Source organism: Lactuca saligna, chromosome 6, assembly GCF_052625555.1.
Source record: "Lactuca saligna cultivar CGN05327 chromosome 6, ASM5262555v1, whole genome shotgun sequence".
In the NCBI taxonomy this organism is placed as follows: Eukaryota; Viridiplantae; Streptophyta; class Magnoliopsida; order Asterales; family Asteraceae; genus Lactuca; species Lactuca saligna.
The window spans coordinates 82,710,756-82,782,844 of NC_136422.1; the positions used below are offsets into that span (position 1 = coordinate 82,710,756).

Genomic DNA, 72,089 nt, shown 5'->3' on the forward strand with positions numbered 1-72,089 from the left:
GGATCCGGGTCAGGATTGGGAGCCGAAGAGATCAGTCAGGGTGGATCGGTGCCACCCGAGGTCATCAGTCAAATGAGTACGGATGAGTTGGATGCTAGGATTCGCGAGATCCTGCATGATGAGGTTGCTGCTATGTTCCGGGCCGAGTTGTCGGAACTGTTTGGGTCGATCAAGACCGCCATGGTCGAGTATTTTGATGAGCGCTATGCGGCTCTAGCAAAGACAACGGCCGCGGCAGCCGCAATGGTTGTAACAGCGGCAGGGGGAGGAGCCAGTCGGGGTTTCCAGTATCGGGACTTTGATAACACAAAGCCCCTACCTTTGATGGAGTTCAGGATCCGATCGTTGCTATGAGATGGTTGTCTGATGTGGAGGGATGTTTCTTTACGTGCTCATGCCGTGCTGATCAGGGGGTGAGGTGTGCTCTGAACCTGTTGAGGCTCGGGGCAAAGGATTGGTGGAGATTGACTATGGGATCTTTTTCTGATGCGCAGCGGGCTGCGGTTACTTGGGATCAGTTCCAAGACATGTTCAGTACTCGTTATGTTCCACGGGTTGAGAGAGAGAGAGGTTGGCTCAGGAGTTCCTGGAGCTAAAGCAGGATACAGAGTCGGTGACGGAGATCACCAGGATGTTTACTGAGAGGGTGATGTTTTGCCCGGAGTTTGCTTCGGAGTAGGCTCAGATGTCCTGATATCTTAGTATGCTCAAGAGGGATATCAGGCAGTTTGTGTCTACACAGAGGTGCGAGACCTTGCTGGAGTTGCAGGAGGCTGCTCGACGACGTGAGTTAGAGATTGAGTTACAGATAAGGGAACAAAGGCAGGCCCCGACACAGTCGCAGCCAGCGCCAAAACGGTCCAATACCATTGATACTAGGTTGGGAGATCAGAGCAGCCACACTTGTGGAAAGTGCGGGAAGGGTCACACTGGAGTTTGTAGGTCCGGTGGTGCGTGCCGCAAGTAAGGGAAAGACGGGCACTACGCGAGGGATTTTCGTCAGTCAGTCCCAGTTCAGGATATGAGGATTTGCTATCAGTGTCATCAGGTTGATCACATGAGGGCCAACTATCCACAGCTGGTTGGGAGGTCAGTTCAGGCTCCAACACCAGCCACGTTGAGGATTACTAGCGGGGGCTAAGGTGGAGCGGAGCCTCCTAGGGCTCAGGGGTGCGCTTTTCAGCTTATTGCAGAGGAGATCAGGGCAGAGCCAGATGCAGCTGCGGGTATGTTTTCATTTTGTTATCTTGTTATCTTGTGGTTATTGTGGAGTATTGCATATGCTAGTCTTGTTTGCATGATTTATAGTGTTGTATTGTTCTCCTTTTCGTCTGGGTTATCTTTTTGTAGAGGGTTTTATAGCTAGGAGTTGTAGCTAATTAGTATCCAAGGGATGGATGGGCAGGATTGGTTGTGTGGTCTTGTTGTTGGGTATAGCATTTGTGATGTGAGAAGTGTTCAGCTGGGAGTCGGACTCCCTTGGGATTCAAGATGTGCAATATCGGGAGAGCAGTTTTGTGAAGGTTACTCGTTCAGAGGAAAGCAGTTTATGGATAAGGAAGGTATGGGATAGAGATGATTGTTCTAGGCCGGATGAGTCACCGGTATTTGGAGGTCAGTATTCTAAGTAGGGGAGAATTGGAAAATTCTCAGGAGGATCGACAAGTATTTGAATTTGATTAGCTGTTTGGAAGTCAGCGGTGTTTCAGTCAGCTAAGAGTGTGGGCTGGTATAAGTAAGTGGCAGACTAGTGGGGGTAGGAAGCAGACCATGGATTTAGGGTAGATGGTGTTTGATGTTAGGCTTGGGTTTAGGCCATGGAAAGGATTCCGGGATCGGAATGGAGTTAGAGTTCGGAACCCCTTGAAGGCTAGAATAGTATGTTTGGGAGAGATTCCCAGGAAGGATAGTTCGGGATGATATATGATAGTATGTGCGGTCCGGGGAGACTGAAGGCCTATGGGCGTACCAGTCAGGCCGAAGGCTCGGAGAATGGTCCAGACAGGCTGAAGGCCCAGGAGGGCGGTCCAGACATGCTGAAGGTTCCGAGAGTGGTCCAGATAGGCTGAAGGCCTGGTAAGGCGGTCCAGTCATGCTGAAGACTCTGTAAGTGTTAGTGGATAAGGTATGAGGAGATTGAGGAAATGCATCGCCAAGGGTGATAATTGATATAGTCTGGCCCCAAGTACTGATCATGTTAGTGGGAAGCAGTGCACGGAACCGAGAGTCCTTGCGAGCAGATTCAGAATATATGGAAATTCGAGGGTAGCGGTTGCTCTACATGGATAATGTAAAGTGAAGTGTAGCTTAGTGGCACGTGCCGGTGCGGCAAGGGTGAATGAGTGGATCTCCTGGAAAGGAAGGGTATGTAGCTCCGGAAGGAGCGTGGGTACTTCAAAAAAGGAGGAAGTGGAATAAGTGGATTATTGTCAGTGCTTCAGCTACTGGTAGTAGGTACTGGGTTTGTACCAGTGGTATGGAAACACATCCGGGTTGAGTGTCTGTTGAGGTTGCGGAAGGATTTCCGGTGATTATGAACCAGAGGAGTTCAGAAGGGATGCAAGGGTGGAGTCTTGGATTCTCAGTATGATTGTGATTAGGAGGTTATGTATGTAGTGGAAGTTCATCCTAGGGGATGTCTGGAGGTACCGTCAGTGTGTTGGGTTCCCAACCTGAGGATGCTAGATCAGGGTCAACACATTTATGCGATTGCGGAAGAGAACTCATGAGAGTGCTCGGGAGCTGAAAGATGTATCACCCTATCAGCATGAAAAGAGTAGAGTCGAATTCGGAAAGTAAGAAGGATAAGTCCCAACAGTGAACTTGATAAGGTTGTGTTAATCAAGGCAAGGGATAGCAGTTGGTAGCTGTGAGTACTCGGTCAGAACTTGATGGTTCAGGGTATTATCTAGTCTTGCAAGAGGCAAGTGTATATGGAGATCAAGAGTAACAAGTATCGCTATCAGAGGAAAGAGCTGGTGGCCGGCTTGAGATAGTTGATATGAATCGGTAAGAAAGGAGTTGGATCATATTTTTTTGAGATGATAGCAGTGATTGGAAGGATCTGAGTCAATAGAGATCCGAGGTTGCAGTGTAGGGTTAGGGTTATTGGAATTGTGTGCTGCATCAGGCTTCGAGGACGAAGCCTAATTTAAGTGGGGGAGAATTGTAACACCCCGAGCTCAGAAGAGAAAAGTTCAGGATGCTTTGTGTAAATATGGAAGACCGACTCGACGAGTCAAGGGATAGAATCGGCGAGTCGGAGGAGTGACTCAGCGAGTTGGTGCTGGGTGGAGAGAACCTTAATTTTCGGGGTTGTGCTCTATATAAAGAGCCTAACACCTCTTCCCCAGCCTCTTTACCTTCCCTTTGAGTTCCAGAAGCCCTAGATTCGTGTGAGCTTTCCTTTGTGAGTAATTAGAGCCTTGGAGTAGGAAATCTTGGAGGGGAATTGAAGAGAAAGAAGATTTGGAGCAAGGGGATTTGCAGAGATTTGGTTCATTCTCAAGTGGGAGCTTGCATTGGAGGTAAGAGATTTGTTCTTGAGCTTTTGTGCATCTAGATTTATCAATTATTGGGTTTTTGGAGCATAAATGAGGTCTATTTTGGGTTTGGTGTAAGATCTGAGGTTGCTACCTCAGATCTAGGATTGTAATGGTCCAGGAAGCCATAAAGTTCATGCCCAAGAGTTGTCAGTGAAGCCTTCTTGTCCCAAACCGTAGCCCAAGAGTGTTTTATGCTTAGATCTCTTTGGATTCACGTAAAGTTTGCAACTTTACGTGAGGAATAGCTTGTGGAAGGGTAGATTTATGGATTGGAGCTCTAGAATGGCTTAAAAAGCCACTGTATGGGTTAACAACTAGAGGTACTCGGCGAGTCACATGGGTGTACTCGGCGAGTTGGATGAAGATAGTGAAGAACTCGGCGAGTTGGAAGAACAACTTGACGAGTCTGTTGAAGATTGCCTTGGACTCGACGAGTCTGGTCGTGGAATCCAAACCTTTTTGGTTGAGCTGTAAATCGGTGAGTCGAGGGACGACTCGGTGAGTTGAGCAGGAAGTGACTCAAAGTTTGTGGGACTCAACGATTCTTGGGGCGACTCGGCAAGTAGGGTCGCGATATGGGAGTGTTCAGGGCCTAGGGACTCGACGAGTCAGCGGGCTGACTCAGTGAGTAGTGTCAGTCAGGAAGTTTGACTTTGACTGAGGACTTTGACTTTGACCAAGAGTTGACCAGTTGACTTCCAAGGGTATTTTGGTAATTATTGGTATTTATTGAGTTCAGTCATTTGGTATTGATCAGTGGTGGAGTTCGTGTCGGAGGTTGGAGCAGCATGATCTTATCTTTCCAGTCAATAGTTGCGAGGTGAGTTATCCTCACTATATCGATAGGGTCTAAGGCACCAAGGCCGACCCTTTATCGGATTGTAATCCGAGTAGTAGTCGTGATATGTTATTACTTTGCTATGTTGATATCCTGGTAATTAGGATGGTATATGTTATAGACCTGGCTAAGGTAGGTATCCTGGTATGTAGGATGGTATATGTTAGTGACCGGTTAGGTCGGTATCGTGGTTAGGATGTTGCTATGCTATATGATCTGTTAGATCGGTTGATTAGTTGTGAATGGTTATATGCTATATGTTTATGTGCACATGGTTGTTCGACTGGGTTGGGTTGAGGCGGGTCCTGCTTTGTGCGGTAGGCCAACATACCCAGGGCGGACCGGTTAGACCGAAGGCCCAACGAGCGGTTCGGATAGGCTGAAGGCCCCACGAGGGCAGACCAGACGTGCCGAGGCTCAGAGAGTTGACCAAACAGACTGAAGGCCCGATGAGGGCGGACCAGTCATACTGTAGACTTAGAGAGTGGACCAGGTGGACTGAAGGCCCGGTGCGGGCGGACCCGTCACACTGCAGACTCGGATAGAGAGAGTGGACCGAGTGGAATGAAGGCGTGGTGCAGGCGGACCAGTCACACCGTAGACTCGATATGCATGGCTGTTCTGTTCTATATAATATGTTACGTGTATGGTATATGTGGTTGGTATTTTGGGGTATCTCACTAAGATTTCGGGCTTACAGTTGTGGTTTAATGTTTTTCAGGTACTTTAGGAGACTATGGCAAGGCGAAGGTGTGATCGTACCGCTCCTCATGTTCTTGTTTTACGATATGGTTCTGGGAATACTCTGATAATAAATGTATTGAAAAGCTTTTTGTAATAACTTAATGAAATTGGGTTGTTTTCGAAAAGTTTAAATTGGCTTGAATTTTTAGAGTGTTACATTTTGGGTTAAAGCTTTGGATTAGTGAGTCGGTTGGCAACTCGGTGAGTTGGTCAGGATGGATTTAGAGATCGTTGGACTCGACGAGTCTTGGGGCGACTCGGCGAGTTAAGTTGAGTAATGAGAGTTTTCTAGGTATGGGAACTCGGCGAGTTGACGGGGTGACTTGGCAAGTAGAGTCAACCAGGAAGGTTAACTTTGATCGAGGACTTTGACTTTGACCATGAGTTGACCAGTTTGACTCCCAAGGGTGTTGTGGTAATTCTGGTATTTATGGAATTGGTTCTTTGGTAGTGTTCTGAGGTGAAGTTCGTGTTGGTGGTCAGAACAGCTTGGTCTTATATCTTCACTTGGCTATTGAAGGTTAATTATCCTCAGTATATCGACAAGGTCTTCGGCACCAAGGCCGACCCTTTATGGGATGGAAATCCGGGTATTGTTTGTTATGTTATTGCTTTGCTAGACATGTATCATGGTATTTAGGATGACATTATGTTAGTGACTTGGTTAAGGTCGGTACCCGGTATATAGGGTAATGTTATGCTAGGGACCGGTTAGGTCGGAATCCTGGTTAGGATGTTGATATGCTATGTGATCTGATAGATTGTTATCTGGTTAAGGATGTGTTATGTGATTAATTGTTTTATGTGCACATGGTTGTTTGACGGGGGTTTGGTTGAGGCGGGTCCTGCTTTGTGCTGTAGGCCAACATACCCAGGGTGGACCGGATATTCCAGGCCCAAAGAGCGGTCCGGATAAGTTGAAGGCCCCAAGAGGGCAGACCAGACGTGCCGAGGCTCGGAGAGTGGACCAGGCTGACTGAAGTCCCGGTGCGGGCGGACCAATCATACTGTGGACTTAGAGAATGGACCAGGTGGATTGAAGGCCCAGTGCGGGCGGACCAATCACACTATAGACTCGATATACATGGCTAGACTCGGAAGGTGGACCAGGTGGACTGAAGGCCTGGTGCGGCAGACCAGTCCCATAGTAGACCCGATGTGCATGGCTGTCTATTTGCGATATGTTATGAGTATGTTTATGTGTGGCTGGTATTTTGAGGGTAACTCACTAAGCTTTCGGGCTTACAGTTCAGTGTTTTGTTTCAGGTACTTCAGGAGATCATGGCAAGGCAAAGGCGTGATCGTACCGCTTCTCATGTTTTATGATTTATGTGATATGGGTATGGGGAATACTCTCATGTTTAAACTATTTTGAAAACGAATGTATGAACTTAATGGTTTTTGAATGAATTAAAATGTTTTAATTTGGCTCGAATTTTATGGTCCTTACAAGTTGGTATCAGAGCCTTGGTTTGAGTGAATTGGAGGAACATCCGTGTGAATCTAGTCTCAAATCAAGGAGGGATTTTCGAAATGGTTTTCAAAAGGTTTTTCGAAATAAGTAAAGGAGGATGCAGTGGGTACGATCAGCCAGAGCTAGTAAGTAGACCCCAAAATACCATACAAGTTGTTTGATTTTGTGATATGTTAGAACAACATGTTAGTACTAGGCTAGGGATCTTCAGGAATTGCATGATAGAATTTCCTGATTATATGATGCCTGCTAGCCTAGGGTTTCCTTGTATGAAATTGACATCATTAATGTAGTTGCTTAGTGTATGCATCACAGTTATATATAACTAAGATCTTATAGCCTTAGAATGTTTTATTTGGCCTTATGTTATGCTATTGTTTGATTAGGAGCTTAGGGTAGGATCGGATATTCGAAAGTCTATAGGGTCCAGCGTTATGTATGACTAGCATACACTAGTGCTACAAGGTTAGTGGAAGTTTCATGGACGGGAGGGTTGTGTGAGACCGGTAGGTTGGTTATGGGATAGTGGTGCTCCTCTAGGAGTCGAGTGTTCATTATGTATATACTATTGTTAGGGTGTTGTGGTGATACTTGATATAAATATGGGTAGGTGTGGAAGGTAGTATGGGCCCGTACTACTGAAAGCACAGGACCCATACGCGTGCCAAGGAAGTCACAACCCCTAGGGTTTTGTTGGGAGCTGGTTCTCGGGGTTATTATGAGGAATATCTAATATCTTGTTATGTATTTGCGGTATGGCGATTACGAGACGTCTCGGGGCAGGATCTGGTTCGGCATCGGGATCAGGAGAGGGTGGTCAGGACGGACCAGTACTACCCGAGGTCACTGGTCAGATGAGTATGGATGAGTTGGATGCCAGGATTCGTGAGATCCTGCATGATGAGGTTGCTGCTATGTTCTGGGCTGAATTGCCGAAGATGTTTGGGTTGTTCAAGACCACCATGGTTGAGTACTTTGATGAGCCCTATGCAGCTCTCATAGAGGCGGCTACTGCGGCAGCTACAACGGCTGTAACAATGATAATGGGAGGAGCCGGTCGAGGTTTTCAGTATCGGGACTTCGATAATACGAAGCCCCTACTTTTGATGGAGTTCAGGATCTGATCGTTGCTATGAGGTGGTTATCAGACGTGGAGGGTTGTTTATTCACGTGTTCATGCCCTACGGATTAGAGGGTGACATGTGCTCTGAACCTTTTGAGGCTCGGGGCAAAGGATTGGTGGAGGTTGACTACGGGATCTTATTCTGATGTGCAACAGGCTGCGGTTACTTGGGATCAGTTCCGGGAGATGTTCAACACTCGTTATGTTCCACAGGTTGAGAGAGAAAGGTTGGCTTAGGAGTTCCTGGGGCTGAAGCAGGATTCAGAGTCGGTGACGGAGATCACCAAGATGTTCATTGAGAGGGCTATGGTTTCCCTGGACTTTGCTTCGGAGCGGGCTCAGATGTCCAGATATTTGAGTATGCTAAAAAGGGACATCAGACAGTTTGTGTCCTCGCAGAGGTGTGATACCTTGTTAGAGCTGTAGGAGGCCACCAGGCGGCGGGAGTTAGAGATGGAGTTGCAGTTGCAAGAGTAGAGGCAGGCCCCGGTGCAGTCACAGTCGGTGCCAAAACGGTCCAAAACGGTCCGGTGGTCTGTTTTGCAAGTGTGGGAAAGAAGGGCACTATGTGAGGGATTGCTGTCAGTCGATCTCGGCTCAAGATATGAGGATCTGTTATCACTGTCATTAGGTTGGACACTTGAGGGTCAACTGTCCACAACTTGTTGCAAGACCGGTGCAAGCTCTAGCACCGACCACTTTGAGGATTACGGGTGGAGGTCAGGGTGGAGCGGAGTCTCCGAGGGCTCAGGGGCGCGCTTTCCAGCTTACAACAGAGGAGGTCATGGCAGAGCCGGATGAAACTATGGGTATGTTTCCATTTTGATGTGTTGTTATCTTGTTGATTATGTGGTATTGTAAATCTGTTTGCCTTTTGCGCATGATTCATAGTATGTTTGGGATCTTAGTAGTTAGGAGTTGTAGTTGGTTAGCGTTAAGAAGGATTCTTGGTCGAAAGGTAAGGTATATGATCTCGTTGCTTGTAATAGCAACGACGTTGCGAGAAGTGTTCAGTTGAGATTCGAATTTCCTTGGAGTTTGGGATGTACGGTGTCGGGAGAGTGACTTGTGGATGTTACTCACTCCGGAGGGATTTGGTTCCTGGAGTAGAGAGTGAAACTTTATCAATTTATGCCAATAATTATCAGCGGAAGTTAGTAGTGGGTACACGAAGTGGGGAGAATTGGAGAATTCTCCGGTGAAACAACAAGCATCCAGGGTTGGTTAGATGTTTGAATTTATTAGTGTTGTTAGCCGAGAGTGTGGCATGATTGGGGTAAGGGATAGAAAAGTGGGGCAGGGAACAGACCATGGTTTCAGGGAAGGTAGTTGGTCGATGTGAGGCCTAGGTTTGGGCCACGAAAAGGATTCCGGGAACAAAATAGGAGTTCGGAACCCCTAGAGGGCTAGAACAGACTGCATGGGAGAGACTCTCGGGAAGAATGATTCAGGGCGACGTACATCGGTTTTGAGCGGTCCGGATAGACTGAAGTCCGGGAGGCATACCAGTTAGGCGGAAGGCTCGAGGAATGGTCCAGACAGGCTAAAGGCCCAGGAGGGCGGTCCAAACATGCTGAAGGTTCTGAGAGTGGTCCAGATAGGCTGAAGGCCTGGAAAGGCGGTCCAGTCATGCTGAAGACTCTGTATGTGTTAGTGGATCAGTACGAGGAGAATGAGTGAATATGTTGCCATGAAATGGTAATCGATATGGTCTGGCCCCAAGTATTGATCATGGCGTTGGAGTTGGATGGAGGCCGTGCGTGGGCCTAATTAGCATGTGATCGGATTTGGAGTATATGAGAGTTCGAGAATATCAGTTGCTCTATATGGATAGTGTAAAGTGGAGTTAGCACAGTGGCACTTGCAGGTGTGGCAAGGGTTGTTGAGTAGATTTTCTGGAAAGAAAAGGTATGTAGCTCCGGAAGGAGTGTGGGTCCTCTGAAAGGAAGGCAGTAGGGTAAATGGATGATCGAAAGTGCTTCAATTGCTGGTAGTAAGCATTGGGATTGTACCAGATATATGGAAACACATACGGGTTGGATGCCCATTGCGGACTTGCGGTTATGGCAATGTTGGATGATGCGCATGCATGTTTTTAGTATCATTGGAAGAGGAGGATGATAGTGGTGCCAGATTGGAGATTAGGACGAAGAAGGGTGAGATAGCAGGTTAACAGACTCAAGAGTAGTCTGGACTGGTGCTGAGGACCGTATAAGGATAGTACAGTCAGAGGTCGAGGACCTAGAGAACGTGATAGGGAGGTGTGAGTGGGTTGTACTCCGTTGGGTAGAACCGAAGGGTTTGAGGGTGACGCAAGGACAAGATCCTTGGTTCTGAGTATGGTTGTGGTCATGAGCTATGGACGTAGTGGTGTTCCATCCTAGGGATGGATGGACCATCGTAGGCGTGCCTGGTGTTTTTAGCCCGAGGCTGTTTGGGGGCAGGTACGATGTATATGAACATTATAGCTAGGTGTTTAGGAGGGTTGCTCGGAAGTTGTGAATTCTTTCATCATGTCAGCACGGTAAGGGATTCAATCCAGGGAGGAAACGGGATGAGATTCCATCGGTGCAAATTGATAAAGGTGGCGCTAGTTGGGTGAAAGATAGTGAGCTAATACTTGGTCAAGACCCGATGGTTTAGAATGGTATCCAGTTTTCGCAGGTGGCGAATGAATGCGTAAGTCAAAAGTAAGGTAATGTCTTCTGGCGGCATTTGGTCGATGAGTGTTGTTATCAAGAAAGGGAAGCCGGTGGCCGAATTGAAGCGATTATCAGGACCCTGCAAGGGAAGAGATGAATTTTAAGGATTTGATAGCAGTGTTTGAAGGAATCTGGGTCGGTTGAGACCAGTGGATGCATTGTGGGAGTATCAACCGGAAGTTTGTGTTGCTGCAGGCTTTGAGGATGAAGCCTAATTTAAGTGGGGGAGAATTGTAACATCCCAAGTTCAGAAAAAGAAGTGAAGGGTGCTAAGTGTAAATAAAGGAAGGGAATCGACGAGTAGGTATGCTTACTCGCTGAGTCGGAGCGGGTTTGGATCGCGAATCAAGTGACCAACTCCCCGAGTCGGAAGCTGGACTCGACGAGTTGGTGGTGGAATGAGAAAACCCTAATCTTAGGGTTTGCACCCTATTTAAAGGACTTTATGTCCTTCTCCCAGCCTCCTAACCCCCCTGAGAGTTCCAGAAACCCTAACTTTCGTGTGAGACTTCATTTTTGAGGAGATTGGAGCTTGGAAAAGGAAATTGGTGGGAAAGAGCTTGAGGAATTAAAGGCTTGCTGCAAAGGAGTGGTGTAGATCCAGGATCTACTTCAGTGGAGCATATATTGGAGGTAATAATTTGTTGCTTTGGCTCTTTGGTATCTAGATCTATTATCATTTGAAATTTGGGGCACTTTTGGTATGATTAAGAGCTATTTCGAGTTAGACGCTTAGATCTGAGGTTGCTACTTCAGATGTAGGCTTGTGATGGTCCATAATGTCATAAAGTTTCAGCCATTGAGATGTTGGTGAAGCCCCTTTGTCCAAAACCCAAGCCCTAGTGTGTTTTGGGCCTAAATCGCCATGGGTTCACGTAAAGTTTGCAACTTTATCTGAGGGTTAGATTGTAGAAGGGGGGAATCTATGGATTTGAGCCTTTGCATTGCTCGAATAGCTTTTGAATGGGTTGAGAACTGGAGAGACTTGGCGAGTCACATGGGTGTACTCGACGAGTTGTATGAACATGTGCATGGACTTGATGAGTTGGAAGAACAACTTGGCGGGTCTGTTGAAGATTGCATTGGAACTCGGCGAGTCTATTCTTAGACTCGGCGAGTCTGGTCGCAGAACCTAATCTCTTTTGGGTTAAAGCTTTGGATTAGTGAGTCGGTTGGCGACTCGGTGAATTGGTCAGGATGGGAGAGATTGTTGGACTCAATGAGTCTTAGGGCGACTCGGTGAGTTAAGTTGAGTAATAAGAGTTTTCTGGGTATGGGAACTCGGCGAGTTGACGGGGTGACTCGGCAAGTAGAGTCAACCAGGAAGGTTGACTTTGACTGAGGACTTTGTCTTTGACCAAGAGTTGACCAGTTTGATTCCCAAGGGTGTAGTGGTAATTCTAGTATTTATGGAATTGGTTCTTTGGTAGTGTTCTAAGGTGAAGTTCGTGCTGGTGGTCGGAACAGTTTGGTCTTATCTCTTCACTTGGCAATTGAAGGTTAATTATCCTCACTATATCGACAAGGTCTACGGCACCAAGACCGGCCCTTTATCGGATGGAAATCCAGGTATTGTTTGTTATGTTGTTGCTTTGCTAGACCTATATCCTGGTATTTAGGATGGCGTTATGTTAGTGACTTGGTTAAGGTCGGTACCCGGTATATAGGGTAATGTTATGCTAGTGACCGGTTAGGTCGGAATCCTGATTAGGATGTTGATATGCTATGTGATCTGATAAACTGTTGTCTGGTTAAGGATTTGTTATGTGATTTATTGTTTTATGTGCACATGGTTGTATGACGAGGGGTTGGGTTGAGGCGGGTCCTACTTTGTGTTGTAGGGCAACATACCCAGGGCGGATCGGATATTCCAAAGGCCCAACGAGCGGTACGGATAGGCTGAAGGCCCCAAGAGGGTGGACTAGATGTGCCGAGGCTCGGAGAGTGGACCAGGCCGACTGAAGGCCTGGTGCGGGCGGACCAGTCATACTGTAGACTCAGAGAGTGGACCAGGTGGATTAAAGGTCCGATGCGGGCAGACCAATCACACTGTAGACTCGATATATATGGCTAGACTCGGAAGGTGGACAAGGTGGACTGAAGGCCCGGTGCAGCGGACTAGTCCCACAGTAGACCCGATGTACACAACTGTCTATTTGTGATATGTTATGAGTATGTTTATGTGTGGTTCTTATTTTGGGGGTAACTCACTAAGCTTTCGGGCTTACAGTCCAGTGTTTTGTTTCAGGTACTTTAGGAGATCATGGCAATGTAAAGGCATGATCGTACCGCTCCTCATGTTTTATGATTTATGTGATATGGTTCTGGGGAATACTCTGATGTTTAAACTATTTTGAAAATGAATGTATGAACTTAATGGTTTTTGAATGAATTAAAATGTTTCAATTTGGCTCGAATTTTATAGTTGTTACAAATATAGTCATTTTGCATTATCAGTCAAATGAAAATCAAACATCAAGTTTCAATCAGAAGTTAACTCAGTTAGAACTTCTAACCCAGTTAGCAACTATCAAATGACCCCTAAGATAGTTAGTAGAACAACATGGTTGAGTAGAAGATTGATTATGATGTTATAAACAAATGGTGAAAACAAACATCAGCTTCCTCAAAAAACCATCGAGTGGGATGGATATAACAGTGTGCTCTATGGTCGTAACTATTAGGTCCCCTAATGTAATATATTCCATCTTTTAGCTTTTCCTTTCATTTTAATAGATCAACCTACCATGCACCGTCTCCCTTTGTGAACAGGAGCAGAATGGTTGGAAAAATACATATGAAGACAACAAGTTAGGGGTGATTTACATAATCAACCCCATATATTTAATTATTCTCCTTTTAATCACCAAATTAATTCTAAATTAATTCTTGATCAATACTAATTAAATAGTATTATTAATATATTAGAACTTATAGTATATTAATAAACCTTAAGTGTCCTTCCTCTCATTTTGTATATCCAAGTGTCATGATGCCATGCAACCCAAATGGACCATGCCAACCGGGTCAAGTACGTTATAGAAATAGTTATGAACTTAGACACCTAATCTAACAGTCTGCCACTTGGATAAGTCTAATAAATATAAATGCAAGAATGACTTCAGGAACCGATTAGCAATCGTAGCTCTTTCAAAGTCTCGCGGAACTAAAATGTGATGATATGCCATTTAAGATAACTGATCATATAATCCTCTGCTCTCATGATATCAGCCGGACAAATACATGGAACAATGTCTTACTTATTATCCAGCAGTTTGTTTCCCGATTTCCGATTTGTTTGACATAGAACTTAACCAAACACATCAATTTAGTTCTGACCGGGCCCGATACATATGTCAAAAAAAATCATCGAGGGGCCCAGATATTGCTTCTAATCCAAGAAGAAATAGATAAACTTCGACTCATATGCTTGTTCTACTACTTGTTGAATCTGTCACACCCCCGAACCGGGCGGCGGAAACGTTCGGGGGCTGTCGTGACTCAATTGAATACCATAACATTGAATATATATGAAATGTAACAACATTCGTCACCATGCATTAATATAGTACAACCAGTAAAGTTTACATGAAGTACATTGTTTAAACATTTCATTCCCAAAAATAAATTGTTCAGTTCGTTAATAAATAAACTGCAAGCCATCACTGAGTACGATTTCCTTGAATTCACTGGTTACCTGAGAATACAAGTATTTTGAAAAACGTCAACATATGAAATGTTGGTGAGTTCATAAGCGGTATTTGAAGAAAAACAATGTTTCGTATCGTTTGAAAATCACCAGAAAATCCGATATTTTCTGAAAAGAAAAGCTTTTGAAAACGTTTGTGAAGATCCATACGTATGCTTGTTTGTTTCTATACTTGTAAAAATTGTTCATTGAAGTTGTATGCATTTCAAATCTGTATGTATTGAAAACCCTAGGAAAACCCGATGTTTTCCTAATTCCTTGAATTCCATGAAGTCACATTGAAACCATTGCATAGCGCGTAGTGTCAGTCCCAGGCGACGTTGGATTATTTTTGAGCATGATTATTTGCTACAAACATGCATTACACAAACGACTAGTTTATAGCTATACTAACGATCCCGTAGGCGTCGTCCGTATTAATCACGTTATCCAATCGCCCTGACTATGTGTAGTCCCACATCCGAAGAGAAAGAGGACACGAAGACCTCGATGACTCCATTAACCGGTTGGGGATAAAAATGTACGAGGGGTCCCAGACCCGCCTCGCATGAAATGTAGACTTTACTAGCAATACCAAAGGACCCTTGGGGACCAGTAGTATACAAGCCATTGAAAGTCCTTTTACGCTGTGTCAGGTCGGTAAAACCCAACACTTCGTAAGATAGAGGTCTTCGGGCCTTAAGATCAGGTCATTGGGCTAGCTAGGCCCAACAAACAAGATTTTACACTTTTGGGGCCCAAAGATGGTGCGTAGACATCTGTGCACACTCGCATGTATATTGAATTCCCAAACGTTACTTGTATGAATCGTAGTGTCGTAGTGTCGTAGTGTCGTAGCGTCGTAGTGTCGTCGTGTTAGTAGTTTCGGATTTTATTTGTTCGAGACCGAACCAATTCGTTTAACAACGACTTTTGGTATTGTAGTGTATTGTATTTCGTCGATAGTCGCGGTGCCATTATTTGATCAAATTGCATGTATTGAATAAGCCTTGGAAGTTTTCTGTTTTCAGCCCCTCATTGTTTGTAAAATTTACTTTTTCAACCCCTTAATTAAATAATTTTCCAGTTTGGTCCTTAAATCATTTTTCTTGACATTTTAACACCAAAAATTATTGAAATTGATATTTTTCAGCATATTTTTCAATGAAAACAGTTTAAGTCCCTAAAATTTCAGTTTTCTCGGTTATAACCCTTCTTTTTCGCAATTTTGACAATTTTGGCCCAAATTGTAAAATTTTTGCAACTTTGGTCCTTTTTAAATTTAAAAAAAACATTTTAAACCTTTGAAAAGGACTTGGAACACTTATAGTCCACTGTTTTACAGAAAAACACAGTTTTGGCCCTCCAAAACAGAAAATCTCGCATAATGGGCCTCATTGGGCCGAAAATGTCATTTTTAGCCCATTAAGCTTGAAATTTATGTTTTTAATCCTCTAAATGAGTATATTTCCAGACATTGTTTTATTGAAACTGTTTTGACACACCTCACCCATCAGAATTCGTGATATGTCAATTTGGGCCCTTAATTTTTGTATTTTTCACATTTTTGGTCCAAAAATTGTGTTTTTAGCCCAAAGAAATTGTTACTAAGCCATTTAGCTATTTTTCTAGAAACACTTTGTATGTAGAAATATATTTGATGCTAAAATCATTTAACATAAGGTATATCTCGATTTTTGAGGGGTTTTATGACTAGATCCAACATTATAACACACAAAAGCACACATATAAGCATGGAAATCATACAAGGCATACAAAACACATATAGATCTACACTTTCACTTGTATTCCCCCCCCACAAAACTCATAAAAACAGAAAATAGGGGGTATGAAGCTCACCTTAGTGTGGTTTCGGTTTTGAAGAGAAAATGGAAGGAAAAATGAAGTGATTTTCGGCCTTAGCACCTTTCCTTGGTAGGTCTCGAGTTTGGTGACTTCTAAGATGCATGATCACAAGTTGGAATAGATTTAGGAGAGATTTTTGATGGAATGAAATAGCTAGATCATGTATATAAGTAAATACTTACCTAAGATGATGATTAGCTTGAAAGATCCTCTTGAAAGCTTCTTAGAATCTCGAAATTATGGAGAGGAAAGGAGAGAGTTTCTTTGAGAGAAGAATGAGTAAATTTTTTTGTGTGTGTGTTTGAATGTGGCCGAGAGTGAGAGAGAGGAGAGAAGAGGAGTGATCTTTGAAGTGATATGTGCTTGGAAGTATGAGTTCCATGCATAGATACCCTTTGGTTAATAATGAGGTGGCATGCATTGGGCCGAGAATTTGGAAGGGAAAAGGAAAAATTTGGGCCTTTGCCCCTAAGCTGAATATTAGAGTTAATCTTGGGTATGTTTTAAGTCTAAAGGAATGTGGTAGGATTTTTTTTATATTTTTATTGGACTAGTTTAGGTTATTCATGTATCAAGGCTTTTAATTCATTTCATTCTAGGCCCAACATGGCCCAAAATGTTGAAATAAATTAGTGTGGGTCCAATTAGAGCCCAATTAGGGTTCTAAGCCCATGATAGTCTAATTGGAAGCTTATTGGTCCATTTGGATCCAATAAGGGAGTCCTAGTCCAAAATGGAATTAAACAAGGACTTCTAGGGTCTCCAATTGTTTGATGACTATTTGTAGTACTTGTATGATGTATTTGATTGAAGTTTTGAAGTCATAATCATAGGTGTTACACATGTTCTTAAGTTTTTGATTCACATTAACTTGAGTGTATAGATTACATGACACAAAATTTTCAGTTGTGACAGAATCATACACAACGGCACATTTTATAACATCGAGTTACCAATCCGTTGTTGTGCAATCAATGTATAACAATTCATATCTCTAAGTCTGAAGACTTATATGATATTACCATCACACAATCACTCAAGATAAATTCCATGAAGTGATACAAGTGAGCGTGGGTTGAATCTAATACTCAGAACTTATGAGCACTCATGAATGTTGTAGCAACTCTTGCTATGTCCAACACCTTAGACATCTACAAGCCAACTTCATGAGAGTCTTGATTCATACCTACTTCCAACATATGACTGAATGTGGAGAATTTGAATAATATGATATACCATAACATAGTTATTCTTGGAAGTCAAAACATGAAAAATGAAATGATAGTAAACGATTGACAAAATATAGCAACACTTTATTCATAAATAAACAATAACTTTTATTTATCATCAAATGTCAATTACACTTTATAAATTTCAAAAACTATCTAATTTCTAAAACTAATATCATCCTTTATCCCTATGCGCCTCACATGCTAAATATGCTTAACCCTACTCAGTCCCTTCGTGAGGGGATCTGCTGGGTTCTCATCTGATGATACCCTCTTTTCCACGAGGAGTCCTTCTTCTATTCGATGTATGATGAAATGGTATTTTCTGTCGATGTGTCTGGATCTTCCGTGATCCCTTGGTTCCTTGGCTAAGGTAACTGCACTTTCACTATCACAAAAAGTCTGCATAGGCTCCTTTCTAGCTGGTACAACTCCAAGGTCTCCAATGAAGTTCTTTAGCCATATAGCCTCCTTTGCTGCCTCGCTTGCTGCTATATACTCTGATTCTTAAGTTGAATCAGACACCTTCTCCTACTTGGAACTTTTCCAAATAATTGCTCCTCAGTTTAAGGTAAAGACCCAACCTGACTGAGAGCGGAAATTATCGCTATCAGTGTAGAAACTAGCATCACTATACCCTACTACTCTCAAGTCATCACTCCCACCGAGGGTAAGGACCCAATCCTTAGTCCTCCACAGGTACTTGAGAATGTTCTTTACCACAATCCAATGAGCCTTGTCAAGGTTCCCATGATATCTGCTGACCATGCTCAAGGAAAAGGCCACATCAGGATGACTACAAGTCAGAGCATACATGATTGAGCCTACAGCGGAAGCATACAATACTCGACTCATCTCAGCTATCTCAACCTCTATACTCGGGAACTGAGTCTTACTCAGTTTGGCGATACTCTGGATTGGTAACTCTCCCTTCTTGGAATCCTACATGCTGAACCTCTTCAACACCTTATCAAAGTAGGTACCCTGACTAAGTCTAATTAGTCTCTTACCCTTGTCTCTCAAAGTCCTTATCCCTAGGATATAGGTAGCTTCTCCAAGGTCCTTCATATGAAAACACTTCCCAAGCTAGGACTTCACTTCCTGCAGAGTTGGGATGTCATTTCCTATGAGTAGTATGTCATCCACATACAATACCAAAAAGCTAACTATACTCCCACTAGCCTTTACATATACACAAGATTCATCTTCACTCCTCGAAAAGCCAAACTGTTTCACTTTCTCATCGAAAAAAAGAATCCATCTGCGAGGTGCTTGTTTCAATCCATAGATGGATTTCTCAAACTTACACACTTTATTAAGGTACTCAGTATGGCCAAAACCCTATGGATGACTCATGTAAACATCCTCAGCCAACCTTCCATTAAGGAAAGCGGTTTTGACATCTATTTGCCATATTTCACAATCATGAAATGCAGTAATGGCTAACATAACCCTAATAGACTTAATCTTTGCTACTGGTGAAAAGGTCTCATCATAATCAACTCTCGGAGTTTGAGAAAAGCCCTTTGCATCGACTGTTTTACGACCTGGTACATTCTCAACCAAGTTCCAAACTTGATTGTCATACATGGACTGTATCTTGCTGTCCATAACCTCTTTCCATTTGGCAGCCTCAGGGTCTGCCATGGCTTCCATGTAGCTGTTAGGTTCATCCAAACTTACTAGTGTGTTATCAATGATAAGTGTATCACCTTCCACAGTAATATGGAAACCATAGTAATGCTCAGGTGCATTCCTAACTCTCGTGGAACGCCTCATAGGTACAGACTCGTAGGTACAGACTCGTCAGTCGGATCAATAGGAGTTTCCTCCTCCGGTTGATTGCTAGGGTTTGAGGTTCCTTCACCACTTGACTCTTGAATTTATTCATTTTTCAATTTGCCTCCCACTGTTTCCTTGGCTTATGAACTCTCTCTCTCTCTCTCTCTCTCTCTCTCTCTCTCAAGACTCCTCTCCTTGCTACAAAGACCACGTTATCACTGGGTCTGTAGAAGAGGTAACCAAAGGATTTCTACGTGTAGACGATGAAAATACACCTCTCATTTCGAGGTTTGAGCTTATCATGAGTCTCGCGCCTCATGAATGCCTCACAACCCCAAATCTTGATGTGGTTAAGATTGGGAACTTTTCCAGTCCACGTCTCGTGAGGTGTTTTGACAACCTTCCTTGTAGGGACTAGATTAAGGATATAGGGAACAGTCTCTAAGGCATACCCCCAAAATGAGATTGGTAGCAAAGCTTGACTCATCATGGAACAAACCATGTACAACAAGGTTCGATTACGCCTCTCAGCCACACCATTAGGCTGTGGTGTTCTGGGAGGTGTCAGTTGTGAGACAATCCCACATTCCTTAATATATTCAAGGAACTCTGTACTAAGATACTCACCACCTCGATCTGATCGAAGCATCTTAATGTTCCTGCCCAAGTGATTCTCCACTTCTTATTTAAACTCCTTGAACTTTTCAAAGGTTTTTGAGTTATGCTTGATTAAGTAGACATCCATATCTACTATAATCCTTAGTAAAAGTCACATAGAAGCGGTTAGCATCCCTTGTGGCGGTTTTGAAGGGTCCACACACATCAGTATGTATGAGATCCAACAAACCCTCACCCCTAGCACAAGTACACTACTAGAAAAACAGCCTTTTACGATGCTCATTGCGCGTCGTAAAAGGCTCAGACAACGCGCAAATGCGCGTCAAGGAAGGCCCTGTCATAAAGAGAGACGACGCACTTTTGCTCGTCGTCTATAGACGACGCGCATTTACGACGCTCATTTACGATGCGCAATTACGACGCGCGTTTACGACACTCAATGCGTATAAAGGAAGGCCCTGTCATAAAGGAAGAAGACACGCATTCGCGTGTCGTAACCTTACGACGCGCGTGTTAATGACATGCAATGCGTATCAAGAAAGCCCCTATCAAGAAAGGCCATGTCATAAATGAAGATGACACACATTTTTGTGTATCATAATTTTAAATGTTTAAAAAAAAGATATTATTTATAAATTTACTTATTTTCAAATTAAATTTGTATTTAATGTTTCATAATAGAAAATAAAATGTCATCTACAAAAAATAGAATCCATTGCATAAATTTAATGTCATACAATTCTATTTCTTACAATATATAAATTTGCATCTAATCTACTATGTACATCAAATTCCAACTAAGTAAAGTTGCATCTTGCCTTTCATAATTCTTTAAGACTAGTGCTCCAAACAGATGATTATATGGATAAGCAGTTGTACATTGGCCCATCTCACTCTATAATGACTTAGCCAAATTCAACTCCAAGTCTTTACTGCATTTTGCTGATAATGCTGCAAGATTTAAATCAAGTGGCTTCATATTCCTTTCTTCCATCAACTTTACCTGATGCACAAAATACACAAAAACAAAAAAAAACATAGTAGAGGAAGGGGCAATTTGGGAAAATGTGAGGGGTATAATATAATAAGAATGCAAATACTTAATACCATTTTCATGCCATCATGGAAACCTATTGTCACTACTAGAAAGTAGAAACTAACTAACTCAGTTTTTTTATCGGTTATGATTGTATCTATATAACCTAATACTACATTGCTATTAAAGAACAGCTTAAAGGTGGAGTTCAATCTCTCCTATGTCTACTTGTTGCATAGACTTTGAGATGTCATCCACAAAGAACGGTATGCTGCATCATACTCAAATACATATCCCCATTTTAGACGATTTTGCCCCTACAAAGATTTTTTTTTCAAGTCTTGAGATATTTACCTGGAGTCGTCATCTAAAAAGAATGAGCTGCTGACTGCATTGTTTGAGTCCACTTTCATCATGACTCTCATATTTGAAATGACCTAATTATGAAATCGCCTTTAGGATTTAAGTTTTTTATGAGATGGAATTCATATTTGTTATGTGAGTAGTAACTTACTTCTAATGAAACACTGTGGGTCCCGTATTTGTCATCCCAATACATGGTGCTGATTCTGTATAGCTATTGCATGTTAAGCATTTGCATAAATGACGAAAATGCACAATCTTGAATATAATAAAAGAGAAAAACAAAATTAAAATATTTATGACTATTAAAATAAATTTTCTTACAGGACGAAGTTCATTGGTAATTTCATTCAAAGTCTTCTTGGGCTTTTGATGTACAACCAAGAATCCAATTGGTTGTCTCATATGCTTCAACTCATCCCATGCGGTCCCCGCATACTGTAAATAAATCAAATATTATTTACTACAAAATCAATTTTTTTAAAATATATAAAAAGTTCTTACTTCCTCAGTTTCATAATAACAACATTATTATAATTCAACCAATCCTCACTTTAAATATTCACCATCACTAAACAAGCAACACTCACGTCTCATCAAAAAACTTCCACAAAAAAAAATCATCAACATTTTTATTAAAAAAAGAGTTGATATACAATATAAACATATTTTATGCAATTTACCTGTTGAATAGCTAAACGTTGATGAACGAAAGTATCTGTGTGAGTACTTTGCGCACCAAAAATGGAGGTACCTAAATAAGTAAAAATACATAAACAGTCAAGTAGTTTTTTTATTCTGATAAATTATAATGATACATGAATCTAAGCAGCATCCTTTTATAACAGCTAGAAAAATGTCTTCCTAAATACTAACTGTCAAAATAACTCTGATACAGACTTCCATGTTCATGTGGATCCACATTAGCTGCTTCATCCTACAGCCAGATCAATTTATGTTAGCAAGCTTCAACATTTATGGACTTTTGGATTTTAAAGATGAATCATTAACACATACAGGTTCTGATGAATTTAAGTTGCAGTTGCTAGGTGAAGCTGATGCATTGCATACAAGAATCTCTGCTTCAGGGACATCATTAACATCTGGTGCAGCTAAATTAATTCCAGATCCTAAATGACATACATGAAGTTCTTGGATAACACTAATAGCATCAACTGAATCAGGCATTGCCTCATCTTCAATTTTTTCTAAATCGGGTTTAGGGAATTGTTCTGCAAAAAGTAACATCATATGAATAAGGTACCAATTTGGGGTTTGTGTCAAGGACTTTAGTCCTAAAGGCAACGCCTTCCAAGGATATGGGAACAAGTTTGACTTCAACAAGACGTAAGAAAGCCGTTTTCTCAGCCACCTGAACACAAAAGGTAGTGTGGTATAAGAAGAAAAAAGAATGATGTCATTGAACGTGAGTTTCTTATACCTTCTGCCAGTCAACAAAGTCAATGAGTTCAGGGTCCATGGTTTCTTTTGCAGCTATTTGAAGTATTTTTCCCCATCTTGTTTCTCAAACCCGCATGATCAGAAGGGGAATTCTTGAATGGAATCAAAAATTCATTAACTATAACAATTATTTAACTATAACTAAACTTTTATTATACTTCAAATGATTACAAAACAAGTAAGCAACAAGACTGAGAAAAATGTTTCAAAAAAAAAGTTGAAAATTATATTGCATGGGACAGGGGCATTTTAGGCATGAGAGAGCTTGATGATTTCCCAAATGCCCCTGATTCTCTTTACTTGATGATTTCCCAAATGCCCCTGATTCTCTTTATTGTGAACATATAATTCGATAACTTATAATTCAAAACAAACCAATTAGCATAAAGAGAGAGCTTACCGCCGGTGGAGTACTTACATTTAACATAGAACAAAGATTTCAAGAAAATAGATTTAAAAAAAGATTCAAATCATATCTCAACTTCAGATTTCAGCATGAGATTTTAGCAAATATATTTCAGGAAGTATGTTTGTTTCAACAGTTCATTAGTAAACATTTCAACACAAAAAATTAAAGGCAGCAAAAAGAATTCAACTAGTATGTTTTATCAAGAAGAAAATTCCAGCAGAGCACCATAAGATTGACCAGCATAAAAACGATTCAAACAGACAAGTATCTATTGCATCAAGAAAATATAATTATTCAAAATCAACGACCAATCAGTTTCTATTGAAGCATATATACATACAATTTGGAAACAAATCAGTCAAACCTACATACATTTAGTCCATAGCTCCAAGTCTAGAATCTTTTTATTTGGATTTTTCATGTTGGGGAAAAGGAATACCTGTAAACAACCCATTTCATATCAATACAGATCATTGACCTAGGATTTCATTGTAGATGGTGAGCATGAAGGAAGATTTATGGGTACGAATTTATCATCACCAAGTAAAAAATACGCAGATAGAAGACATGAATTAGCCCATCTCCAAAACGAAGGATTTATGCTAACGGGTTCAGGTTTAGGTCCAAGTCTTCATCTTGTAGCGGTGGATGCAGGGGTGGCTGAGCAGTGGTGGTCCAGGTTGAGTTCGTCAGTTCAAAGAGAGGGGATAATCAAATTCCTGTAATTGATGCGAAGGGAACAAATAAAAAAAAATCTTTGTTTTGCCCCTGGACAATAAAAAGGGTTAGATACAATTAGTGGCATAAAGGGAACAAATCAAAAAACATGTAACCTGTAAGATGTGAGCAAGTTACAAGAACTTTCTCTCTGTTTCTAAACCCTGGAGTGGTTATAGAGTCTTGTGTGTTTTCCAACTAGTCGTTCCAACCAATAAGAGTCCTTTTAGTTCTCTCATGCGCCGTTTCATCCTTATTTGCCACCGAAACCTCTACTTTGGTGTGTTTTCGTAGGAGAAAGTTAGCGGGAAAATGAATGAAAGGGGAGATGATGAAAAAGATCTTGATGTTTGAGAATTTTGGGTGCGCGAAAGAATTTTGGGTGGGAATGAACCCTAAATCTCCAAGGTGGGGTTTTCTACTTTTTTGGGTTTTCTAATCGAAGTAGGGAGATCGATCGCCTTTTTCAGAGTGAAAATCTGGTGGAGGATAGAGATAAGAGAAAACCTGGTGGAGAAGGAGAGACGAGAAGGTTGAGGTTTCGATTAGGGGTTGTTCAACAGGTAGCTTCGATTGACGGTTGATGAGTCGTAGTTGTTGATCAGCACTACAATCGAAAGGAGTTGCAGTCACTGAACCATTTAACGTGAGGATCAGGTTTGAGACTAGAAGAGGCAACGAGGATTAGAGGTAGTGGATGTGGGTTAGGGTGGAGACGAGGGAGAAGAAGGCGGGGGTTTAAAAAATTTGGGGATTTCATTTTCCCTCTAAGGAGAAGTGAGAAGCGCGTTTCTTAAAAAAATATAAAACGACATTCATAGACGACGCACCTTTTAGCTAAAGTGCCCTCTGTGTTTTTTTATTTTTTTACATTAGACACTAATTTAAGGGCACGCAATAATGCACGACCTAAATCCTTAAATTTTTTGAAGAGATGACACTTTTTTAACGTTACTCTCTTTTGCGTAACATATATCTCCGAGTGTCGTTGTTTGCGCATCGTAAAAGGGTCTTTTTCTTGTAGTGGTACCAATGAAGGGTGACTTTGTTATTTTCCCAAGCAAACAAGATTCACAACTATCATCCGAATTTAGGTCAAATGACTCCAAGACTCCATACTTTTGGAGTTGGCCTATGCGTTTCTTGCTCACATGTCCAAGACGACAATGCCATAATGATGCTTTATCCAATTTAGTGGATGACTCGATACACAACACATTATTTCCTATGTTATCAACAACCAACACAGTTTCATATACACCATCACAAGGTAATGCTTTAAAATAAAGAACATTATTAAAGAAAGTATTAATACCACCACATTCATTATCAAATGAAAAGGTAAAGCCTTGTTTGTACAAACCATGAAAGGAAATAATATTTCTCGCCATTTCAGACGAGTAATAACATTTATTCAAATCTAATGTTAACCCACTACTTAGCAACAAAGACTAAACTCCAATCTTGGTGACTGGTGAAACTTTCCTATTCCCCATGATCAAGTTTATCTTCCCATGCTCCATATTCTCACTTCTTCTTAGTCCCTACAAGTCAGAATATATGTGAATACCACAACCTGTATCAAGGACCCAAGAATTAGAATGGGGTGAGTTATTAGACAATATAGTGTAAATACCTGCATGGTTGGGTTTTACTTTCCCATCCTTAACATCTTGCAGGTACTTTGGGTAGTTTCTCTTCCAGTGTGCCTTTTCATGGAAATAGAAGCATTCAGTCTCTTTAGGGTTGGTAGGAGGAGTGAAAGAACCACCTTTCGTTCTACTTGAAGAGGATCCATCAAGGGACTTTCCATTGGTACCCTTTGAAGGGGTTTTCCTCTTCTTCCCTTTACTTTGCCCAATGGCTAGAACAGGGTCGACGGTAGGAGTAGGAGTGGTAACAACCGATTTACCTTTAAGACCACTTTCGGTGGTCTTCAAAAGTCCTTGAAGTTTGCTGAGTGTAACTTCCTCCTTGTTCATGTGATATGTCATTCGGAATTGATCATAACACGAAGGTAAGGAGTGCAAAATGATGTCAATAGCCAACTCCTCGGGGCAGTCCACATTCATATTTAGCAAACGGCCCACATACCTTTGCATTCTCTGTAAATGGCTTGTGATGGGTTCACCATCATTTATCCGGGTTGTTATCATGGAGGAGATGATGTCATACCTATCTTGACGAGCACTTTGATGGTAGCCATCCATCAAGTCTTGGTGCATCTCAATAGGGTAATAGTCCTCATAGGACTTTTGGAGCTCGGCTGTCATCGTGGCCAACAAGATACATGCCACTTTAGTGGCATCTATCTCATAAGCTTGGAATTCAGCGATCTCCTTTGGAGTAGTAGATGACTCATCAAGTTCCTTAAGCTCCTTGTCGAGTACATATTCCTTGTCCTTGTAACGAGTGACCATCCTGATGTTTCGGATCCAATCCATAAAGTTGGAACCATCGAAGATGACTCTCACACAAAGGTTCATGAGAGAGAAGGAGTCGGTAAGGTTAGCGCCAGAAGCAACAATGTTGGAGGACATCTGAAAAGAAGAAAGAAAAGTTGAGATTAGATATAAAGATAGTCGTTAATAAGACATCCAAATGTAATATTAAGTCTAGGACCCAACACAATGTTTTATAACTTAGAAGAGGGACGCTGTAATCCGAGCTATAAAATATTTGAACATAGGTGAATGACGATTCATCAATTTCCACCATGAAAAAAATGAAATGTATTTATTAGGTTTTTAATTAGTTTTTGAAACTCCTAGATTCTTTTGAGATTCATTGAACTTCTCAATGGCATGTATAAATCTCGAATGTGCCCTTCAAGTTTTGTGACTGGGATATCGAGGATCACATAACAAGGTGTGAATAACCATGCAAATTACTTGGTACTATTAATGTTTATCACCTAACCGATGTTCCGGTTAACCCCACGCACTCCACCGATCTATGATAAACCTTAAGCCACCCTTTTCCAACCTTTTTAAATCCAGTTTAGTGTGCCGGTTAACCACACATGGTTGCAGAATTTGTTCCCAAAACAAAAAATGATAAGAATTTATCAAAAGCATTTCTTAAAGAAATGTATTTTCATTATATAACAAAATCTCGGGATGTCATGTTCCGATACAGACACATAAGCATAGAAAGAACTTACATATAATTACACTAATGATTTACATCTCCTTTAATCTCTTAGTGAAATAAGCCTTCGTATTGAAACCTGTGATACAAAGAAAACTGAGAGGGTCAGGCTTGGGAACCTGGTGAGCATATAGGGTTTTCAACCCACAATAATATAATTATTATATTTAATCATCAAACAATCAACCCAATTACCCATCCTCATTATCTTCGTTAATTCTTAATGTTTTACCCTAAGAATCAACTATCCTTCAATAATTCATTCCTAAGGATTGAGCTAAGGAATTAGCACAAAATCCATTGCTACATAAGGCGCATCTGGCAAGGTTATCCTTTAAGCGCCTCTGTCCGGATTACAACATACACTATTAGGCGCATCTGCCGTCATTATGACATTCTATTTTAGGTACATTTGTCGACATTATCCTTTAAGCACATCTGCCAGGATTACGCCATTCACTATTAGGCACATCTGCCAATATTATCCTTAAGCACATCTGCTAGTATTATGACATTCTCTATTTGGTGCATCTGCTAGTATTATTACGTTCACTATTGGTGCATCTGCCAATATTATTCTTAATCATCTTTCGCACCTCATCATTTATCTACCCATGTTTTCCCCAACATAATAGTAGATATAAAACACACATATACAGTTTAACTTATTTAAAACCTGTACCAAACATTGCATTCAACACCAATCTCAAATAAACAAACAACTTATTAACACATATCACGTATTTTATAGTATATACTTCGTATTTAACACTCATCTCAGATAAACAAACAACTTATTAACACATAACAAGTATTTCATAGCAATTACTAAATATTTATGTGTTAGAAGAAAGTAAATATACACTCACTTGATCAAAAGATGATCGGACAACACTACGGCTCTTGAAATAATCTTTTGCGACGAAACCGGGATGTTTCCTCCAAAACCAGGCTTCACGCGGTCAGAGCTTCGACTCAAAAACTATTTTTCTCGGGATCTTCGGGGATTCCAGACTTGCTTCGGGTCTTAGGATGATGCCGGGGCTTTGGGGGTACTTCTTTGCATGAAAATCGAGGTAATATGGGTACGAGAAGGTTGAATTAGCAACCTTGGCCGGCTGCCCCTTCAAATCTATTTATAAGGCTAATTTCTCATTTTCCACGTCGTCGACACTTTTTCCATGTCGTGGGCTTGGTCTTCACTGTATGCGTCATCGCAAGTTGGGTCTGGAAGACTCCAGGAGGCGTTAGAAAACATGCCACATCATGGGCACTATTTCCACATCGTGGCCATTGACACAACTTTGTGGTTCGCGCCCCGAACTTCAGAAAGTCATAACTTTCGCATACGAACTCCGTTTTTGACGTTCTTTATATCCACGCGTAGGAGAGAATATTCTCTACAACTCTCGTTTAGACTTCGTTGGCTAATTTTGACTTTAATTTTAATATATTATAAATATATTACTTTTATATTATCTTTAGTAGGCCGGGACAGGAAAACTCAATTAGAAATTCATAACTTCTTCATCTGACGTTCGTTTGCGTGTGCCTTTTTAACATTGGACTACTATCGATGAGATTTTCGATTCTTGTTTAGATTGTTTCGGCTAAAAATCACTCGATCTCATATTTGAGTATTCGGGCTGCATACCGCTAAGTCGAAACTTCGGAAAATCATAACTTCCTCATACGAAGTCAGATTTGGGCGTTCTTTTTATGCATGATCTCGGTTTAACATATTCTACGACTTTCGTTTAGATCACTAAGGCTAGATATTGCTCTATCTTAAATTCATATTTTAGATCATTCAGCATCGTGCCTGTTCTGTCGTGAAACTTCGACAGGTCATAACTTCTTTGTTATAACTCAGATTTCGGCGTTCTTTATATTTACGGAATCCTTGTAACATATACTAAAAGTTAGTTAAGATTATTCAATCTAAATAATCTTCTATCAAAAAGTCATTTTTGATGCTTATCGTCTCTAAATTGACTCGCCCTGATCTACGGACGTTACAGTTATCTCCCCCTTAGGATGATTAAGTCCCGAAATCATCAACGAAATTGGTTTTGTATAATGATTCCATACGTTATCTCTTCATCCTAGGTAATAACCGTAGCTTCTATGTTTCCTCGAAAGAGTGGCTAACTCTTGGACTTCTCGATAGCAGGTAATGCTCAATCCTACATCTGCTCTTCGTACTATGTTGGACTTTCAATCGTAGCCTACAAGTTACCAAATAAATCCTTATTGAGGACTCCTTCTTCTTCTTAGGATAAGTACTTTCCTTTATCTATTGTAAGAGATCGATGGGTCATGTTCTAACAACCTCTGATCGTATGAAGCAACGTTTAGACTCAATTTGATATGACCTCTAGGGTCGAAATAACAAACATCTCATTAGTCATTACTGAAACAATGGTAACGACATACTTGAATAAAACGAGACCAATCACTAGCTTCTTGGTAACATTGTGAATTTCCTTGATCCAAGCGAGAGTCCTGTGCTTCCAGTAGTATAGATCTCTACTACTATTCACACCCACTCATACTCGTCCCAAGTATTGTCCCGCAGTCGACCAAGTCACCATACAACAATCATAAAATCATTTAACACATCAGATAACCAAAACCAGGGTTTATATTAATTCTCGAAACGATTACACAAAAGTTCAAGTTCACCCTATACTATGCCTCTAACAGGCTACGCTTCCTGATACATACTTTAAATATTGATACGAAGTCTTCATCCTTGATTCCTCGCGTTGTTTTCTGCTTTGTCGAGGATCATGTGGAATGCCTTTGGCTTTGGCGGTGCCTCTAGCCTTGCTGCTTGATTTTTCTTTGGGAAGTATTGCTTGAAGTGCCCTTCTTCGTTACATTCGTGTCACACCCCCAAACCAGAATGGCGGAAACATTCGGGGGTGGATGACTTCACGTAGTATCACAACGATTGAATATTGTAAAGAAAGTAACACAACCATCATATATATAACAATGAAAACGTGTATTGTTGCGTTATACATGTTATCAAAAGAATATTACAATATGATGAATAAATGTTTAATGATAAAATCATCCTTTGTGTTCCTTCTTCCAAAAGCTGGTAGTTTACCTGTATCACTGATTCCCTGAGAAATACAAGTGGTTTTGAAAAGTGTCAACAATTAAGTTGGTGAGTTCATGAGTGCTCCGAGTTGAAAAGTATATTCCTTTCGGTAGTAAATTGGTAAACGAGGTTTTTAGAAAATCCAATATTTTCTTGTAAAATGAAAAAGGTTCCAAAGCTGGAAATGTATTAGTAACTTTTATAAACAACAATGACAATAATTTAGTATGAAATTATAATGTAAGAAAACTGCGATGCACATATGAATCTCGTAAATCAATCTTGTTTTATACTTTTTACGTGAGTTTTATAACCATACTATTGACACTGACGGCCGGTAACAACATTCTTCAAGTGTTGCAGTGTTATGACATTTGTCACCCCAGACCTGCCGGTCTAACTATAGCTAGTAGTTTAGGTGCGGGATTGTCAATCCCGTATAGATCTATACACAAGTATCACGCTCTCCCTCCAAGAGATTATGGTATATAATACAGGACTTGAAATGCATACAAAAATGTACGTTGAAGTTTAAATGTCTCACATTGACTAGTATAAATAGGTTTACAATGAAATAACCTTACTTCTTTTGAAAGTGGTTCGTTTTTCAAATTGTATAAAATGTAGGATTGACTTGCTAACTATACCCATTATAGTTTTTCAGATAGTATGTTCCATTTCGTAGAAATAACTTAGTGATATACTCGCCCTTGTATACATAAGATGTTTGTATCGATATTCGAAGTTAGAAATTGCATTTATGTTTATAAAACGATACTTTTAACATGTAATGTACTTGTATTCCCCCCCTAAAACATGAAATATAATTGAAAAGTAGGGGTATGAACTCACTCGTTAAGTTCGAAGAGAGGGGCTAGAGTTGAGCAGAGTTTCGATCGCGGATAGTTGCGTCGTCGGGCTCTTCGGGGATCTCTGCAACGTAAATCTTTCGTCGGGGGCTCGAGTGCGGAAACCGAGGTGAGAAAAGGGTCTCTGGAGCTGGGAGAATGGCTGAGAAATGGTGAAGGTGTGCCTAAACCCGAAGCTTATGCCTTCCATTTATAGGGCTGGAAAACCCCGTACGCGGCGCGTACTTCCGGAGTACGCGGGGCGTAATGTGGCGTCATGGCTTACGACTCGGGTCTAGCCGGTGTAGCTTGGGCGGGTCGATGGGACTACTGGGTCTAGCCAGCGTAGCTTGGGCGGGTTGATGAGACCCGACTCCGGGTCTAGTACGCGGGGCGTACTCCCAGAGTACGCGGGGCGTAATCCCTGCTTCCGACTTCTAAATTCCGTAACTTTCGCGTACGAGCTCCGTTTTTCGCGTTCTTTATATCCACGCGTAGGTGAGATTATGCTCTACAACTTTCATTTAGACTCCGTCGGCTAGTTTTGACTTTATTTTTAATGATATAATTTTAATAGGCCGGGCCTCCTAAAGTTCGTTAAAATTTCATAGGTTCTTTATTCGACGTCGGTTTTCGTTTGTCTTTTGATTGTTTTGTTACCACCGAGGAGATCTTCAACTTCCGTTTAGGTGGCGATAGCTAAATAACACTCGATCTTTAATCCGAGTTTTTAGCCCTCTACTACTGTTACGAAACTTTGAAAATTCGTAACTTCTTCATACGAGGTCCAATTTGGGCGATCTTTTTATGCACGCTCATCTTTCAACGAGATCTACGACTTTTATTTAGATACTTTAAGGCAAAAATGTATTTTATTGAGATTCCACTTTTTATGTCAAATTACGTTTTAACGATGTGTCGTAATTATACGAGTGGTTATAATTTCTTCATTATAACTCGGTTTTGAGTGTTCTTTATGTTTTTGGAAACCTGGGCATGATATCTAATATTCAATGCATCCCAACTTAGATACCTGAACACTTTATTTTCGAGGTTAATTTCGTTGTTTTTAGCTTTCGAATGTTTACAATGCTTTTGGGAAAAATAGGGTTGTCACATCATCCCCCTGTTACGGGAATTTCGTCCCGAAATTTAATCTAAGATAGATATTACAAATTTAGAAAAAAAGATGCGGGTACTTTTGTTTCATTTGATCCTCTCGTTCCCAGGTGTATTTAGGTCCTCGCTTGGCGTTCCAGCGGACCTTCACGATAGGTATGCGGCTTTGTTTAGTCCTTTTGACTTCCCGATCCATGATCTCTACCGGTTCCTCTACAAATTGGAGGTTTTCGTTTATTGCGATTTCGTCTAGAGGGACGACAAGGGTCTCGTCGGATAAGAATTTCTTCAGGTTTGATACATGAAAGGTAGGGTGTACATTGTGGAGTTCCTGAGGTAGTCTAAGTTTGTAAGCCACTGGACCGATCCTCGCAAGGATCTCGAATGGTTCGATGTATCTGGGGTTCAGTTTCCCACGTTTTCTGAAGCGTATCAATCCTTTCCAAGGCGAGACTTTTAGTAGGACACAGTCTCCAACTTGGAATTCCAAGGGTTTTCGTCTCTTATCTGCATAACTCTTTTGTCTATCCCTTGATGCTTTTAGACGTTCTCGTATTTTAACAATCTTCTCCGTAGTTTCCCGTATGATTTCTGGCCCAGTAAGTGTGTTGTCAGTTGCTTGTCCTTTTGCTAGTTGGGTGTCTCCCACTTCGGCCCAGCATAAAGGTGACCTGCACTTGCGGCCATAGAGGGCTTCGAACGGGGCAGCTTTGATACTGGTGTGGTAGCTATTGTTGTACGAGAACTCGACCAAGGGTAGATGTGTGTCCCATGCTTTGCCGAAATCGATTACGCAGGCTCTCAGCATGTCTTCTAGGGTTTGTATGGTTCTCTCGCTCTGGCCGTCAGTTTGAGGGTGATAGGCGGTACTCATGTCTAGTCTTGTCCCCAAGGCTCTTTGTAGCGACTGCCAGAATCTTGAGGTGAATCTACTATCTCGGTCCGAGATAATGGATACGGGCACACCGTGCAGTCGTACAATTTCCCTAAGGTACGTCCTTGTTAACTTCTCCAATTTATCCGTCTCTTTGATCGGTAGGAAATGCGCTGATTTAGTTAACCTGTCGACAATTACCCAAATGGTGTCGAGTCCGTTTGTCGTTTTGGGTAACTTGGTTATGAAATCCATAGTTATCCGCTCCCACTTCCATTCGGGTATTTCTGGTTGTTGTAATAAACCTGAAGGCTTTTGGTATTCTATTTTGACCTTAGCGCACGTCAGACATTTACTCACGTAGGTAGCAATTTCGGCTTTCATGTTCGGCCACCAGTACAACTTCTTGAGGTCGAGATACATCTTGTCGGAGCCGGGGTGTATGGAGTATCGTGTTTTATGGGCTTCGTCCATGACGATTTCTCTGAATCCACCAAACTTTGGTGTCCATATTCGATCCATGAAGTAACGAACTCCGTCGTTCTTGGTTTCAAGATTCTTATCCATTCCCCTTAGGGTTTCTCCTGCCACATTTTCAGCTTTCAAGGCTTCTATTTGGGCTTCCTTGATTTGCGTGGACAGGTGGGAATGGATCGTCATAGTTAGGGACTTCACTCGGCGACCTGAGTATTCCTTCCTACTGAGTGCATCCGCCACTACATTAGCCTTTCCGGGGTGATATCGAATTTCGCATTCGTAATCACTTAGTAGCTCTACCCACCGTCTTTGTCTCATGTTGAGTTCTTTCTGGTTGAGAATATGTTGAAGGCTTTTATGGTCAGTGAAGATCGTGCATTTTGTGCCGTAAAGGTAGTGTCTCCATATCTTTAGAGCGAAAACGACTGCTCCTAGCTCAAGATCGTGCGTTGTGTAGTTCACTTCATGCGTCTTTAGTTGTCTTGAGGCATAGGCGATGACCTTCCCTCGTTGCATCAGGACACACCCGAGTCCTTGGTTTGATGCATCACAATAGACCATGAAGTCCTCCGTCCCTTCTGGCAGGGTTAGGATGGGCGCACTACATAATGCTCGTTTTAGTGTTTGAAATGCGGTATCTTGTTTTTCTCCCCAGTCGAAGGTCACATTTTTCTGAGTTAGTGTGGTGAGTGGCTTGGCAATCTTGGAAAAATTCTGTATGAACCTTCCGTAATACCCGGCGAGTCCTAAAAATTGTCGGATCTCTGTAGGGGTTCTTGGAATCGTCCAATTCTCTATTGCTTTGATCTTCGAGGGGTCCACGTGTATTCCTTCCTTTCTTACTACGTGTCCTAGAAAATCCACCTCTCGAATCCAAAATTCGCACTTGGAAAATTTTGCATAAAGTTTCTCTGCCCTTAATGTTTCCAGAACTTGGCAGAGATGTTGGCTGTGTTCTTCCTGGTTTCTAGAATAGATGAGTATATCATCTATGAACACGATCACGAATTTGTCCAGGAAGGGGCGACATACTCGGTTCATCAAATCCATGAACACTGCTGGAGCGTTTGTCAATCCGAAGGGCATCACTACAAACTCGTAGTGACCATATCGTGTTCGGAAAGCCGTTTTGGGGATGTCTCCTTCTAGTACTCGTAGCTGGTGATAACCGGATCTTAGGTCGATTTTCGAGAAGTAGCTCGCTCCTTGTAGTTGGTCAAAAAGATCGTCTATACGTGGAAGGGGATATCGGTTTTTGATTGTCAGTTTGTTCAGTTCTCGATAATCGATGCACATGCGAAAAGATCCGTCCTTCTTTTTCACGAACAGGACTGGTGCACCCCATGGTGAGAAACTTGGCCTAATGAATCCCTTGCTCAACAGCTCGTTCAATTGACTGGACAGTTCCTGCATCTCGGCTGGAGCTAAACGGTACGGTGACTTTGCTACTGGGGTGGCTCCGGGAATCAAGTCGATTCTGAATTCGACTTGACGTTCTGGTGGGATTCCTGGGAGATCTTCTGGGAAAATGTCTGGGAAGTTGCAGACTTCTGGAATATCTTTAATGTTCTTTGGTTCTTTCTTCTGGTCTACTACGTGGGCTAGAAAGGCATGGTATTCCTTGCGAAGATATTTTCGTGCTTTAATACAGGAGATGATTTGTAATTTTGCACTAGGTTTGTCTCCATATATGATGAGATTTTCACCGTTGGGAAGATTGAGACGAACGGCCTTTTCATGGCAAAGAATGTCGGCATGGTGAAGACTCAGCAAGTCCATACCGATGATTATATCAAAACTTCTTATCTAGATGGGCATAAGGTCGATTGGAAATAAATGTTCGTTTAAATTTAATGTGCACCCGACGTACATATCACTTGTGCTTTCTGTTTTTCCATTAGCCATTTCTACAGTGAATATTTTATTAAGTGGTTGGGGTCTCTGGTTAAGTAGATGTTTGAATTTATGGCTCACAAAACTTCTCTCCGCACCGCAATCAAATAGTATGCATGCATAAATGTTGTCGAGGAGAAACGTACCCGTAACTACTGTTGGATCAGTTATTGCTTCATTTTGACCTATCGCCAGCACTCTCCCAATACCACCAACATTCCTTGTCTTGGGGCAGTCCCTCTTGAAATGCTCAGTTTCTCCACATCCATAACACGCTTGGCTTACCCCAGTACCAGGAACTTGAGTGAATGGCCGCGCTGGTGCCTTACAGAAACGGGCTGTGTGCCCTTTCCTTTCGCAGTTCTTACAGTACATCTCGCGGCAATTACCGTGGTGATGGTAGTTGCATTTGCTGCACTTTGGCAAGTTCCCTGCATATTGTTTTGTTGGCGTCGAAGTTGTAGGAGTTGTGCCGGGAGTAGTAGCAGCATGAACCGCCACCATTTGTCTCTTTGAAGGTTCTTGCGAGGTTAGTCCCTTCCTCTTGTTCCAATACTTCTTCTTGCTGTTGTTATTGTTGTCATTGTTCCCTTTGGTTGGTTCAGTTGCGATAGTCGTGACTCCTTGGTAGACGCCATGATCCACAAGCGATTGCGCCAGTTCTTTGGCACTGTCGAAGGTCATGGACTTGGAAGCTAGCACACTTCCTCGCAGTTGGGGTGATAATCCCCAGATTTATCTCTCCACTTTTTGGCTTTCTAGAATTAACATCCCAGGACAAAGCGTTATCAAATCGCTGAACCTATTGGTGTAGCCTGCAATGTCCGATCCTTTCATCGAAAGGCTCCACAATTCTTGCTCCAGCTTTTGAATCTCGCCCCTTGGGCAGTATTCCCGTAGGAGCATTTGCTTCAAATTCTCCCAACCCATGGAGTTTGCCACCACCAGGGTTAGTGTCTTGACGTGGCCGTTCCACCATGTCAAGGCGCGTTCAGAGAATGTACAGGCAGCAAATTTTACTTTGCTTTCTTCCGGGCATGCGCAAATTTCAAATACGGCTTCCGTCTTCTCTATCCATTGGGACAGAGCCAATACTCCTCCAGTTCCATAAAAGGGAATAGGTTTTCCATTAGTGAAGTCTTTGTAAGTGCAGACTCCAGTACGGCCTTGGCTTGGGCCGTTGGTAAAGCTATTTATTCCACCTCCCGACCCATTGTTGCTCATTTGAGCCATCGCCGCGGTTACAGCGGCCGTTACAGCAGTTTGGAACATAGCTGCATCCATAGTTGGAGGAGGTGGTGCTGGAGTTGAGTTTCTGCGTGTTGTTCTACGAGGAGGCATCTTCTGGTAGAGAAAATAAGAATGAATACTATAAGTTTCTAATGTTTTGACAATCGTGTAATTGAGGGTTAGTCGTATCTTGTAATTTGTTTTGACTTTAGTTTTTGGTTTCAAATTAGATATAACAATTTAATTAATTTCGAGAGGTATATAAAGAGGCACTGCATATATATATATATATATATATATATATATATATATATATATATATATATACATATATATATATATATATATATATATATATATATATATATATATATATATATATATCACACCTAAAGTGTGTTTCATTAGGCTTCTAGGAAAATTTGACCTATTTAAGAGGTCTCCGTTTTAGAGATACAAAAGAAAATAAGAGAAAAACTTTATCTGCGGTCCTAGTCTATATCAAAATTTGTTGGAGCTTGAACAAACTCTACTTGTGGCGTTTGGAGCTGGATTCGGCATCTGACCGTTTGACTCCCATCAGTCGCCTCTCAAATTCTGCTTGTTGTTCTTTCATCTCTCTTATATCATCTAGAGCTGTTATCATTTGGTTCTGTAGTGTCCCCGTGTAGATTTGGAGATTCTCATGTAGTCCTTCCAAACGGCTGATGTCGGAGGCGTTACCTTGGGTAGCAGCATTGATCTCTCGAATTCTGGTTGCTTGTTGGTCTGCCTGGTAGTTCTGGTTAGCTATAGCGTTCACGACAACGGGAAGTGCTCGATCAGCTGAGCCTCCTCCACTGACGTTGTAAAAATCCCGACACATGCCAAATGGAGGGTGCACGCCTTGCTGACGGCTCCAGTAGTAGAGGTGGCTCCCCCAGATGGGAATGGGTCCCGGTTGATGTGGCCTGATCACTGGAGGATGGGGGATGGGGGGTCAATTACTTCTGGTTCGGAATCTGTTCCGCTAGAAATTTCCACGATCTCCTCGTCGACTTCGTATTCCTCTCCGACTTCGATTTCGAATTCTTCTTCGATTTCTTCTTCGAATTCTTCTTCGATTTCCTCTGGGTCTTCCTCCGGGTCCTCTTCTATCCAGCCGCCGTTACCTTGATTTAGGTAGTAGGGGTCTCCTGGTAAAGGAAATACGGCCATTTGTCTGTACTGGGATAGAGGTATGAGATTTTTATAAGAAAAGAATTTCTAATTAACGAATTCCTAAGCCTATTTATATCTTTACTGAGCGCAATGTTTTATCGTTTAATAATAGACTTATATTATTTCAATTTAGCGAATTTAGATTTTATAAGCTTTTGGCTTGTTGACTACTACGACCATTCCTCGACGTATATTGGTCAAATCCAGGATAAATATAGTTGATCAGGCTATGTTTATTCTTGATTTGATTACATACCCCAAGGCTCAATCGTGGTATTGCAACTTGCCATACTACTTTTTAGAAAAATTTGTCATGACGCGAGACTGATACGTGCGGTAAAAATGTATATATTTAAAAGAAAATATATTTCTATGAAAATGTTGTTATCAGAGGGTTTTTGGTTCCCGTTGTATATATAGTTTGTATATCTTATGTGGTTAGATATACTTAGTTCACTATAAACAATGCTCTGATACCAATCTGTCACACCCCCAAACCAGAATGGCGGAAACATTCGGGGGTGGATGACTTCACGTAGTATCACAACGATTGAATATTGTAAAGAAAGTAACACAACCATCATATATATAACAATGAAAACGTGTATTGTTGCGTTATACATGTTATCAAAAGAATATTACAATATGATGAATAAATGTTTAATGATAAAATCATCCTTTGTGTTCCTTCTTCCAAAAGCTGGTAGTTTACCTGTATCACTGATTCCCTGAGAAATACAAGTGGTTTTGAAAAGTGTCAACAATTAAGTTGGTGAGTTCATGAGTGCTCCGAGTTGAAAAGTATATTCCTTTCGGTAGTAAATTGGTAAACGAGGTTTTTAGAAAATCCAATATTTTCTTGTAAAATGAAAAAGGTTCCAAAGCTGGAAATGTATTAGTAACTTTTATAAACAACAATGACAATAATTTAGTATGAAATTATAATGTAAGAAAACTGCGATGCACATATGAATCTCGTAAATCAATCTTGTTTTATACTTTTTACGTGAGTTTTATAACCATACTATTGACACTGACGGCCGGTAACAACATTCTTCAAGTGTTGCAGTGTTATGACATTTGTCACCCCAGACCTGCCGGTCTAACTATAGCTAGTAGTTTAGGTGCGGGATTGTCAATCCCGTATAGATCTATACACAAGTATCACGCTCTCCCTCCAAGAGATTATGGTATATAATACAGGACTTGAAATGCATACAAAAATGTACGTTGAAGTTTAAATGTCTCACATTGACTAGTATAAATAGGTTTACAATGAAATAACCTTACTTCTTTTGAAAGTGGTTCGTTTTTCAAATTGTATAAAATGTAGGATTGACTTGCTAACTATACCCATTATAGTTTTTCAGATAGTATGTTCCATTTCGTAGAAATAACTTAGTGATATACTCGCCCTTGTATACATAAGATGTTTGTATCGATATTCGAAGTTAGAAATTGCATTTATGTTTATAAAACGATACTTTTAACGTGTAATGTACTTGTATTCCCCCCCTAAAACATGAAATAGAATTGAAAAGTAGGGGTATGAACTCACTCGTTAAGTTCGAAGAGAGGGGCTAGAGTTGAGCAGAGTTTCGATCGCGGATAGTTGCGTCGTCGGGCTCTTCGGGGATCTCTGCAACGTAAATCTTTCGTCGGGGGCTCGAGTGCGGAAACCGAGGTGAGAAAAGGGTCTCTGGAGCTGGGAGAATGGCTGAGAAATGGTGAAGGTGTGCCTAAACCCGAAGCTTATGCCTTCCATTTATAGGGCTGGAAAACCCCGTACGCGGCGCGTACTTCCGGAGTACGCGGGGCGTAATGTGGCGTCATGGCTTACGACTCGGGTCTAGCCGGTGTAGCTTGGGCGGGTCGATGGGACTACTGGGTCTAGCCAGCGTAGCTTGGGCGGGTTGATGAGACCCGACTCTGGGTCTAGTACGGGGCATACTCCCAGAGTACGCGGGGCGTAATCCCTGCTTCCGACTTCTAAATTCCGTAACGTTCGCGTACGAGCTCCGTTTTTCGCGCTCTTTATATCCACGCGTAGGTGAGATTATGCTCTACAACTTTCATTTAGACTCCGTCGGCTAGTTTTGACTTTATTTTTAATGATATAATTTTAATAGGCCAGGCCTCCTAAAGTTCGTTAAAATTTCATAGGTTCTTTATTCGACGTCGGTTTTCGTTTGTCTTTTGATTGTTTTGTTACCACCGAGGAGATCTTCAACTTCCGTTTAGGTGGCGATAGCTAAATAACACTCGATCTTTAATCCGAGTTTTTAGCCCTCTACTACTGTTACGAAACTTTGAAAATTCGTAACTTCTTCATACGATGTCCAATTTGGGCGATCTTTTTATGCACGCTCATCTTTCAACGAGATCTACGACTTTTATTTAGATACTTTAAGGCAAAAATGTATTTTATTGAGATTCCACTTTTTATGTCAAATTACGTTTTAACGATGTGTCATAATTATACGAGTGGTTATAATTTCTTCATTATAACTCGGTTTTGAGTGTTCTTTATGTTTTTGGAAACCTGGGCATGATATCTAATATTCGATGCATCCCAACTTAGATACCTGAACACTTTATTTTCGAGGTTAATTTCGTTGTTTTTAGCTTTCGAATGTTTACAGTGCTTTTGGGAAAAATAGGGTTGTCACAATTCGTAACATACCTTTTTGTTGAATATACATTCATCGACGTAGTGCCCATGCTTTCCACAGTTGAAACATGTCACCTCTGCGCCACATTTTCCTGAGTGCTTCTTCTTGCACTTATCACACCATCTTGCTTCATCTCTTCCTCCTCCTCTAGACTTCGATAATTTTCTTTTCTCATTGGACCCTGAAGTTCCTTCCAACTTCCTCTTCTCTCCAACTTCAACCTTGTTAGCGGCTCTTCCCTTAATCACATCTTCAACATAATTGGCATCCTAGATAGCTGCCGCCAGAGTAAGTGCCCGACACACAGGAACCACATACTCCTATGGAAGTCGCTTTGCCTACCTATCGATTTTCGTCATCTCATCTGGGATAATACACAAAGCAAAATCCATTTTGTCTGCGAAGTTATTGGTGTATTCATCGATGGACATACTTCCCTTTTTTATTTCAGAAATTGGTTCTCTAGCTCAAGCCGATTTTGGGCCGAGCAGTACTTGCGCTTAAATTGCGCCAAAAACTCTACCCAAGTCAGTTGCAGTGGCTCATTAGGGCTTAGGGTCTTTTCTAGAGTTTTCCACCAACGAAAAACGTCACCTCTGAATTGACATACTGGCGAACGTGGTCTGCAACTTGCCTTTGCAACCACACGTCATGAAGGCTAGCTCCATTTTTGTGATTCAATCCATCACTCCGATCGGATCCTCTTTTCCACTGAAGGTTGATGGTTTGCAAGTCAAAAAGTATTTGTACTTGCATCCAAGTCCATCAATTCCTCCCTCTTGTTTGTTTTGTCTGCCTAATGGTGGTTTGGCTTGACCAACAATTCCACTAAAGTTACCTCCTTCCGAATGCCCTTCATTCAACTCGGGCTGTTCAATCGGTATTGAAAGTTCCTCACGATTATGCCGAAGCAGATGTCTAGTTTCATCCATTTTACGATCCAACATTGTCTGAATCATTAACTGTATACCAACCATTGTTATTAGCTCAGGTGATACCGCTACAACAGGTACTCGCTCAATCACAGGTGGTTGATTCCTGTCTTCGTTCACGTTTCCAACTCCACTTCTGGTTCTTACCATTTTTGATCTACACACCGAATATGGTGAATTCAGATCCTCCATCATGATAGATAATTAAATCATCTTTATCACTCTGAAACATTTACATGCTAGTTCCAATACCATAGTCGTACGCTTAGAATCCTAAACACATAAGGTTTCCAAATCTGGTCGGCAACAAACCATGGATCCAAACAAATAATAGCATCGATATAGCTATCACACAGAACATTTAACACATAAAAGCATTTTAGGCTGTTACACCTCAAAACCAAGAACGACGGAAACGTTCTGGGGCGGAGGACGTCATGTGTAGTATCACAACACAGTATAATAGTAAACAAGTAAACAACATCATCCATTGCATTAAATATAAAATTTTAATACAAGTGTGTTCTGTGGTTTATAAGACACCAAAATGTGAATCAAAATAAAAGATGAGTCTTGAATGTGCTCCATCTTCTCAAAAGCTGTCATCCGTACCTGTCTACTGATGACCTAAGAATACAAGTTATTTTGAAAGACTTTATCAGCATGAAAGCTGGTGAGTTCATAAGTATTTAGTGTCAATATTTGTATGAAAATGGTTGTAAGAGTTTGAGTGTAATAGTATGTACAATGCTTGTAGTAATCATTTGTATCTCTTAGAAAAACCTATATTTTCCAACAAAAGCAACCTTCTACCAAGGCATCAAGTGTGCTGTATGTTTGTTCCGTGTAAAAGTGTATAATTTTCCCAAGTGTAACTATCATTATCAAAATATAGTTTGTACATTAATGTTTAAGTGAAATAATCACTAAATAAATGAAAAGGGTAAATTATGACGTACTGTAGTATAATAATATTATGACTGCTATTGTACTAACTACCTTAATCCAATTGTTAATTAAGGTATAATGTGATATAATTGTAACCATACTTGATTGACCTAGTGAACCACGACGATGTAAGACGTCGAAATGTTATGACATTCATCACCCGTAGACCTGCAGGTCCCACTGTAGCTAGCAGCAAGGTGTAGGACGGTCAGTCCAGTATATATCTATACACGAATTCACGATCTCCCTCCAAGAGACTCTGGATACAAGACGAGCCATGACAGAGGTGTCATGCCCCAAAGTAGTGCCTCACATTTATGTAATAGTGTGTATGTAGTGTATGTATTAGAGTAGTGTATGTCTACCCTGATTCTCATCATCGTATGTTCTCTAGTATAGTATATAGTGTGTATGAATAGTATGTACTAGTGTATGTTCTCTCTTAATCTCATCATAGTATGTTCAATTGTATAGTGTCGTGTATGTATTGTTTATAGCGTGTAGTGACTCATGTATGAACTGACTCTTTGTATGTTTCTTTGTACTACTAGTAGTACGTAGTATAACCCTAAACTATACCTATTATAGTTTGATAGTAATGTTGAATGTATATTCGAGTGTACTGAAATAAGATAACAAGCTTTTTTGTCTATATATATACACAAGATATATAACTAAGGATCAAATGACACTCGGACAAACAATCGGGTAGTCTAACTACACAACCAAACAAGGAACAAGAAATAGAGTGTATTATTAGTCCTAAGTCCATCAAACCTTATTTATATAACTATATATGTATCAGACATGATTTGACAATAAAAGAGTTTAAAGAATTGAAAGTAGAGATTTGTAAGCTAAAACCAAGTTTTATAAAGAGTTTAACATGAAAAAGTGTTTGGTAATCATTTGCAAGTTGTGACAACCGTCAAATTTCGGTCAAGTCAAAGTCAACTCAAGTCAGCAAGTCAAGCCGTTTGACTCAATTTGCCCTTGGGTACTAAAATTTACACTACGAAACTTCTACATAACTCTCTATTCTAATGAGAAATCATAAAGCAAAAAGTGCGAACATCTAGATCTCCTTAACCTAAAACTGTAGTACGTGGCGAGCCAAACCGATAAAACAATGATGCATACTCATCGGGAGTGTGTAAGATCCTTAAACAAGGCTTAACAGGGTTTACGAACCATGCATTGCGATGCCGGACACTCATAATTGTCACACATGGATCCTCTCTCAATCGTTTTTCACTCTATCTCTCTCTCTATGTCAAATCTCTCCCAAATCTCTCCAAGTATGTGAAATCTCTCTCAAATATCTCTCTGTATTAGAAATCTCTCCAAGAATGTCAAATCTCTCCCAAATCCCTCTAAGTATGTGAAATCTCTCTCAAATATCTCTCTGTATGAGAAATCTCTCCAAGAATGTCAAATATCTCCCAAATCTCTCCAAGTATGTGAAAACTCTAGCAAATATCTCTGTGTATGAGAAATATCTCCAAGAATGTCAAATCTCTCCCAAATCTCTCCCAAATCTCTCTCAAAAGTTTCCCGTAACTTTTTAGAATCATTCGGGTCATTCCGGCCCTTAACCGGGTCAAAAACGGCTTAAAACGGGGTAAAAAAACGAGAAAACGGGACCTTAGGAACCGAAACCCTTCTCAAGGAGCCGAAGCTCCTTAAGGCCGAAAGCACCTTGGACGGACCGAGCCTCTGTTGGCTGAACCCGGAGGACCGAGCCTCTGTTGGCTGAACCTGGAGGACCGAGCCTCTGTTGGCTGAATCCGGAGGACCGAGCCCCTGTAGCTGGGACCGAGCCTCTGCCTCTGTCGCTTCTCACTCTCTGTTCGCTTCCTCTGTTCGCTTCTCGCTCTGTCGCTTCCTCTCCTCTCTGTCTCTACTCCGCCGCTCTGTCTCTATTCCGCCACTCTTCTCCTCTCGGTCTCTACTCCTTCTCTCCTCTCTGTCTCTTCTCTTCTCTCGGTCTCTCTTCTCCTCTCTCGGTTCCCTCTCTCTCCTTTCTCCCCTCTCGGTTCCTACCCTCTCCCTTCTCCCCTCTTGGTTTCTACCCTCCCTCCTCTCGGTTTCAGCATCAGAAGGCCGAACCTCGACCAGAATTCAGAAATTTGTCACTTTTAGCCCATTTTTGATATTTTTAACATTTTAAGCCCGTTTTTCGTGGTTTTAAAGCGGGATTTTCTCCAGAAATTATATTTTAACATAATAAACCCTAAATATTCATAATTTAAACATATTTTGATGAAAATCATTATTTAAATAATAAAAATCAAATGGGTGAATTATTAAAGGTGGAGTGTTGACTTTGCCTTATTCAATGTCACAAGCAACCACCCCACACCCACTCTTTGACTAACCACACCTCCCCACCTTACCTAGGTCACTTCAATGTCCCTTACACTCAATTTACACTCATTCCCACGTTTTTAGAGCTGGAACAAACATCCTCTCTCCTCATTTCTCTCATTTGCCCTCATTTCACTAAGTATCAAACACCACTTTTCTCTCAAACTTTTCCCACTCCAATTTCGAGATTCAAGGCTGATTTTCAAGTGTTCTTCGACTCTTAGTAAGTATAATTCATCCTCCTTATGATTATTTCACTTCATTCTACTCAAATCATGAATATCTTACACAAACTCCATCATATTAGCGTTAGAGCTTCGAATCTTCAAGTGATTCTTCAAGTGTTCTTGGGTTGAACACTTCTCTTCTTCAACACTTATCTACTGAAATCACTCAAGGTGAGTTCATACCCCTACATTTTCATGTTTTCTCAAGTTTTAAGGGGGGGAATACAAGTTAAAACACTAAGAACATAACTAAAATTTTCTAACAGCCTTCATCAGAAAAGTTCAACTCCATTCACAGACTGTTTTGGGCATCTTAAACATTTTTGTTTTCAAAACTGTACAAGGTGCAAATAGTTCAAGTTTTTAGCTTTAAAATGACTACTTGCACATCTCCATACGATTTTTCTACAATTTATGGTGATTTTTACAAAACTGCCTATCATTTCAAACAACAATCCGGACCAGTCTGTGATTTTGGACTTATACACCCAAGTTGGAGGTCATTAAAAATCGTGATAAAAAAAATTATGAGTAAACTAGACACATTTTTTGAACTCTCAGAATTTACGGATCTAGTTTTCGACTTCGTATGATTTTTCTATGATTTTTCCAAAACAGGGCAAAATGGCTAAATTTAGCCAACAGCATGTAAATATCATAACACTTTGTAATATGTTGAGCAAAGTGTATAATCAAAAGTTCTAATTATTGAATGTGTTTCTTTGTTAGTTTATCATCATGAACTGAAACTAAGTCATTCATAATAATTACTATTCATTCATTTTAGAACACGTATATTAAACTATAAAAAGTATAGTTTGATAAATTCATAACACTAATACATTTCCATAAAAGAGTTCATACATATTACATACATTTTAGATAAACTATAATAGGTATAGTTTATGATACATCACTCAACACACTCGTACAAGTAGGGTACATTCATACAAGAAATATTTATATTCACACACATTTCACGTAAACTTGTTAACCTATATTGTGAGACTCTCTCTCTCTCTCTCTCTCCCCGTACGTCCGAGTGCGGGATATAATTCCTGGTAGTTATAATCAGAATCTCCTTGAGGGAGAACGTGATACTTGTATATAGATCTATATTGGGTTTGACACCCCACACCTTGCTGCTAGCTACAGTTGGACCTACAGGTCTACGGGTGACAAATGTCATTTTATTTTTCGCGACACCTGAGAACGTCGTGGCAGGTTCACATAGTCATAGTATGATTATAGAGACTCACATAGGGATATAACAATCCATAAGTTTACGGGATTTTATTTTTAAAACCTAAATGAGTTTTATGTCGATTTAAAATAACTTTTTATCTCTATGAGTACAGATATTACTGTACACTTTTGGTTTTGGTAGTTACGACTACACATCATTTGAAACCACATTTATACTTTTAAGTATGGTCAATACTTGTTATTTCTCGGTCCTCTAATTTAGGACTACATATATATAAAGTATTAACGAACATGAGAACATACAGAAATTTCATTTAATTCAAACGCGTCCATGTCCATTTAAGTACATAACATTTTCTATTAATAAGAAAGGTTACGTATACATTTTGGTCTTCAGTCATAAGACTACATTACGCAGATTTTAAAGAAAATATCGGATTTTCTGGATACATATTCTAACGCTTTTACAAGGAAAACGATTTACTTTTCCAATGAAATCTCTTATGAACTCACCAACCTTTGTGTTGACACTTTTCAAAGCTACTTGTATTCTCAGGAATTCAGTGAAAACAGGAAATCAACAATGTTTTGAGGATGGGACGATAAATCGTCAAACAGTTCATTTTGTATTATAATGTAATTGATGTGAATCATGTAAACATGTGCTTTGATTTAACGTTTTCAATTATATTTGTGTTGGTTGTATTTACTTTGAGCACTATTATACTCATTGTTGTGATACTCTACATGAAGTCATCCACCTCCGGACGTTTCCGCCATCCTTGGTTTGGGGGTGTGACACAAGTAGTTTTGTTGATAAAACAGTTTGAATTGTAGCAAATCCATTTGTATGATAGTTATTAGTCACATGTGATTAATATGATAACTAGTATGATTCTACTTGTATTCCCCCATAAAAGCATTTAAAAACGTTTAAAAGGTTAATTAAGGGGTATGAACTCACCTGTAGTGAGCGATGTGACGGTAGGATCAGTTTAGGAGGTTTAGTGATAATTGTGGACTTGAGCACAAACGAATCATATTAACCAAATAATGACATATGTATGTATACAATTAGTGTTTGAAACAACTAATTATTAGATTGGGACCACCTTAGGCACTTGTATACACTTAAATTGAAGTGTTACAATCATATATGATTATATATAAGGGGTGTATGGCTATACAAGGGAGTGTATGGTCAAAATACACCATATTGGTGTGTGTGCGGCCAGGGTGTGTGTGCGGCCGCACACTCCCCATAAAGTGTGTAAAAATGTATTTTGAGGCCTTAGGACTCATCTAGGGAGGTTTCTCACATCATGTTCTAGCCATATATGGATTTTATTGTTATTTTAGGACCATAGAGGGGTGTGTATGGTTGCACAAGGTGTGTGTGGCCGTACACATGGTGTGTGCGGCCATACACACTTGAAGATCATGAGAAATGGCATTTTTCAGGTATATCTTCAAGTTTTCTTGGGGTAAAACAAGTTATAATAAGTATATACACGTTATAGAGGCTTGAAAAGGGTGGATTAGGGTCCAAAATTTAGTCTGTGTTCTTGGTGTTCTTGGAGATCTAACACGAAAAATGTGTTTTTATGGATTAAAGTAGGGAAGAAGGCTAGTTAAGTTTAAGTATCAACAAAATAAAAGGAAGCATGACTTACTTTTATGAAGAACAAGATGAAGATTTGGATGATACTTGAGAGAAAATGTGTTCCAACTTTAAAGGAGTGGGAAAAGGGTTAAAAAATGACTAAGGCTGACTTATATAGGTATGAGTGTGGCTGGGTTGGGTGTGCAGCCGCACACTCGTGTGTATGGCTGCACACTCCTCATGTTGCAGTGTTTCGCCCGAATGTGATTCCTACGAATCAAGTTAACCCATTCCTAGGCTCCTACCTTGATTATACAAGGTTTAGAACACTCAAATAGATCCCAAATAGTGCTAATAGATAGAAAAACGAATCTAACTTTGATTGAATTGATCTATTGTTCGAGATAGAAATTTTGGGTTGTCACATCATCCCGCTGTTAGAGAGAATTTCGTCCTGAAATTAGAGTTTAAGTAGTAAATAGTTACAAAACTAAGCGAAAAGATGAGGATATTTCAGTTTTGATTTGATCCTCGCGCTCCCAAGTGAATTCCGGTCCTCGCTTTGTGTTCCAACTAACCTTCACTATTAGGATGCGGCTTTGCTTTGTTTGCTTGACCTCACGGTCCATGATTTCCACAGCTTCTTCCACGAAGTTGAGGCTCTCGTTGACCTCAATCTTGTCTTGTGGGATTACAAGAGTCTTGTCGGAAAGACACTTTTTCAAGCTGGAGATATGGAATGTAGAATGTACGTTATTGAGTTCGCGAGGTAGGTTGAGTTTGTAAGCTACAGAGCCGATTCTAGCAAGAATCTCGAAAGGACCTATGTATCTTAGATTTAGCTTCCCATGCTTTTCGAAGCATATCAAGCCCTTCCAGGGTGAGACTTTCAAAAGAACGCGGTCTCCCACCTTGAATTCCAAAGGTTTCCTTTGTTTGTCTGCGTAGCTTTTCTGTCGGTCCATAGAGGCTTTCAATTGTTCACGAATATGAATAATCTTTTCTGTCATTTCCTGAATGATTTCCGGACCTATGAGAGTGCTGTTAGGAACTCGTCCTTTAGCTAACTGGGTGTCACCCACCTCAGCCCAACATAGAGGGGATTTGCACTTTCGGCCATAGAGGGCTTCAAATGGAGCAGCCTTGATGCTCGTGTGATAACTGTTGTTGTAGGAAAATTCGACAAGGGGTAAATGAGTATCCCATGCCTTCCTAAAGTCGATCACACAAGCTCACAACATATCTTCCAGTGTTTGGATGGTTCTCTCACTTTGTCCGTTGGTCTAAGGATGGTAGGTTGTACTCATGGCCAGCCTTGTTCCTAGGGAACATTGTAGTGACTGCTAGAACCTCGAAGTGAACCCACTATCTCTATCGGAGATAATGGATATAGGAATACCATGCATTTATATGATTTCCCTAATGTTTGTTCTCATAAGCTTCTCCATTTTGTCAGTTTCTTTGATAGGCAGGAAGTGTGCGGACTTGGTCAATCTATCGACGATGACCCAAATGGTATCAAGTCCACCCGTTGTCTTGGGCAACTTGGTTATGAAGTCCATAGTGATCCGCTCCCACTTCCATTCTAGTATCTCTGGTTGCTGTAATAGACCATAGGGCATCTGGTATTCGACCTTGACCTTTCCGCAAGTAAGGCATTTACTCAGGAAGGTAGCAGTCTCTACTTTCATGTTAGGCCACCAGTATAACTTTTTAAGATCCAGATACACTTTATCTGTACCTGGGTGAACGGAATATCGGGTGTTGTGCGCTTCGGTCATGACCAGGTCTTGGAAGCCACCGTGTTTCAGTGTCCAGACCCGGTCTATGAGATATAAGGTTCCGCCACCCTTGGCTTTTAAGTTCTTATCCATTCCTCTAAGGGATTTGCTCGCCACGTTTTCAGGTTTCAAGGCTTCAAGTTGAGCTTCCTTTATTTGTGTGGAGAAGTGTGAATGGATAGTCATAGTCAGAGATTTGACCCTTTGACCAAAATATTTTTTCCGACTTAGGGTGTCTGCTACTATGTTGGCTTTACCCGGATGATAACGAATTTCGCATTCGTAGTCATTGAGTAGCTCGACCCACCGTCGTTGTCACATGTTGAGCTCCTTCTGATCGAATATGTGTTGTAAGCTCTTGTAGTCTGTAAAGATAGTTCTTTTTGTACCATACAGATAGTGTCTCCAGAATTTCAGAGCAAACGCAATTGCTCCCAGCTCAAGATCGTGTGTGGTGTAGTTGACTTCGTGTGTCTTCAGCTGCCTCGAGGCATAGGCGATAACCTTACCTCGTTGCATCAGAACACAACCAAGCCCTTGGTTGGATGCATCGAAGTATACAATGAAGTCTTCTATCCCTTCGGGGAGGGATAGTATCGTTGCGGTGCATAAGGCTCGTTTCAGCGTTTGAAATGCTTTTTCTTGTTTCTCTCCCCAGTCAAATGCCATGCCTTTCTAGGTCAGTGTAGTAAGAGGTTTCTCAATTCGAGAGAAGTTCTGTATGAATCGGCGGTAGTAGCCAGCGAAACCTAGAAATTGATGAATTTCTGTAGGCATCTTCGGTGCTGACCAGTTCTCAATGGCCTTAATCTTGGATGGGTCCACATGGATTCCGTCTTCACTAATCATGTGTCCTAAGAATTCGACTCTTCGGATCCAAATTTCACATTTCGAGAACTTCGCATACAGTTTCTCCGATCATAAGGTTCCTAGAACTTGTTGTAGGTGATCGCCATGTTACTCCTCACTTCAAGAGTACATCAGTATGTCATCAATGAAGACGATAACGAACTGATACAAGTAAGGACGACATACTCTATTCATTAAGTCCATGAATACTGCAGGTGCATTGGTCAATCCGAATGGCATCACCACGAACTCGTAGTGTCCGTAACGAGTTCGGAAGGATGTCTTTGGAACATCCTCCTCTAGTACTCGTAACTGGTGATATCCAGATCTTAGATCAATCTTAGAAAAGTAACTTATGACAATCTGAAAATTTTTCCGACACGGTAACCCATTTCCTTCAGTAAAACCTGTTTGTTTTTCATTTTTTCTGTTAACATTTTGGATTAGGTCATTTAAATTAATACTTTTATTTTGACCTCATGAGTGTCCAAACCCATTAGAAATGCGTGAAAATACCCTCGTTAATTATTTGGAAAGGTTTATAACTACGTCAGGTTACGACAACTTAATCGGGTACGACCAAAAGCCTCGTTTAACGTCAGTATCGGGTAGATTACGATCGAGCCTCAAACTCAAACCCTATATAAGGGTGAGTGGACTTCCTTTGAAGCTTTTTCACTCTCTCCCACTACTCTCTCTCCACAAATCCAAACTTTGATCCAAAACCACCCCTTTCAAGCTCCAATTTGGTAAGTAATCCATCCTAGCTGATAGTGTAGCATGTTTAGCTTTCAAATTCGTGTATAAATAACTCAAAAGGACCAAGAACATGTTTTTACAGCCCAAGAACAATCCCAAACCATAAACACCCTTAAATGGGGTTTTGAAGCCCCAAAACCCTTCCAAACCACTTCTGGAGCCTAGATATGACTTAGGGCTTACATGAATGGACTTAGAACACCAAAATATTAACATATGGGGAGTAAACATGAGTTGACGGCCCAAGAGCATGCTTGGACCATAAACACCCCTTCTAAAGCTGTAAACACCAATTATAGTGTTAAATGCCCCTTAAACACCTCTTATGCCTTGGAATAATGTCTAGAACCAACCACCACTGTGTTAGGGACCATAAACATGTGAGAAACCTCCTCCTTAGGAGATCACGGCCGTAAACCCCCCAAGGAATGGTTCCTGGGCCGTAAACTCCTCTATAGTGGTCAAAAGGTGCCCTAAATTCCTTCCATGGCTTGTACTTTGGACTAGAACCACTTATGCTTAACCTCGGATCACCAAAACACAAAAAGAAAGGGTACATGAGAGTTTACAGCCATAAAATCCTTAAATGGTCCATATGTTGAGCTATTCACCTCCCTTGCCTTAGAACTGAACCTAGCCTCATCCCACACGTGTTGTATGACCATTAAGCAACCAAGAACACACCACCCATGAGTTTACGGCCGTAAAATCATGGGGATATGGTCTATGGGCCGTAATCTCCCTTAGGAGTTTACTCTTAAAGAGCAAACTGCATACCTAGGCCTTACACACCCTTAGATGCAACCCGGATCACTTCTAACACTTGAAATAAAGTGTTTCAGCATCTCGGAGTGTATTATCTCAATTAATTAGTTATTCAAAGTCTAATTAGATACAATTATGTATCTCTTCATATTACATAGGAACCTCGCGCGTGTTCAAGCCCTGAACTGACACTTAGCATCATAACCGACATATTTCTCGTATGGTGAGTTCATACCCCTACACATTTCCGTGTTTTCAATATTTTCAGGGGGAATACGAGCAAAAGTACAAGAATATCTTGTACTCAAACTTATTTTTTTGATTTGAAATGTTTCATATTCCGTATGCTTTTAACAATAGAAACCATATTAACCAACCAATTGACTTGCAGAGTTAGTTTTCAAACTGATTGCAAATCTTATTATATAGTGTTATATTCTATATTTCACAAATGATTTTCCATTTCATTACTGTTAAAATCATTAATGTTAGAACTTTAGATGTCCTTTGTAACACTCCATAGAGATACGTGAGTGGAGGACCACCTTTGTAACTAGAACTTAAAACAGGATTTTCCGCATTATTACTTGTAAATTCGTTATTCTTAGGGTTGCAGACACATCCTCTGTAGCACTCCACAGAGATACGCGAGTTGAGGACCGCCCCTGTAACTAGAACTCTTAATAGGAGAGTGTGACATGAGTGTATAGATCTATACGGGGCTGACTAACCCGCACCTCGCTGCTAGCTACAGTAGGACCGGTAGGTCTACGGGTGACAAAAGTCATAAATGATACTGGCCTTCCTTTGCTATATCTAGTTTATCGTATGGTTATAGAACTCGCAAAATTAGATAACAGAGATTTACTCTTAAGTAATAAAGAACTTAGTAAATTAATAACCTTAGAAATTAGTTTACCATTTAATTGATAGTTTTATATACATGTTAAAACTAACGTACCTTTCAAGGATAACCAGGCTTTCAGGAAACTTCACACAAACACTACAAGCATGGTAGATTCATGTACACTTTATTCAAATTCGATAACCAACCACAAAATTTTAAGGAAATTAAGGGTTTTTCCTAGGATAACTGAACTTGTTTTTAACCATATTGTGTAATAACCGGATAACAAACTATTCTTAACCAAAGTGTGTAACAAATGGATAACTAAATTTACTTATAAGAAAATATGGTATTTTCTTGGATATCAACTTTTTCAGAAAACCAAAGAAAACTTGTTCTTTTACCAGAAACAAACCGCTTATGAACTCACCAACTTTATGCTGATATTTTTAAAACTGCTTGTATTCTCAGGTCAACATTAGACAGATATCCCTCGCTCTTTTGCAGAAGACGGAGCATATGGAAGTCACGTCTTTACTTTTGTTTAAACTAATGTATCTATAAAACATGTATTACTTTGCTTTCAAATGAATGTAATTATTCTATATAATGTAATGTTTTGTGTTTACTATGCTTGCTATGTACATTGGTTGTGATACTTTACATGACGTCCTCCGCCCTGGAACGTTTCCGCCATCGGTTTCGGGGTGTGACAAATTGGTATCAGAGCCCTTGTTTATAGTGAACTAAGTATACTGAACCTTACACGGTATAAGACTATAAACACTAAGGGCCGAAGTGCTCTGAACTAAAACTATACCTTAAAATATCAGTATTTTTCAAAAGTATACAAGAATACCTATATGTCAGAGACCGTAACTACGAGTAGGACAAAACATAAGTAATTGGGTGTTGTATGCTGTGGATAAAACTGGGCAGTTATGTAGTCGTGTTTAGGGTCAATATAGCCTGATCAACTTAATTCATTTGAGACACGAATGACATGTTCTTGGGAGTGACTGTGGTGTGCAAAATGCCTAAAACTTACCAAATATTCAAACAATGAGTCGTCGTCGCAACAAACCATAAAATACTATAGGAGTATTTAGACAAAACCAAATACGTTGTAGAAATTCATTCCAAGTGTTGCTACTCATTCTTTCCTTAGCGATAAATTCCCTTGTTTTGGTAGTTTTCCTGTATACTATCGCTTAGTAAAACACTTTATCTGTAATAATGGGATATCTCTTGTTCCATATCTCTCAATTCAATTAATAGGACTTATGATCCTCTCTTTCCTGACCATTTTAGATCAATATGCCTCCAAAGAAAGGACCCAGCTCAAGGAACAACAACCCTCCACCACCGCATCCTTCTTAGTTCGACCCTGTCATATTTCAGGCAGCTGTTACTGACGCAGTAATGGCTGCAATGTCACACTTGAACCCCGATAGGTTTGGCGGACTAGGAAGTAACACCTATCTCCAAAAACATGAAGATGATCTGGGGCACCAGAATGAGTGTGATGAGAGTAAGAAGATTTTCTGGAAAAAGCGAAATGGTCAGAGTTCACAAGGACCCTCCAAGAAGCACAAAACAGTTTCAGTCCAAGCTGCTACTACTCCTGTCGCTACGTCTACAGCTCAAGCACCTACCAATAGGTATGCTGGTAACCTCCCTTGGTGCAACAGGTGCAATTACCACCATCGTATCCCTGGCCCGTGCCGTGAGATGATCTGCAACAGCTGTGGTAAAAAGGGCCACACTGCTCGAAACTGCAAAACACCAGCTCAACCAACCAATCAAGCTTCCGGAGCGGGTGTCGATCAGGCCTGTTATGAGTGCGGTGAAGTCGGGCATTTCAAGAGAAACTATCCCAAGGCAGCAACAACTAGCAATACTGGGATAGTTCTAGCTATCAAGCAGGAGGAGGCAGTCGCCGATCCCACCGTCGTCGCGGGTACGTTTCTTATCGACAATTCTTATGCTCACATCCTTTTCGAATCTAGTGCTAAAGAAATTTTTGTTAGCCATTCATTCAAACATCTTCTTAAACATAGTCCTCATCTAGTAACTGAAACATTTATCGTCGAGATGGCTAACGGTGAGAAAGAGGACGCCAATGATATATTCATTGGCTATACCCTTACCCTGAACGATCATTTTTTCCCCATGGACCTAATGCCAGTTTCCATAAAGAGATTTGATGTTATCATTGTCATAGATTGGTTGAGTCCCAATCATGCTGATATCGTTTATTACGAAAAATCCATCCGTCTCAACCTCCCCTTTGACCAGACTCTCATGATCTACGACGATAAACTCAGTTCCAATCTTCGCATCATTTCATGCATCAAAGTTCAAAAGTTTCTACGAAAGGAGTTTCCTGCATTCCTAGCTCATGTAATCATCAAGTAACAAGAAATTAAAGACCTCGAGAGCATCCCCAAAGTCTGCAAATTTCCTGATGTATTTCCCGAAGAGCTTCCGGGAATTCCTCCCGAATGTCAAGTCGAGTTTCGTATCGACCTAATTCTTGGAGCTAATCCTGTAGCCAAATCTCCGTATTGCTTAGCTCCAACAGAAATGCAGGAGTTATCCAGCCAGCTCAATGAACTACTTGACAAAGAGTTCATCAGACCGAGTTCGTCACCCTAGGGAGCCCCGGTATTATTTGTGAAGAAGAAAAAAGGATTCTTTCGAATGTGTATAGACTACCGCGAGTTGAACAATTTGACCGATAAAAACCGTTATCCTCTTCCTCGAATAGACGACCTTTTCGATCAACTTTAGGAAGCCAGTTATTTCTCAAAGATAAACCTTAGATCAGGGTACCATCAGCTTCGAGTTCACGAAAATGATGTTTCCAAGACAACATTCAGGACTCGATATGGTCACTACGAGTTTGTAGTGATGCCCTTTGGTCTAACCACTTTCCTTGGTCACGTGGTAAGAGAGGAAGGCATACACGGGGACCCTTCCAAAATCAAGGCGATAGTGAATTAGTTGGCATCGAAGTTACCCACAGAAATCCGTCAATTCTTGGGTCTCATCAGTTATTATCGCAGGTTCATTCAGAGTTTTTCCAAAATCGCCAAACTCCTAACCACTCTTACACAGAAAGGTGTACCCTTTTGTTGGAGTGAGAAGCAAGACACCGCATTCCAAACATTGGAGCAAGCCCTGTGCAGCGCACCCATTCTATCCCTGCTGGAAGGAACAGAGAATTTCGTTGTCTATTGCGATGCTTCCAATAAGGATTTAGGTTGTGTGCTTATGCAGAGAGGAAAAGTTATCGCTTATGCCTCGAGATAGTTGAAGGCACACAAAGTTAACTATAAGCCTCATGACCTGGAGTTAGGAGTAGTGGTCTTCGCACTGAAGATTTGGAGACATTATCTTTACGGAACCAAGTGCACGATATTCACTGACCATAAAAGCCTGCAGCACATCTTCAATCAGAAAGACTTAAACATGAGACATCGACGGTGGGTAGAGCTGCTCAATGACTACGAGTGCGAAATCCACTACCATCCCGACAAGGACAATATGGTAGAAGATGCCCTTAGCCGAAAGGAAAGCTCAAGTACCAAGGCGAAGACATTGACAATGACCATTCATTCCCACTTATCCGTACAGATTCGAGAAGCCCAGTTGGAAGCCCTAAGACCAGAGAACATGTTGAAATGAAGCCTTGAAAGGAATGGATAAGAAACTTGAGATCAGAGGTGACAGAGTCTACTATTTCATGGATCGACATCTGGACCCCATAGTTCGGAGGTTTCAGGGAGGTTGTTATGAAAGAAGCTCACAAGATCAGATATTCTATTCACCCAGGTTCGGAAAAGATGTACCTGGATTTCAAGAAAAAATACTGGTGGCCAGATATGAAAGCCGAAATCGCTACCTTCGTGGGCAAGTGTTTGACTTGCGCCAAGGTAAAATCCGAGTATCAGAAGCCCTCGGGTCTGCTCTAGCACCCCAAGATACCTGAATGGAAATGCAAGATGATTACCAAGGATTTCATCACCAAGTTACCCAGATCTCCGAGTGGGTACGATACCATTTGGATAATTGTCGATCGTTTGACAAAATCCGCTCACTTCCTTCCGATTAAAGAATCATTCAAGATGGAAAGACTTAAGCGAATCTACATCCAATAGATAGTCCGACTGCACGGTGTACATGTGTCCATTATCTCCGATCGAGATAGCAGGTTTACCTCAAGGTTTTGGCAGTCCCTTCAGAAAGCTCTTGGAACTAAGCTGGATATGAGTACAACTTATCATCCACAGACAGACGGACAGAGTGAGAGAACTATCCAGACCCTAGAAGACATACTGAGAGCATGTGTCATCGATTTCAGAAAGTCATGGGACACCCATTTACCCTTGATCAGGTTTTCGTATAACAACAGTTACCACACCAGCATCAAGGTTGCCCCATTCGAATCCCTCTACGGTCGCAAGTGCAAGATCCCCACTATGCTGGACCGAGGTAGAGGACACACAGGTAGCCAAGAGTCGATTCCCCGACAATGCCCTCTCTGGTACTGAAATCATCCGCGAAACCATTGAGAAGATCATCTAAATCCGAGAACGACTGAAAGTGTCACGAGACAGACATAAGAGTTACGCCGATAAATGACAAAAACCCTTAGAATTCTAGGTTGGAGACCGTGTCCTATTGAATGTCTCACCCTGAAAAGGCATAATATGCTTTGGAAAGTGCGGGAAACTTAACCCGAGGTATATAGCACCTTTCGAGTTCCTCGCTAGTATCGATCCCGTAGCCTACAAACTCTGACTACCTTAAGAACTTAGCAACATCCATCTTGTATTCCACGTCTCAAATCTTAAGAAGTGACTATCTGATGAAACCCTAGAAATCCCTTTTGATGAGACCAAGATCAACGAAAGTCTGAACTTCATGGAAGAATCAATCGAAATCGTGGATCGAGAGATTAAACGTACGAAACAAAGCCGTATCCTGATAAGTGAAGGTTCGTTGGAATGCCATGCAAGGAACCGAGTTCACTTGGGAGCGCGAAGACTCGATGAGACACAAATATTCGCATCTTTTCAGTTATATGATTTGTATCTTAACTCTAAATTTCGGGATGAAATTCCCTCTAACGGGGATAATGTGACAATCCGAAATTTTTTCCATCACGGTAACCCGTTTCCTTCAGTAAAACCCGTTTGTATTTCAATTTTTCCATTAACATTTTGGATTAGGTCATTTAAATTATGACTTTTATTTTGACCTCATGAGTGTCCAAACCCATTAGAAATGCGTGAAAATACCCTCGTTAATTATTTTGAAAATTTTTAATTATAACTACGTCGGGTTACGACAACTTAATCGGGTACGACCATAAGCCTCGTTTAACGTCAGTATCGGGTAGATTTCCACCGAGACTAAAAATCAAACCCTTTATAAGGGTGAGTGGACTTCATTTGAAGCTTTTCACTCTCTCACTACTCTCTTTATACAAATTGAAACTTTGATCCAAAACCACCCCTTTCAAGCTCCAATTTGGCAAGTAATCCATCCGAGCTGATAGTGTAGCATGTTTAGCTTTCAAATTCGTGTTTAAATCACTCAAAAGGACCAAGAACATGTGTTTACAGCCCAAGAACAATCCCAAACCGTAAACACCCTTAAATGGAGTTTTGGAGCCCCAAAACCCTTCGAATCCACTTCTGGAGCTTAGATATGACTTAGGGGCTTACATGAATGGATTAGAACACCAAAATTTTAACATATGGGGGGTAAACATGAGCTTACAGCCCAAGATCATGCTTGGACTGTAAACACCCCTTCTAAAGTCGTAAACACCAATTAAGGTGTTAAAATGCCACTTAAACACCTCCTATGCCTTGGAATAATGTCTAGAACCAACCACCATTGTGTTATGGACCTTAAACATTAGAGAAACCATCTCCTTAGGATATTACAGCCGTAAACCCCCCAAGGAATGGTTCCTCGGCCGTAAACTCCTCTATAGTGGTCAAATGGTGCCCTAACTTCCTTCCATGGCTTGTACTTTGGACTAGAACCACTTATGCTTAACCTAGGATCACCAAAACACAAAAAGAAAGGGTACATGAGAGTTTACAGCTGTAAACTCCTTGTTTACAGCCATAAACTCCTTAAATGGTCCATATGTTGAGCACTTCACTTCCCTTGCCTTAGAACTGAACCTAGCCTCATCCCACAAGTGTTGTAAGACCATTAAGCAACCAAGAACACACCACCCATGAGTTTATGGCCGTAAACTCATGGGGATATGGTCTATGGGTCGTAATCTCCTTTAGGAGTTTACTATTGAAGAGAAAACTCCATACCTAGGCCTTACACTCCCTTAGATGCAACATGTATCACTTCTAACACTTGAAATAAAGTGTTTCCGCATCCTGGAGTGTATTATCTCAATTAATTAGTAGTTCAAAGTCTAATTAGATAAAATTATGTATCTCTTCATATTACATAGGAACTCACGCGTGTTGAAGCTCTGAACTGACACTTAGCATCCTAGCCGACACATTTCTCGTCTAGTGAGTTCATACCCCTACACATTTTTCCGTGTTTTCAATATTTTCAGGGGGGGGGGGATACAAGAAAAAGTACAAGAATATCTTGTACTCAAACTTATTTTTTCATTTGAAATGTTTCATATTCCGTATACTGTTATATTGTATATTTCACAAATGATCTTCCATTTCATTACTATTAAAATCATTAATCTTAGAACTTTAGACGTCCTCCGTAACACTCCACAGAGATACGCGAGTGGAGGACCACCTTTGTAACTAGAACTTAAAACAGGATTTTCCGCATTATTACTTGTAAATTCGTTATTCTTAGGGTTGGAGACACATCCTCTGTAACACTCCACAGAGATACGCGAGTTGAGGACCGCCCCTGTATCTAGAACTCTTAATAGGAGAGTGTGACATGAGTGTATAGATCTATACGTGGCTGACTAACCCGCACCTCGCTGCTAGCTACAGTGGGATCAACAGGTCTACGGGTGACAAAAGTCATAAATGATACTGGCATTCCTTTGCCTTATCTAGTTTATCGTATGGTTATAGAACTCGCAAACTTAGATAACAGAGATTTACTTTTAAGTAATAAATAACTTAGTAAAGTAATAACCTTAGAAATTAGTTTACTATTTAATTGATAGTTTTATATACGTGTTAAAACTAACGTACCTTTCAAGGATAACCAGGCTTTCAGGAAACTTCGCACAAACACTACAAGTATGGTAGATTCATGTACACCTCATTCAGATTCGATAACCAACCACAAACTTTTAAGGAAAATAAGGGTTTTTCCTAGGATAACTGAACTTTTTCTTAACCAGATTGTGTAATAACCGGATAACAAACTATTCTTAACCAAACTGTGTAACAAATGGATAACTAAACTTTACTTATAAGAAAATATGGGATTTTCTTGGATATCAACTTTTTAATAAAACCAAAGAAAACTTATTCTTTTACCAGAAACAAACCGCTTATGAACTCACCAACTTTATGCTGATATTTTTAAAACTGCTTGTATTCTCAGGTCAACATTAGACAGGTATCCCACGTTCTTTTGCAGAAGACGGAGCATATGGATGTCACGTCTTTACTTTTGTTTAAACTAAAATATCTATAAAACATGTATTACTTTGCTTTCAAACGAATGTAATTATTCTATGTAATGTAATGATTTTTGTTTACTATGCTTACTATGTACATTGGTTGTGATACTTTACATGATGTCCTCCGCCACGGAACGTTTCCGCCATCGGTTTCGGGGTCTGACATAACTCGCCCCTTGCAGTTGGTCAAATAAATTGTCTATGCGAGGCAATGGGTAACGATTTTTGACCGTTAGTTTGTTGAGTTCTCTGTAGTCGATACACATACGGAATGATTTGTCTTTCTACTTAACAAACAAGACCGATGCTCGCCAAGGTAAGAAGCTTGGTCTAATAAATCCTTGCTGAGTAGTTCGTTAAGTTGACCAGATAGTTCCTGCATCTCAGCTGGTGCTAATCGGTAGGGTGATTTGGCTATTGGGGTAGCTCCTGGGACTAATTCGATTATGAACTTGACCTGTCGTTGCGGAGGTAATCCTGGTAGTTCTCTGGAAAGATGTCGGGAAAGTCGCTCGCTACCGGTATGTTCTTTAGTTCTTTCGTTTCTAGGCTGGTATCGACAATGTGAGCAAGGAATGCACGATATTCCTTACGTAGATACTTCTGTGCTTGAATATTTGAGATGATACGAAGACTCATGCTGGGTTTGTCGCCTTAGATGATGAGAGTTTCGCTAGACGAAAGATTAAGGCGTACAACCTTTTCATAACACATAATGTCGGCACGATGAAGACTCAACCAATCCATGCCGATGATGATGTCAAAACTTTTAATCGAGACCGACATGAGGTCGTTTGGAAATGAATGGCTATCTAGAGTTAGAGTACATCCTATGTATATGCTATTAGTGCTTTCAGTATTCCCATTAGCCATTTCTATAGTGAATGGTTCTTTAAGTGCACGTGGTTGTTGTTTAAGTAAGAGTGCAAATTTCTAGTTTACGAAGCTTCTCTCCGCTCCACTATCAAACAGTATGCATGCGTAAGAGTTTTCAAGGAGAAATGTACCAGTCACCACCATAAGGTTAGCAACTGCTTCCCCATGGCCTATAGCCAGAACTCTTCCCACTCCACCAACATTTCTTGCATTGGGGCAGTCCCTTTTGTAGTGTCCCACTTCGCCACAACCATAGCATGACTGAGTCACACCACCGCCAGGGACCTGGTAGATTGGCCTTGTTGAGGATCTGCAGAAGCGGACAGTGTGTCCCTTCTTGTTGCAGTTGGAGCACTGCATTTCCCGGAAGGGTCCATTGTGGTGGAAACAACATTTGTTGCACTTAGGAAAAGTTCCAGAGTACTGCTTCACCGGAGCAGTAGCGACAGGTGCTATTGCGGCATGAACCACCACAACCTGTTGCTTTTTGCAGATTTTTGTTTCTTCTTGTCATCCCAGAACATCCTCTTGTTTTCAGTGGGTTTGGAGCGTTCTGAGATAGCCAGGGTTGTTGTCGATGACGAGGATTGGACTCCATGATCGACGAGTCGCTGTGCCAATCGTTTGGCACTGTCGAAGGTAGCAGGATGTGAAGATAAGACATTTCTCTGATACGGAGGCACCAACCCCTAGATGTACCTTTCAATTTTCTTTCCCTTGATGGGCACCATGTTGGGAAAGAGGGCCACTAGTTCACTGAATTTGGCGGTATAAGCGACTATGTTGGATACCTTCATGTTTAGGCTCCATAGCTCCTCTTCTAACTTTTGGATTTCGCTCCTTGGGCAGTACTCCTCAATCATGAGGTCTTTCAGGGTTTCCCAGCCCATATCATTTGCCATTATGAGATTCAGTGACTTGACATGGCTATTCCACCACATCATAGCTTTCTCCTCGAAGGTACAAGTAGCAAACTTAACCTTGCTCCCTGCTGGACAGGAGAAGATCTCGAAGATCGACTCCTTCTTTTCGAACCATTGCAAGAGGGCATTGACTCCTCTAGTCCCTCTAAAGGACTTTGGCTTGCAGTTGGTGAAGTCCTTGTATGAGCACTATCTCGAGTGCACGGGGATTTCACATTGGGTAGAATTAACGGGTGTTCCACCTCCATTGGCACCAGTAGAATGATATTGAGCCATGGTTGTTGCCACAGCCTCATCTACTGGAACATTAAGAGCCGCCGTATCGATTAGTGGAGGAGGTGGTGGTGTTTGATTTGCCGGCCTGCCTTTGGTAGGATGCGGGCGAGGAGGCATCTTTCACTGCAAGTTTATAGAGATGATGATGATAGTAAGAGTCAATTGTAAAGTATGATGAGAGTGATCCATGGACTAACGCTCCATAGCCCAAACATTAGAATCAGTGTATGAGTTGAATAGAGATATAACAATAGAGTTTTGAAAACGTAAGAGTATAGACTTCCGAATAGGTTAGAAACTATCAATATTACTGGTATTACTGATGTAAATGAGTTCGGGAAAATGACCTATCAGTAGGTCTTACATCAAACCATACTAGGGGAAAATGTTGACAGTTTAGTAGACTAGATAGTGTACTGAAAGACAGGAATAATTTACAGACAAGTGCTTCCTAGAGCACAGGTACGAAAAGGCTATCCATTAATCAAAATAAAAAGATGTGCTAGACATCTTCTAATGGTGGCGGCGGACATTCCTCGGGCGAACCCTAAGATCTGCCAGTTGACGTCCCACATCTAGAAGGTGTAGTTCATACACTCTCTGGTGAACCCGAAGGTGCATAACTTCAGCCCGAGTCTCAGCTAGTGCTTGCAGCAGGTCCTCGTGGTCCATTGCAGACCTATCTCGAGCATGCTCTAGGTGGCTGGTGCGAATGGAATGCATCATTGCATTTGCATCAACCTCCATGATGCGTTGGAGAGCTGTCCTACCCTGGATTTCGTTGCGGGCAACTCATCGGACTAGGATTGCCAAGGCTCTGTCCGCTGTTCCTCCTTCACTAGTGTCATAAAAGCTTCGGTCTCCATTGAATGGCATGGGTTGATTTTTCTCTTCGCCCATGTTTCTATGCATTCCACCCATGCAGGCGTCGGGCCTTGAAAAGCCTGACGGGGGTTAGGATTTGGGACCGGAGCCACAGGGGGCAGGTTGTTGACATCGGGCTTGAAGTCGGATCCATCTGAGAAGCCTTCTGCTTGGTGATCATCCAAAGGAATTGGATGCTCATCTTTAGGCTCTTCCTCAAGCCATCCAACATTGCCGTGGTTTGGGAAGTACGGGTCGCCATGATGATGGAATCCAACCATGATATCTACGCGAGAAAAGGGGTATAAGAATTTTATATAAATAGGCGTACTACTTAAGATAATTAAAAGATAATCTTTATTAGTTATATCAATACTTGCATAGTGTATGCTAGTTATATGAAATCAAAGCAGGATAGGCCTTCGAATAAGTAACCCTAACTCCAAATCCACAACCAAACAAGGATCAGGAAGTAAAGCAAAGATCACCAATTCTAAGTCTATAACACCTAAATTTCATATAACCTTAGCGTATCCACTTAACAACTAATGACCTACTTGATAGAGACCTTTTTTGGTTCTCAAATAAGTAATTATAGTAATACCAAATACTCCTATAGTATTTTTAGACTTATGTTCTATTCTAGTGTTCTCATTGTAGTAGTGTTGGTAGGTTTTTAGACTTGTTGCCATATCAGAACCATTCTTGGGCATATGCTAATCACTCCTCGGACCAACATAGTTGATCAGGCTATGCCACTCTCAAGACTAACCATACATCCCCGAGCTTACTTGTGATATTCAACAATCGTAATACTTTTGTATTTGTCATTGTGACACTGATTAAATGTTTTATTATTTAAAAGTATAGACTCTTGGTCAGAGTTTTAATCCCATTGTGTTTATAGTTAGTATATCTTTTATTGGTTGATATACTAGATTCACTATAAACGATGCTTTGATACCAATCTGTCACACCCCAAAACCAAGAACGGTGGAAACATTCTGGGGCGGAGGACGTCATGTATAGTATCACAACACAGTATAATAGTAAACAAGTAAACAACATCATCCATTGCATTAAATATAAAATTTTAATACAAGTGTGTTATGTGGTTTATAAGACACCAAAATGTTAATCAAAATAAAAGAAAAGTCTTGAATGTGCTCCATCTTCTCAAAAGATGGAATCGATACCTGTCTACTGATGACCTGAGAATACAAGTTAGTTTGAAAGAGTTTATCAACAATAAAGGTGGTGATTTCATAAGTATTTAGTGTCAATATTTGTAAGAAAATGTTTGTAAGAGTTTGAGTGTAACAGTATGTAAAATGTTAGTAGTAATCGTTTGTATCTCTTAGAAAAACCTATATTTTCCATTAAAAGCAACCTTCTACCAAGGCATCAAGTGTGATTTATGTTTGTTCCTTGTAAAAGTGTATAATATTCCCGAGTGTAACTATCATTATCAAAATATAGTTTGTACATTAATGTTTAAGTGAAATAATCACTAAATAAATGAAAATGGTAAATTAATGACGTACTGTAGTATAATAATATTATGACTACTATTGTACTAACTACCTTAATCTAATTGTTAATTAAGGTATAATGTGATATTATTGTAATCATACTTGATCGACTGTCACACCTTGCAACCGATGGCGGAAATGTTCCAGGGCGCAGGACGTCATGTAAAGTATCACAACCAATGTACATAGTAAGCATAGTAAACATAGAACATTACATTACATAGGAATATTTACATTTGTTTGAAAGTAAAGTAATACATGTTTTATCTATACATTAGTTTGAACAAAAGTAAAGACGAGTCCCCTAAAATGCACCGTCTTCTCCAAAAGATCGCGGGTACCTGTCTAATGTGGACCTGAGAATACAAGCAATTTGAAAAATCAGCATAAAGTTGGTGAGTTCATAAGAGGGTTTTTTTTTTTTTTTTTTTTTTTTTTTTTTTTTTTTTTTTTTTCTGAAATGAACAAGTTTCCTTTGGTTTCTAAAAAAGTGGTTATCCAAGAAAATCCCGTATTTTCTTATATGTAAAGTTTGGTTATCCATTTGTTATACGATCTGGTTATGTACAGTTTGTTATCCCAGGAAAAACCTTTATTTTCCTTAAATGTTTGTAATCGGTTTTCGGTTCTGAATGTAATGTACAAGTATCTACCATACTTAAAGTGTTCGTGAAGTGTCCCGAAAACCTGGTTATCCTTGAAAAGTACATTAGTTTTAACACATATATAAAACTAATAAGTGAGTAGACACGTATTCATAATCTAAATTGCGAGTTTCATAACCATACAATAGACTAGATAAGGCTCGAAACAGGGGCCCATATCGTTTTATGACTTTTGTCACCCTAGAACCTTTCGGTTCGACTGTAGCTAGCAGCCAGGTGCGGGGTTGTCAATCCCGTATAGATCTATACACTCAAGTCACGCTCTCCCTCCAGGAGATTCTGGTTATGGGGGTAGTCCTACACTCTCGTAACTAGGGGGAGTGTTACTAAGGACGTGTCTCCGATCTTAAGATTCATGTATTTTAACAATAGTCCTTCACTCTAAAATCTAGGGGGAGTGTCACCAAGGACGTTTAAAAAGTAAAAATATGGAAAACTCTGTTTAATAGTCCTTCACTCTGGTATCTAAGGGGAGTGTTATCAAGGACGGGTCTAAAGTGATGAAGTCCTTCACTCTCGTAAATAGGGGGAGTGTTATCAAGGACATATCTAAAGTTCTATGTTTCATGCTTTTAACAGTAATGATATGGAAATTCATTTGTGAAATATAAAATATAACATTTTAAAATGGATTTCAAAAATAGTTTGACGGTCTACTCTGCAAGTTGTACGATTGGTTAATACAGTTCCAATGTTAAAAGCATATGATATATGAAACATTTCAAATGAAATCATAAGGTTGAGTACAAGATTTTCTTGTACTTTTGCTTGTATTTCCCCCTGAAAACGTTGAAAACATGGAAAAACATAGGGTATGGACTCACCAGACGAGAAACGTGTCGGTTGGATGTTAAGTGTCAGTTCGGGGGTTGAATACATGCGAGGTTCCTATGTAATATGAAGAGATACATAATTGTATCTAATTAGACTTTGAACTACCAAATAAGTATGACAATACACTCCGAGATGCGAAAACACTTTATTTCAAGTGTTAGGAGTGACCCGGGTAGCATCTATGGGTATGTAGGGCCTAGATAAGGAGTGTACTCTTCAAGTGTAAGACCTTAGAGGTGTTTATGGTCCAAAGACCATGTACGCATGAGTTTACGGCCGTAAACTCATGGATGGTGTGCTTTTGGATGTTTAAAGGCATTACAATGCACTAAGGAAGGTTCTAGGGTTGATTCCATGGCTTAGGAAGTGACCGGGACTTGAATTGACCTTGGAAAAGGAGTTTACGGTTCTTGAATGGTACTTGGGGAGTTTACTACCGTAGACACATGAGTTTATGGCTGTAAACTCATGTTTGTCCTTGAATCATGTGTTTTGGTGGTTGTTGGTTAAGCATACAAGGTTCTAGACCCAAATCTAAGTCATACAAGGTGTTTAGGGCACTTAAACACCCCATTGAAGGTGTTTATGGTTTTGGGAGACCTTCCCATACCATAAACTCAATTATGACTCATTTCTATATTTTTTGGTGCATCAAATGAAGGAGTACAAGGTTCTAGGCACTCATGGAAGCCTTTGGAGGTGTATAAGGGGAAATTTAACACCTTAAAAGGTGTTTACGGTCCTTGAAGATGTGTTTACGGTTCAAGAATGTTATTGGACCATAAACTCATGTTTACTACCCAAATAACATGATTTGGGTGTTCAAATCTCGTATGCAAGTCCTTAAGGCATATCTAAGCACTAGAAGTGACTTGGAAGGGTTTGGGGACTTCAAAACCCCCTTAAGGGAGTTTACGGTTTTGGGAGATGTTCGCAAACCGTAAACACTTGTTTTTGATGGTTTTGGGTAGTTTAAACATAGATTTTCATGTTAAACAAGCTTAGAAACATGCTAGGATTGATATCTTACCCAAATGAAGCTTGAAAGGGGTGTTTTTGGCCAAATTTCGAGTTTTAGAGAGAGAGTAGAGAGAGAAAGTTGTGAGGTGGGTAAAAGTATTTAAAGGATGTCCACTCAACCTTTATATAGGGGTTGGGTTTGAGACCCGGTGGAAATTTACCTGATACCGACGTTAAACGGGGTTTAAAATTTTACCTGATTAATTTGCCGTAATTATGACTTAGTCGTAAATAAAATTTTCCAAATAAATAACGAGGGTATTTTACGCGTTTCGAATGGGTTTGGACACTCATGAGTCCATAATAAAAAGTCCCCATCTTAATTAATTTAACTCAAAAGTTAACGGAAAAATTGGAATGCGAACGGTTTTATTAACGGGAACGGGTCACAATTACGGAATGATTTACGGGTTGTCACATTATCCCCTTATTAGAGAAAATTTCGTCCCGAAATTTAAAATCTAGGTACAAATCATGGATTAGGAAAGAGATGTGGATACTTCTGTTTCATCGAGTCTTCACGCTCCCAAGTGAATTCGGGTCCCTACTTGGCATTCCAGCGAACCTTCACTATCGGGTTGCGACTTTGTTTTGTACGTTTGATCTCTCGATCCATGATTTCGATGGGTTCTTCCACAAACAAAGTTCAGGTTTTCGTTGATCTCGATCTCGTCAAGAGGGATCACGAGTGTTTCATCGGATAGACACTTTTTAAGATTAGAGACATGGAAGACAGGATGGATGTTGCTAAGTTCTTGAGGTAGTCGGAGTTTGTAGGCTACGGGACCGATCCTAGTGAGGATCTCGAAAGGACGTATGTGATGGGATTTGAGCATTCTAACACTTCCTAAGTGAACATGCAACCCTAATAACCTTGGATCTATGTTTGTCTAATTATCATGCAAAGTTGAATTCCAAGGTTATATTCCTATCTAGCATACATGAGGAACAATTTTTAACTTGAATGATAGATAGAATAACTTACCTTGTAGTTGCTTATGTTCCTTGAAACCTTTTGAGCCTAGCACCCCAAGTGTGATGCCTCAAATGCTTCACACAACACCAAATGCTCTTGGAAAGGCTTTTGAGAGAATACACACATCTAGAAATCAGCCTAGCCCTCTTGTTTCATATGTGTAGCCGATTTTGGTGGAGAATAGGATTCTTATATAGTGTTGACACATTTAGGGTTACACCATGTAAACCCTAATGTGTCATGACTCTTCATTTCCATGACCCATGGGTTTGTAACTCCCATGGAGCATCCATGGAGCATCCTATGGGTGGAACCCAACTTGATAATCCATGGAGCCTCTTAGCCCACTATACAAGATATGGATGATTTACATAATCAACCCATATATTTAATTAGTTATCTTTTGATCACTTAATTAATTCTAAATTAATTCTTGATCAAACTAATCAAATAATATTATTAATATATTGGAACTTATAATATATTAATAATCTCCAAGTGCTATTTCTCTCATTTAGTCTATCCTATTGCATGGTGCCATGCAACCCAAATGGACCATGCCGGGTCGGGTCAAGTACATACCAGAAATAGTTATGGACTTCGACACCTTATCCAACAGTATGTACCTTGGGTTAAGTTTTCCACGCTTTCCAAAGCGTATCATGCCTTTCCAGGGTGAGACCTTCAACATGACACAATCTCCAACCTAGAATTCCAAGGGTTTCTGTCGTTTATCAACGTAACTCTTCTGTTGGTCTCGTGAAGCTTTCAGTCACTCTCGGATTTGGATGATCTTCTTAGTGGTTTCGCGGATGATTTCAGGACCAGTGAGAGCACTATCGGGGACTCGACTCTTGGCTAGCTGCGTGTCCCCTACCTAGGCCCACCAAAGAGGGGATCTGCACTTTCGAACTTAGAGGGCTTCGAACGGGGCAGCCTTGATACTGGTTTGGTAGCTGTTGTTATATGAGAACTCGATCAAGGGTAAATGGGTGTCCCATGACCTTCCGAAATCAATTACAAATGCTCTCAGCATGTCTTCCAGAGTCTGGATAGTTCTCTCACTCTGTCCGTCAGTCTGAGGATGATAAGCTGTACTCACGTCCAGCTTGGTTCCAAGAGCTTTCTGAAGGATTGCCAGAACCTTGAGGTAAATCTGCTAACTCGATCAAAGATAATGGACACAGGCACGCCGTGCAGTCGGACTATCTCCTGGATGTAGACTCGCGTAAGTCTTTCCATCTTGAATGATTCTTTAATCGGAAGGAAGTGAGCGGATTTTGTCAAACGATCGATAATTACCCAAATGGTATCGTACGCACTCGGGGATCTGGGTAACTTGGTGAAGAAATCCATGGTAATCATTTCCCATTTCCACTCAGGTATCTCGGGCTGCTGGAGCAGACCCGAGGGATTCTGATACTCGACCTTTACTTTGGCGCAAGTTAGGCACTTTCCCACGAAGGTTGCAATTCTGGCTTTCATGTTTGGTCATAAGTATTTTTTCTTGAGATCCAGGTACATCTTGTCCGAACCTGGGTGAATAGAGTATTTGGTCTTGTGAGCTTCGGTCATGACAACGTCTCTGAAACCTCCGAACTTTAGGGTCCAGACTCTATCCATGAAACAATAAACTCCGTCACTTCTAATCTCAAGCTTCTTATCCATTCATCTTATGGCTTCGTTTGACATGTTTTCTGGTTTTAGGGCTTCTAACTGGGTTTCTCGGATCTGTACGGATAAGTGGGAATGGATGGTCATTGTCAACGTCTTCGCGTTGCGGCTTGAACTCTCCTTTCGGCTAAGGGCATCTGCTACCACATTAGCCTTACCGAGATGGTAGCGGATTTCGCACTCATAGTCACTGAGCAGATCTACCCATTGCCGTTGCCTCATGTTTAAGTATTTCTGATTGAAGATGTGTTGCAAGTTTTTATGCTCGGTGAAGATCGCGCACTTAGTTCCGTAGAGGTAATGTCTCCAAATCTTCAGTGCGAAGACCACTGCTCCTAATTCCAAGTCGTGAGTCGTGTAGTTAGCTTCGTGTGCCTTAATTTGTCTCGAGACATAAGCGATAAATTTTCCTCTTTGCATAAGCACACAACCTAAACCTTGATTAGACGCATCGCAGTAGACAACAAAATCCTCTATTCCTTCGGGTTGGGATAAAATAGGCGCGCTGCAGAAGGCTCGTCTCAATGTTTGGAATGCGGTTTCCTATTTCTCACTCCAACAAAAGGGTACGCTTTTCTATGTTAGAGTAGTTAGGGGTTTGGTGAATCTGGATGAACCTGCGATAGTAGCCAGCGAGACCCAAGAATTGATGGATTTCTGTGGGTGTCTTCGGTGTCGACCAATTCTCTATCGCCTTGATTTTGGACGGGTCCACGTGTATACCCTCCTTACTTACCACGTGACCAAGGAAAGCTACCTTCCGAGTCCAGAATTCACACTTGGAGAATTTCGTGTACAACTTCTCTGTTCTAAGTGTTTCCAACACTAACCTCAAGTGTTGTTTGTGATCTTCTTCTCTTCGGGAATAGACAAGTATGTCGTCAATGAACACGATGACAAAATTATCCAGGAAAGGACGACACACCCGGTTCATCAAGTCCATGAACACAGTCGGTGTATTGGTTAAACCGAAGGGCATCACCACGAACTCGTAGTGACCATATTGAGTCCTGAATGTTGTCTTGGAAACATCATTCTCATGAACTCGAAGCTGATGGTACCCTGATCTAAGGTCTATCTTCGAGAAGTAACTGGCTCCCTGAAGTTGATCGAAGAGTTTATCTATTCGAGGAAGAGGGTAACGGTTTTTAACTGTCAACTTGTTCAGCTCGCGGTAGTCTATGCACATCCGAAAGGATCCATCTTTCTTCTTCACAAATAATACCGGGGCTGCCCAGGGTGAGGAACTCGGTTTGATGAACCCTTTGTTGAGCAGCTCATTAAGCAGACTGGATAACTCCTGAATTTCTGCTGGAGCTAAGCGATACATAGATTTGGCTATAGGATTAGCTCCAAGAATTAGGTCGATGCGAAACTCGACTTGACATTTGGGAGGAATTCCCGGGAGCTCTTTGGGAAAGATATCAGGAAATTTGCAGACTTTGGGGATGCTCTGCAGGTCTTTAACTTCCTGTTTCTCATTGATTACATGAGCTAGGAATGCATGGCACTCCTTTCACAAGAGCTTCTAAGCTTTGATGCATGAAGTGATGCGAATATTGGAATTGGGTTTATCGCCATAGATCATGAGAGTCTAGCCAGATGGGAGATTGAGACGGATGGCTTTTTCATAACAAAGGATATCAACATGATTGGGAATCAACCAATCCATGCCAATAATAACATCAAAGCTCTTTATGGAAACTGGCATTAGGTCAATGGGGAAGGAATGATCGTTCAGGGTAAGGGTATAGCCTATGAATATGTCGTTAGCGTTTTCTTTCTCACCGTTAGCCATTTTGACGGTAAATGTTTTGGTTAATGGTTAGGGATTATGTTTAAGTAAATGTTTGAATGAATGGCTAACAAAGCTTCTTTCAGCACCAGAATCGAAAAGGATACTAGTTTAAGAGTTGTCGAGAAGGAACATACCCGAGACAACGGTGGGATCGGCGACTGCCTCTTCTCGTCCCATAGCTAGGATTCTCCCAGTGTTACCACTTGTTGTTGCCTTGGGGCAGTTTATTTTGAAATTCCCCACTTCACCACATCCGTAGCAGGCCTGACTGACACCCGCTCCGGAAGATTGATTTGTTGATTGGGTTGGTGTCTTGCAGTTTTTCGCAGTGTGGCCCTTTTTTCCACAGTTGTTGCAATTCACTTCCCGACATGGGATGGAAGTGAGGTGATGATAGTTGAACTTGTTACACATGGGGAGGGTACCAGCATATCTACTGGTAGGTGTTTGTGCTGTGGATCCAATGGCAGAAACAACAGCAGGGATAGTAGCAACATGGACTGCCAGAGTTTGGTGTTTCTTTGAAGACTCTTGGGA

At 40.8% G+C, this 72,089-nt stretch overlaps 2 long non-coding RNA genes across 3 annotated transcripts; both read right to left on the bottom strand.

Moving 5' to 3' along the window:
- Positions 1–20,363: 20,363 nt before the first annotated feature.
- LOC145003329 (uncharacterized) lies at positions 20,364–21,810 on the bottom strand. The gene is made up of 5 exons (XR_013661921.1): positions 21,692–21,810; positions 21,333–21,446; positions 21,160–21,214; positions 21,000–21,082; positions 20,364–20,612 (listed from the first exon to the last, which is right to left on the bottom strand). It is a non-coding gene; the product is annotated as an uncharacterized LOC145003329 (long non-coding RNA).
- A 72-nt stretch (positions 21,811–21,882) lies between these two features.
- Positions 21,883–24,235, bottom strand: LOC145002103 (uncharacterized). 2 transcript variants are annotated; one of them, XR_013661806.1, is made up of 4 exons: positions 23,318–24,235; positions 22,450–22,561; positions 22,026–22,380; positions 21,883–21,945 (listed from the first exon to the last, which is right to left on the bottom strand). It is a non-coding gene; the product is annotated as an uncharacterized LOC145002103 (long non-coding RNA). The 2 variants fall into 2 exon arrangements; XR_013661805.1 differs by having other exon boundaries at positions 22,026–22,561.
- Between the last annotated feature and the right edge of the window lie 47,854 nt (positions 24,236–72,089).